The 54,626-nt window shown below is 41.1% G+C and overlaps 1 protein-coding gene across 2 annotated transcripts; it reads left to right on the top strand.

The window, feature by feature from the left end:
- Positions 1 to 23,817: 23,817 nt before the first annotated feature.
- On the top strand, positions 23,818 to 53,777 carry LOC115112069 (protein kinase C and casein kinase II substrate protein 3-like). 2 transcript variants are annotated; one of them, XM_065011842.1, is made up of 12 exons: positions 23,818 to 24,203; positions 27,522 to 27,696; positions 29,685 to 29,803; positions 41,732 to 41,832; positions 43,414 to 43,570; positions 43,813 to 44,048; positions 45,227 to 45,382; positions 47,349 to 47,524; positions 48,421 to 48,541; positions 49,746 to 49,879; positions 50,905 to 51,065; positions 52,507 to 53,777. In XM_065011842.1, the coding sequence occupies exons 4-12, from the start codon at positions 41,779 to 41,781 to the stop codon at positions 52,620 to 52,622; spliced, it is 1,311 nt and encodes a 436-aa protein (XP_064867914.1). In that variant the 5' UTR covers positions 23,818 to 24,203; positions 27,522 to 27,696; positions 29,685 to 29,803; positions 41,732 to 41,778; the 3' UTR covers positions 52,623 to 53,777. The 2 variants fall into 2 exon arrangements, with proteins under 2 accessions (XP_064867914.1, XP_029494676.1); XM_029638816.2 differs by lacking the exon at positions 27,522 to 27,696.
- Positions 53,778 to 54,626: the final 849 nt, after the last annotated feature.

Raw genomic sequence — 54,626 nt, 5'->3', positions numbered from 1 at the left:
TAGCCTTTTTGGTATATTTGCTTTTCTATTTATTATTTTATCACTTACTCATTGAGCAGTGTTTTGCCCTTTTCTCAAACTGTTAACACAGTGCCCAACCCTTGCTTTTTGCTGCTATGCCCCTTCTTTTGCTTTTCAGGCCATTCACTTTTTTGTTGAGCACAAATGGCTGAAATAGAAACACTACTATTATCTTTTGCACCCTTTCTCAGGCTATTGAACTTGGCAATAAGAGTGTGGTTGCCTGTGCCCTTTGCTTTGAGTGCAAATGTGTCTGCTGAGGTCTCGAGTGCATTTAAAGTGAGGGGGGGGGAAGTATTTGATCCCCTGCTGATTTTGTACGTTTGCCCACTGACAAAATGATCAGTCTATAATTTTAATGGTAGGTTTATTTGAACAGTGAGAGACAGAACAACAACAAAAAAATCCAGAAAAAAGCATGTCAAAAATGTTAGAAATTGATTTGCATTTCAATGAGGGAAATAAGTATTTGACCCCCTCTCAATCAGAAAGATTTCTGGCTCTTAAAGGGAGTGCTCCTAATCTCAGCTTGTTACCTGTATAAAATATACCTGTCCACAGAAGCAATCAATCAATCAGATTCCAAACTCTCCACCATGGCCAAGACCAAAGAGCTCTCCAAGGATGTCAAGGACAAGATTGTAGACCTACACAAGGCTGGAATAGCCTACAAGACCATCGCCAAGCAGCATGGTGAGAAGGTGACAACAGTTTGCGCGATTATTCGCAAATGGAAGAAACACAAAAGAACTGTCCATCTCCCTCGGCCTGGGGCCCCATGCAAGATCTCACCTCGTGGAGTTGCAATGATCATGAGAATGGTGAGGATTCAGCCATGAACTACACGGGAGGAGCTTGTCAATGATCTCAAGGCAGCTGGGACCATAGTCACCAAGAAAACCATTGGTAGCACACTACGCCGTGAAGAACTGAAATCCTGCAGCGCCCGCAAGGTCCCCCTGCTCAAGAAAGCACACATATATGCCCGTCTGAAGTTTGCCAATGAACATCTGAATGATTCAGAGGACAACTGGGTGAAAGTGTTGTGGTCAGATGAGACCAAAATGAAGCTCTTTGACATCAACTCAACTCGCCGTGTTTTGAGGAGGAGGAATGCTGCCTATGACCCCAAGAACACCATCCCCACCGTCAAACATGGAGGTGGAAACATGCTTTGGGGGTGTTTTTCTGCTAAGGGGACAGGACAACTTCACCGCATCAAAGGGACGATGGACGGGGCCATGTACCGTCAAATCTTGGGTGAGAACCTCCTTCCCTCAGCCAGTGCATTGAAAATGGGTAGTGGATGGGTATTACAGCATGATAATGACCCAAAACACACAGCCAAGGCAACAAAGGAATGGCTCAAGAAGAAGCACATTAAGGTCCTGGAGTGGCCTAGCCAGTCTCCAGACCTTAATCCCATAGAAAATCTGTGGAGGGATAGGATAAAGTAATCCTTCTCACCCCCTCCCCCTTAAAAGACCTAGATGCACTATTGTAAAGTGGCTGTTCCACTGGATGTCATAAGGTGAAAGCACCAATTTGTAAGTCGCTCTGGATAAGAGCGTCTGCTAAATGACTTAAATGTAAATGTAAATGTAATGTTGCCACACGTCAGCCTCGAAACCTTAATGACTTGGAGAAGATCTGCAAAGAGGAGTGGGACAAAATCCCTCCTGAGATGTGAGCAAACCTGGTGGCCAGCTACAAGAAACATCTGACCTCTGTGATTGCCAACAAGGGTTTTGCCACCAAGTGCTAAGTCATGTTTTGCAGAGGGGTCAAATACGTATTTCCCCCATTTAAAATGCAAATCAATTTATAACATTTTTGACATACGATTTTTTTTGTATTTTTGGGTTGTTATTCTGTCTCTCACTGTTCAAATAAACCTACCATTAAAATGATAGACGGATCATTTCTATGTCAGTGGGCAAACGTACAATATCAGCAGGGGATCAAATACTTTTTTTCCCTCGCTGTATGTCATCTGTCAGTCTTTTCTTCCCTTTAAGTTTATCTATTTAATCTTAATGGTCTTTTCTCCTGTTTTTTTGCTCATCCATTCTTCTGTCTCTGTTCATCTTGATGTCACATACCTCTGTCTTGCAGATGCCACTGACATCAGCAGCGGTCTGTCAATGCACACATTATGTATGCCACCCACAGCTCTTATGTGATCAATATATATCTGTGCTATGTATGAATCTTCCTTCAAGTTCTCCACTTCAATCTACCGATTGATGGAGAATCGACGCTCTACTAAGACTTTGCTCGTGTGACAGTAAAAGGATTTGGCGGCAAATCTCCATAGATTTCTGAGCTCTTTGTCCTTTGACATACACTCATGTAAAAATGTGTCCACGCTGTCTTGGACAGGATCAAAGTTTACAAACTCTGAGTGTTGGGCCTGGACAATGTCATCAATAAAAAGTGAGTATTGTTGAATGATGTCATCACAATCTTCTTCCTTCAACCGATGACTATTTACAAAGTGGGTTAGGGCCTTCTTTCCATTTCTGCCTGCCATTTCCCTTGGATCCAAGAAAGAAAATGCGAGACCAGAGAATACTTCAGTGGAGATTCCACAATGAGTTAAACAGTTGTGAGCGATTTTCAAGTCCATCAATGTTTTCTGTCCAATTTTCTTCCCTGCGGACAAGTCTCTCACAATTCTTCGAATAACAAAGCTCAAGTCGACCTGTGAGGAGTCGATGTGATTGGATGACTGGTTCACCTCGACATCAAAACGTTTTTGAGGGGTCTTCGCTTCTTTCATGAGGTCTGGCTTAATGAATCTGCTCCTCGACTTCCTTAAGCAGCTTGAACAAGTCTGTAGAGAGAAATGGCACCATGGGCTTTTTGGTCTGGTAGAGTGTGAGGAATGGTGTCACTTCTTTGCTCACTGACAAGATGAAATTCAGTTTTGCTGTCATGAGAGGGTCCTTAACGGCCTCCTGAATCACCTCAAAGGACTTTGTGCCTGGATTTGGACATCTCTTCTCTACAGCCTTCACATATATGTTGCCATATGGGGTTAAAACTAAACCTCTCAAGCACGGGTGCATTTTCAACCCACCATGTCTTGCAAAACTTAAGTGGCATTGGGGGATCTGATGATCCAATAATGTTAAAGTAGTCCTCCCTGCAGCCTGGAGTATCCTTCAGAAGTTGGTACATAGCATGAAATGCTCCATTTACAATATGGAGACTGCAACTGCCAGTGTTCTATAAGATGTACATCAAAATCTAGGAGGGACTTCTCAACCAATTTACATTTGGTCCATCCATGGAGATTTTTCTTTGGTAGATCTTTAGTGCTCTTCTTATAGATCGCTTTAAGGTCCAACGCAGTCGCATGTCCCATAAATTTAGAATCATAAAATCTCGTCACAACTTTGTCCTCATCCCATAAACGGACATGAAAGTCACACTGCTTTGACTGTGTTTTTCCTGTTAAAACCTTTTAGTGATAGGTGTTCCGCTAGCGCCAAATTCAAACAGAAATCTCATAATAAAAATGACTAAAACATACAAGTCTTATACATTGGCTTAAAGATAAACTTCTTGTTAATCCAACCACCGTGTCAGATTTCAAAAAGACTTTACGGCGAAAGCATACCATGTGATTATCTGAGGACAGCGCCCAGCACACAAAACATTACAAACAGTATCCAGCCAAGTAGAGGAGTAACAAAAGTCAGAAATAGCGATAAAATTAATCACTTACCTTTGATCTTCATATGGTTGCACTCACAAGACTCCATGTTACACAATAAATGTTGATTTTGTTCGATAAAGTCCCTCTTTATGTCCAAAAACCTCTGTTTTGTTGGTGCGTTTTGTTCAGTAATCCATTGGCACCAAGCACGGTCAAAGCAGGCAGATGAAAAAATTCAGAAATGACCATAAAAGTTTGTAGAAACTTGTCAAACGATGTTTATAATCAATCCTCAGGTTGTTTTTGTCATAAATAATCAATAATATTTCAACTCATTGAATGTGGTGTTTCTCCCTCATTTTACAGAGTAAAAGCCTGAAACAATGCCTAAAGACTGGCCACATGTAGTGAAAGCCATAGGGATCGTAAACTGGGTCATAAGTATTTGTATGGTGGATAGGCTTTCAATGGAAACAGCCATTTCAAAATAATAGCATTTCCTGGATGGATTTTCCTCAGGTTTTCGCCTGCCATATCAGTTCTGTTATACTCAGACATTATTTTAACAGTTTTGGAAACTTTACTACCATGCATATGTATATCCTAACTTCTGGGCCTGTGTAACAGGCAGTTTACATAGGGCACCTTATTCATCCAAACTACTCAATACTGCCCCCATTCCCAGAAAGGTTAAGGCTCTCATCAAAGCGAAGTACATATTCCTCCACCCCAGCAGACAGTTGTTTTAGACAACAAGTGCTTGAAATGAGGAGGCAAGCCATGTGCACACATAGCTGGACTTTGTTGCCCTGCATGCGAAGGTCTTGGCTATTGCACTTTCTGGGAACATCGCTGAGAACAGCACACCGAAGAATATATATTTTTTATTGAAATCAAATAGTTTTTTTCTGTTTCTAGCCTGTGTGTGAGAGAGAATATGAAAACAAACATAACATGAAATTCTTTTTAGGAACATGTGACGGTTTATAAACCATGCCACTCACCCGTGCATTCACTAGAGTGGAAAGAGTAGTGAGACTCCATGATATTCAGACCCCACAATATCTCACCCCGCAATGTGTCCTCTTTGGGAATGGCAGTTTTGACAGACTGTCTTGAGGAGGTGGTGAATGTGGTAGAAGATTGTACAAGTGGTGATGTAGATGATGATGACTTTTCCACATAGTTCAATAGAGTGGGAGCTGTAAGAAAACAAGTGTCCAAATCTGATGAATGACTAGCTAGCTGGCTAACGTTAGCTAGCATTAGTCATGAAACGTTGTCACAAACAACTCTAGTGAACATGCTTTAACAAAATGTAAACATTCAGCTAACATTAGCAAACTGTTATTTATTTTAAATGTTCACTGTCTAGCTCTGTTTGACGGAAGTTGGCTAACGTAACATTAACAACTTAGCTAACATTAGCTAGCTAGCACTATATTGACAGGTGTGATTCTGTGGGAGAACTGACTGAGATGTCTAGATAATGTTAGCTACAGTAACACAGCAAACGTTAATTTGACTGAATAATTCTGTAACGTTAAAGTTAATTTACCCAACCACGAAGAGACAGAATAATCTAGCTAACTAATTAACGTTAGTAACTAACTAAGTATGGTTGTTGTATTCCTTTCTACATGTTACCGGGGTAGGACCTACCTGCTTTTAACCTTACAGGGATCTTGAGACCCAACTGGGAACTTTCCCCCCCACGTTCAGCTGGAAGGTGCCGCATGGAACGCAATAAATAATCCTAAAAATATTTAACCTCCACACATTAACAAGAAAAATAGCTCAAATGAAAGATAAACAAATTGTTTATCTACCCAGCAAGTCAGATTTCTAAAATGTTTTACGGCGAAAACATAGCACATATTTATGTCCAACCACCACTGCAGACATACCTCATTAGCATAGCCAAGTAGGAAAAAATATGCAATCAACAAACGCAGGATTAAAAGAAAAATCATTTCACTAACCTTTTGAAATCTTCATCAGATGACAGTAATATAACATGTTACACAGTACATTCATTTTTTTTCAATAATCTGCAATATATATCCATAAATCTCTGTTTACAATTATGCATCGTTCAAAAAATGCTACTGCAATGTCAGGAGAAATAAAATAGCTCCGGCAGATAACGTCAGCTAACAAGGAATACACATCATAAACTTTGACTAAATATGCATGTTTTACATATGTATAGCAAGATAAACTTCTTCTAAATGCAATCGCTGTGTTACATTTATTTTTAACGTTCCATTTTGCGTTCACTAGGCTATAATAGGGAGTCGGCGCTCCCATTTAGCATAATGACTCCTCTATCTTGGAGTCGACAGAAACCCAAAATTAACACATAAATATTCCCTTACCGTTGCTGTTCTTCCATCAGAAGACCTGGAAGGGTTAATACTCACCAAGTTAGCGTTCAGTTTTCAAGTCTGTGTCTTTCGGTTCTCAAACTAGCCACATTTCGGTCGAAATGTATGCAAATTTATAGTGGATGCGCACCAAAACGTCGAAAGTATACATTATATGTCGAGTAAACTTGTCAAACTATGTTCATAATTAAGCCTTAACATGTCATAAAGGTCTACAGCAATCGTGAGGGCGAACAGACACACACGTTGTTCAATCCATCCTGAGGAAAAGAGAGAAAAACTTCACAGCGCGCATTGGGCGAAAGCAGGCTTCGCGCTGAAGACGTAGAAACTGTTCCCATGGTTATAACTGCTTGGTAAGTGCGTATACGATGACGTCAAAGTGGTGGCAACTTTTTCCATTACAAGAGAGACTTTGGGAGAATGCATGCCCTGACACTTCTGCTTTACATAGAGACAAAATTTAAACGGTTTTAGAAGCTTTAGAGTGTTTCCTATTCGATAATATTTTTTATATGCATATATTAGCAACTTTTGACAAAAATGTATCATGTTTTATATGGGTACCGAATTCCTCCAGAAGGGGCAGTAGTCAGGGGTAGCCTAAGAAGTTTTAACTTGCAGTTTTTATTTGATTTGATTTCACCTTTATTTAAACAGGTAGGCCAGTTGAGAGCAAGTTCTCATTTACAACTGCCAAGATAAAGCAAAGATAAAGCCAAGATAAAGCAAAGCAGTGGGGTGACAACAACAGAGTTAAAGATGGGCTAAACAAACATACAGTCAATAACACAATAGAAAAATGTATATACAGTGTGTGCAAATGTAATAAGATTTGTGAGGTAAGGCAATAAATAGGCCATAGTGGCAAAATAATTACAATTTAGCATTAACACTGGAGTGATAGATGTGCAGATGATGATGTGCAACTAGAGATACTGGGGTGCAAAAGAACAAAGAAACTAATATGGGGATGAGGTAGTTGGGTGGGCTATTTACAGATGGGCTGTGTACAGGTGAAATGATCGGTAAGCAGCTCTGACAGCTCATGCTTAATGTTAGTGAGGGAGATATGTCTCCAGCTTCAGTGATTTTTGCAATTTGTTCCAGTCATTGGCAGCAGAGAACTGAAGGAAAGGTGGCCAAAGGAGGTGTTTGCTTTGGGGATGACAGGTCAAATATACCTGCTGGAGCCCGTGATATGGGTGGGTGTTGCTATTGTGACCAGTGAGCTGAGGTAAGGCGGGGCTTTACCTAGCAAAGACTTATAGATGACCTTGAGCCAGTGGGTTTGGCGACAAATATGTAGCGAGGGCCAGCCAACGAGAGCATACAGTTCGCAGTGGTGGGTAGTATGTGGGGCTTTGGTGATAAAACAGATGGCACTGTGATAGACTGCATCCAATTTGTTGAGTAGAGTGTTGGAGTCTAATTTGTAAATGACATCGCCAAAGTCAAGGATCGGTAGGATAGTCAGTTTTACGAAGGTATATTTGACAGTATGAGTGAAGGAGGCTTTATTGCGGTATAGGAAGCCGATTCTAAATTTAATTTTGGATTGGAGATGCTTAATGTGAGTCGAAGTAGAGTTTACAGTCTAACCAGACACCTATGTATTTGTAGTTGTCCACATTTTAAGTCAGAACCGTCCAGAGTAGTGATGCTAGTCGGGCGGGCGGGTGCGGGCGGGCAGCGATCGGTTGAAGAGCATGCATTTAGTTTTACTAGCATTTAAGAGCAGTTGGAGGCTACGGAAGAAGTGTTGTATGGCATTGAAGCTTGTTTGAAGGTTTGTTAGCACAGTGTCCAAAGAAGGGCCATATGTATACAGAATGGTGTCGTCTGCGTAGAGGTGGATCAGAGAATCACGACATCATTGATATTTACAGAGAAAAGAGTCGGCCCAAGAATTGAACCATGTGGCACCACCATAGAGACTGTTCAGAAACCCGATTGCATTTGTGTCAGATAATTTTAGAGAGGGTCCAGATTTTCTAGCCCAGCTGATTTGTAGGGGTCCAGATTTTGCAGCTCTTTCAAAACATTAGCTATCTGGATTTGGGTGAAGGGGAAGCGGGGGGGGGGGGGGACTTGGGCAAGTTAATGCAGGGGGTGCAGAGCTGTTGGCCGGGGTAGGGGTAGCCAGGTGGAAAGCATGGCCAGCTGTAGAAAAATGCTTATTGAAATTCTCGATTATCGTGGAATTATCGGTGGTGACAGTTTTTTCGAGCCTCAGTGCAGTGGGCAGCTGGGAGGAGGTGCTCTTATTCTCAATGGACTTTAGTGTCCCAAAACCTTTTGGAATTAGTGCTTCTGTTTGAAAAAGTTAGCCTATGCTTTACTAAGTGACTGTGTATATTGGTTCCTGACTTCCCTGAAAAGTTGCATATCGCGGGGGCTATTTGATGCTAATGCAGTAAGCCACAGAATGTTGTTGTGCTGGTCAAAGGCAGTCAAGTCATGAGTGAACCAAGGGCTATATCTGTTCTTTGTTAAAAAAAATGGAATGAGGCATGCTTATTTAAGATGGTGAGGAAAGCACTTTTAAAGATCAACCAGGCATCCTCTACTGATGGGATGAGGTCAATAACCTTCCAGGATACCCGGGCCAGGTCAATTAGAAAGGCCTGCTTGCTGAATTGTTTTAGGGAGCATTTGGCAGTGATGAGGGGTGGTCGTTTGTCCGTGGACTCATTATGGACGCAGGCAATGAGGCAGTGATCGCTGAGATCCTGGTTGAAGACAGCAGAGGTGTATTTAGAGGGCAAGTTGGTAAGGATGATATCTATGAGGGTGCCCATGTTTACGGATTTAGGGTTGTACCTGGTTGGTTCCTTGATCATTTGTGTGAGATTGAGGGCATCTAGTTTAGATTGTAGGACGGCCGGGGTGGTAAGCATATTCCAGTTTAGGTCACGAACCAATGAGGAGATGGGAGGGGCAGGACTTTCCCCGCGATCTGCGTCAGAAATAGAAAGGAGTTCTACTTTAGCCCTTGGCATCGCAGATGCTCGTTGGAGCAATAATTGAATAACATGGATTTTTAAATCTATTTTGCGACGTGTCCGGTCTGGTCAGCATGTAAAATAGATCTACTTTCTATTTCTGACGCAGTTCGCGGTGCAAGTCCTGCCTCTCCCATCTCCTCATTGGTTTATTGAAGCAGGTACCCATCTCCTCATTGGTTATACCCACGTGGGTGATTGAAAGACGAATTGTTATATGACCATATATGTTCAAAGATGAAAAAGCCTGGAAGGAGGAGAGATGACTAGAAACGATTCGGTTGGCTGTTTTATGTGTGGATTAATTGTCGGAGTAGAGGACCTTGTGCATTTCAGGTAAAATAACGACCCAATGTATATATCCCAGGATAAATTAGCTAGCAACAGAAAGCTAGCTAAATAGGACAAATTAGCTAGCAAGCTAACTAGCTAAATTGCCATACATGTTTAATTATTTTCGACCTGTCCCAAAATCAATGTAATTGGTTCAGAGTTTTTGACATTATAACCTGCTTGTCGTGATCCCGTTTGGTGTAGGGGGACAAAATACATTTATGCAAGATGGCGCACGTGCACAGCCCGTTTGGGTTCCGTGTCACGGCCATGTGTTGGTCTCAAACATAGGTTACAATGTTGCGCAAACTGTTGTGTCGAAAATCTACCCCCTGACAGAACCCCCCCCCCCCTTCCTTTCGCATGAACGCGCCCGCACTCAATTCTGCATTGCTGTGGCTTGCTTGCTAGTTGGGATTTCTGCTCTTCACTCCGTTGTCAGGTTAGCCTGTTTAATATAACACACACGAATTCATTATTAATTTCGGTTGCCTATGCTGACGTGAAGTCTGTTCTAGAGATAGTGTTTGACTCTAGTGACAAAGTGCCACAGAAAGTATTAAGCACTGGATTAGTAATAATGCATTCACTTTATAGAGCGTTTTTATTGTAGCGCTGGTGATTTTAAGTGTCAAGGCTGTTGCCTAATATGTAAATTATAGTAGCCTAATATGTCAATTATAGTAGCCTATGTCACAATTGCAATGTTAGGCCCATTCCATAGCCTTTGTAGGATGAATAATAATTGATTGAATTCATAGAGTGCTTTTCATGAAAACACTGGCAACAATGTGTCCTATGTTTAGTTGTAACCACACGGGAGTCACAGATCATCTGACCAAAGCAGTAAAGAAGATCATTGAATTTCATGACTGTTTCTGAAAATGATTTGGTTTGGTGAGTGTACAGTATTCATTCACCTGTTTGTTTATGCTGGGAAAACATTTGGTCCAGATGGTCTTTGAATTGGGGATATGTGTCCCATCTGTAGCACCAATGATGTTTGGAAAACCTGTGGGATGAATTAGGCTATCATGTTTATCATGTTGTCTAGGTTTATTCATTTGGGATTAGAAAATCATTGCTAGCAGTCAATTGAGCGCAGCCTACTGTACCTGCAATCCTGTAAAAGTCCTCCTTGACAGTTTGAAGGCCAGGGAATGCAACAAGTAGCCTACATTAAAACATCTATTCAATGCGAGGTAGGCTCTACACACAGTTGCCTTGCCAAATATACTGAACAAAAATATAAACGCAATAATTTCAAAGATTTTGAGTTACAGTTCATACAAGGAACTCAGTCAATTGAATAAATGCATTATGGCCTAATTTATGGATTTCACAAGACTGAGAATACAGATGTTGCATATGTTGGTCACAGATACCTTTAAAAAGGTGGAGAAGTGGATCAGAAAACCAGTCAGTATCTGGTGTGACCACCATTTATTTGCCTCATGCAGCAGGACACATCTCCCCTACACATAGAGATGATCAGGCTGTTGATTGTGGCCTGAGGAATGTTGTCCACTCCTCTTCAATGGCTGTGAGAAGTTGCTGGATATTGACGTGAAATGGAACACGCTGTCAATACCGATCCAGAGCATCGAAAACATGCTTAATGGTTGACATGTCTGGTGAGTATGCAGTATGCATATTTTTGTTCAGTGTAGTTCTGCATCACCCACATTGTACTGGAAATTTCCAGTGGCAAGAAATCACAAAGAAATACACAGAGTTTGTATAGCAGTCAAAGTGAAACCGCAATGGGTTACACTTGATATATACAGTGCTTTCGGGAATTATTCAGACTCCTTCACTTTTTACACATTTTGTTACGTTACAGCCTTATTCTAAATAAAATAAAAAATCTGCATCAATCTACACACAATACCCCATAAGGACAAAGCAAATGTATATATATTTTTTAAACAAATGCCTTAATTACGTAGGCATTCAGACCCTTTGCTAAGAGACTCGAAATGGAGCTCAGGTGCATCCTGTTTACATTGATAATCGTTTATGTTTCTACATCTTGAGTGAAGTCCACCTTTGGTACATTTAATTGATTGGACATAATTTGGAAAGGCACACACCTGTCAATATAAGGTCTCACAGTTTTTTAAATTGTGTATATTTTTTAATTTAAATATATATATATATATTTTTTAAAACCTTTTAATTGAATTTAGAGATATCATCTCTATTGTTCTATGTAAAATGTTTTATTTTATTTGAGTAAATATCCAAAACATACAATATATAATTGCAGTGAAGCTGCTCAACAACTACACCACACCAGTCATCCAACAGACAACAATTCAGAGCGACACGCAGAAGCATCCAGGGTCAATGCCCTGCTCAAGGGCACGTCGACAGATCTCCCACAAAGCCAAATACCGGGACCCGAAACCTCCAAGATCCCTCCCCACAGTTCCCCAACAGCTGCCCCTCAACCATCCGAGACCCCTCCCACAGCCTGCCCCCCGCCACACCAATAAATAAAACATCTAATTTATTCCAGACCTCCCCCAAAAAACAAAAGGACATAAAGGACAACTAAAATCATAACGGCAAGGCCAACTGTATATGTTTGAGTGGATGTCTGGCACTATTTACATGTGTTTGTCCGTGTATGTGTGTGTTTGAATGTGTGTATATGTACAAACACCTGCACGGCATCAGTCTCGGGCAAACCGGCATTAGCTGCAAAACACCAGTCTCAACGCAAACAGTGAAGAGGCGACTCAGGGATGCTGGCCTTCTAGGCAGAGTTCCTCTGTCCAGTGTCTGTGTTCTTTTGCCCATCTTAATCTTTTATTTTTACTGGCCAGTCTGAGATGTGGCTTTTTCTTTGCAACTCTGTCTAGAAGGCCAGCATCCCGGAGTCGCCTCTTCACTGTTTGTGTTGAGACTGGTGCTTTGCGGGTACTATTTAATGAAGCTTCCAGTTGAAGACTTGTGAGGCGTCTTTTTCTCAAACTGGACACTCTAATGTACTAGACCTCTTGCTCAGTTGTGCACCGGGGCCTCCCACTCCTCTTTCTATTCTGGTTACAGCCAGTTTGCGCTGTTCTGTGAAGGGAGTTGTACACAGCGTTGTACGAGATCTTCAGTTTCTTGGCAATTTCTCGCATGGAATAGCCTTAATTTCTCAGAACAAGAATAGACTGATGTATTCTTCGTTACTAGCCATTTTGAGCCTGTAATCGAACCCACAAATGCTGATGCTCCAGATACTCAACTAGTCTATAGAAGGCCAGTTTTATTGCTTCTTTAATTGCTTTTCTTTCAAAAACAAGGACATTTCTAAGTGACCACAAACTTTTGAACAGTAGTGTATATCTTTCAACTATGCTGTGATGTTTAACATACAATTTCAATCTAAGTAGTATTGCTAGGATACATTTTAGATCAATGTTATGCATTTTCAGCCATTCCTGAACATGAGACCAGAAACGGGCTACCTGAGGGAAATACCTAAATACATGGTCTATTGATTCTGTATCCTCACAACAAAATCTACAGAGCTTCGATTATTTTATGCCCCAAATATTCAACATTTTGTTGGTGGCAAGAATTCTACATGATAAATACACCCTGTACCATGGAATCGGTACATCAAAAATCTCTTCACTGTATGGCACAGCTTTCAACATCCTGGTCCTCAAATGAAACTGATATACTTTCCTATTTATGCAATTGTTATTCCTCCACCACTTTTTAAATACTTTATATTGGGCAGACAAACCAGTTCCCTACCTCCTCCCGCTGCCACCTGCCTCCATTTTTGGGGTGATGCTGTAATATTGGATTGAGCAGACCTTCTCGTACAATTCTGATAACTCCATGAAAGACATAACCCTACCATTCCAATTGACAATATCATTTAAAAACAAAATACCCTTTTCAAACATCTGTTCCATGAATACAGGTATTTTATCAACCAGCACATTTGAGTTCAGCCATAATATTTGTTCAATTCTTTCAGGGGAGTGAAATTGTAATTGTTGCCAGCTTTGCAATGCTTGTTTGAAAAAGAGATACTTTGAAAAAAGTATCATTTTCAATTAATTGAAAATGAGACATGGCAATCTGCAGCACAAAGGCAAAAAGGCCATTTTTAAGCAATGGATGAGCTTTTCTTAGTAATCTACTTGAGAACCATTTAGGGTTCGGTTCAAGTAAAACTTTTGTTAAGTTGTCGCCTTTAGAGAGAGGTTTGGTGATTTTATATTTAATAATCTCAACCCACCCAATTCATATTCATGATATAGATTGGCACTCTTTATTTTGTCTGGTTTAAAGTGAAATATAGAGCAAAATATTTTTTGCTCATATGATTTGAAAAATGAATCATCAGGAGTAGGCAGCGCCATAAATGAATAAGTAAACTGAGATATGATTAAGGAGTTAATCAGGGCAACTTTTCCAGAAATAGACAGGTATTTACCTCTCCATGGTTGCAGGATCTTGTCTATTTTTACAAGTTTTCTATTGAAATTCATTGCGGAGAGCTTATTTATATATTTTGTGATATGAATACCAAGTATGTCTACTTCACTGTCAGCCCATTTTATATGGTAAACTGCAGGATAGTTGTATTTTTTAAGGATCCAATACGTAATATTGTACACTTGTCATAATTAGGTTTTAGTACAGAGTCCAGAAAAGTTATCTAGATCTTCAATGAGACATTGCGGGGTTCTAGCTTGCGGACTTAATATAAAACTTGAGTCATCAGCATACATGGACACCTTTGTTTTTAAGCCTTGGATTTCTAATCCTCTAATGTTATTAGATCTGATTTTAATAGCTAGCATTTCGATGGCCTACATGAATAGATATGGTGACAGCGGATACCCTTGTTTAACTCCTCTTGACAATTCAAAACTCTCTGAGGAGTAGCCGTTAATAAATATTTTACACCTGGGGTTGCTAAACATTACTTTTACTAATTTTATAAGAGAATCGCCGACATTCAAAATATCCAGGCATTTATAAATAAAATCCTGTCTTACTTGATCAAATGCCTTTTCAAAATCTGCTATAAATACCAAGCCTGGCTTAATGTTTTCATGATGTTCTATTATTTCTAGTAGTTGTCATATATTATCTCCAATGTATTGTCCATGTAAAAAAACCTGTCTGATCAGGATGAACAATACCTGATGAAACCCTTTTAATTTTGAGTGATATGCATTTTGCTAGTATTTTTGCATCACAACATTTAAGTGTAAGGGGCCTCCAGTTTTTTAACTGGATCTTTTATATTTGCCATCTGGGTTTTGTTTTAATAATAGTGAAATCAGACCTTCCTGTTGAGTGCCTGACAGACTACCATTTCTATAGTAGTTAAAGCAATCAAACAATGGTGCTTTTAGTATATCAAGAAATGCTTGATATACCTCTACCGGTATGCCATCAAGCCCTGGGGTTTTTCCAGACTGAAATGATTTAATAGCCTCAAATTCTTCCTCTGTAATTTGGACTTCGCACTGATCTTTCTGTACATTTGTTAATTGTCCATTTTTTTTGTATTGTTTGGAAATAATTCCGTACCGTAATCTTAATTCAGTGGGAGAGGATGAGACGGAAAAAAGAACATCTACTTCAAATATTTAGCTTCCTCTTTTAAAATATCATTCGGAAATCATTGATGACTCCATCTTCAGTAACGAGTTTCTGCAAATTATTTTTGTTAGCGTTCCTTTGTTGGAGATTCAGGAAGAATGTTGTGCATTTTTCTCCATATTCCATCGTTTGCTTTATTTTTCTAATAGATTACATTAGATCGTTCTTGAATAAGTTCCTCAAGTTCTTTTTGTTTTTCCTCTAACTAATTTTGCATCTCTGTAGTATTGTTTTTATTGCTATCTACGTGTACTATTAGTTCATGGATTTCCCTTGTTAATCTTGTCTCTTTAGCCAGAAACTGCCTTCTTATTATTGATGAATATTGAATTAAATGACCTCTAAAGGCACATTTTTAAAGGTATCCCAAACAATAAGGGGATTTGCTGAATCTATATTATACTGGAAAAACTCAGTTATTAATTATTTTGTCTTAGTTAATAAGTTGTCCTCCAGTAAACATTGATACAATTTCCAATGTCCATGTGGAAATTCTACAAGAGTTATGTGAATGCCAATTAGACGATGATCCGATCGCATTCTGTCTCATATTAAAACTGTTTTAACCTTTGCTACAAGAGTGAAAGAGACAAGAAAGTAGTCAAGGCGCCTAGCTTGATTAAGTCTCCATGTATGTTTCACTAGGTCGGGGTTTTTTAGTCTCCAAATATCCACTATTTCTAATGTGTCCATAATATGTGTGATTTCCTTAAGGGCATGGTGATGATAGTTTGTAGAGTGATTTCCTTTACTGTCCATTGAGGTACTTAACACTGTGTTATAATCTCCCACCATAATGATTTGATCATTTGTTGCCTGTATGTTCAATAAATTGGTATAAATATTTTTGAGGAAGTATGGATCGTCTTGATTTGGTACATATACAGTGGGGCAAAAAAGTATTTAGTCAGCCACCAATTGTGCAAGTTCTCCCACTTAAAAAGGTGTGAGAGGCCTGTAATTTTCAACATAGGTACACTTCAACTATGACAGACAAAATGAGAATAAAAAAATCCAGAAAATCACATTGTAGGATTTTTAATTAATTTGCAAATTATGGTGGAAAATAAGTATTTGGTCAATAACAAAAGTTTATCTCAATACTTTGTTATATACCCTTTGTTGGCAATGACAGAGGTCAACCGTTTTCTGTAAGTCTTCACAAAGTTTTCACACACTGTATTTTGGCCCATTCCTCCATGCAGATCTCCTCTAGAGCAGTGATGTTTTGGGGCTGTTGCTGGGCAACACGGACTTTCAACTCCCTCCAAAGATTTTCTATGGGGTTGAGATCTGGAGACTGGCTAGGCCACTCCAGGACCTTGAAATGCTTCTTACGAAGCCACTCCGTTGCCCGGGCGGTGTGTTTGGGATCATTGTCATGCTGAAAGACGTTTCATCTTCAATGCCCTTGCTGATGGAAGGAGGTTTTCACTCAAAATCTCACGATACATGGCCCCATTCATTCTTTCCTTTACACGGATCAGTTGTCCTGGTCCCTTTGCAGAAAAACAGCCCCAAAGCATGATGTTTCCACCCCCATGCTTCACAGTAGGTATGGCAACTAAGCATTCTTTGTCCTCCAAACACGACAAGTTGAGTTTTTACCAAAAAGTTATATTTTGGTTTCATCTGACCATATGGCATTCTCCCAATCTTCTTCTGGATCATCCAAATGCTCTCTAGCAAACTTCAGATGGGCCTGGACATGTACTGGCTTAAGCAGGGGGACACGTCTGGCACTGCAGGATTTGAGTCCCTGGAGGCGTAGTGTGTTACTGATGGTAGGCTTTGTTACTTTGGTCCCAGCTCTCTGCAGGTCATTCACTAGGTCCCCCCGTGTGGTTCTGGGATTTTTGCTCACCGTTCTTGTGATCATTCTGACCCCACGGGGTGAGATCTTGCGTGGAGCCCCAGATCGGGGGAAATTATCAGTGGTCTTGTATGTCTTCCATTTCCTAATAATTGCTCCCACAGTTGATTTCTTCAAACCAAGCTGCTTACCTATTGCAGATTCAGTCTTCCCAGCCTGGTGCAGGTCTACAATTTTGTTTCTGGTGTCCTTTGACAGCTCTTTGGTCTTGGCCATAGTGGAGTTTGGAGTGTGACTGTTTGAGGTTGTGGATAGGTGTCTTTTATACTGATAACAAGTTCAAACAGGTGCCATTAATACAGGCAACGAGTGGAGGACAGAGGAGCCTCTTAAAGAAGAAGTTACAGGTCTGTGAGAGCCAGGAATTTTGCTTGTTTGTAGGTGACCAAATACTTATTTTCCATCATAATTTGCAAATAAATTCATTAAAAATCCTACAATGTGATTTTCTGGATTTCTTTTCTTCCATTTTGTCTGTCATAGTTGAAGTGTACATATGATGAAAATTACAGGCCTCTCATCTTTTTAAGTGGGAGAACTTGCACAATTTGTGGCTGACTAAATACGTTTTTGCCCCACTGTAGATTAATGAGCCAAATCTCTTTTTTACTCCACTTTCATATTCAAAAAGATCCACCTTTCTTGTGAATCATTCCTGACTATTTGCATGTTCAGATCAACATTTTTGTTAATTAATATCATCACACCTTTTGGGTTCCTTTGTCCATGACAGACAATTATTTCACCACCCCATTCCTTTTTCCACGCAACTTCATCTAAGGATGTAGACTTAGTTTCCTGTAAGCAGTATATGTTATATTCCTTTTCTTTTAGCCATTTAAAGACTGATCTTCTTTTTTTATAATCTGCTAAACTGTTACAATTATAACCGGATATACTTATTTCGCCCCTTACCGTAACTAGATACTATTCTCAGTCTAAATTGACCATCATTAGTGCTTTTAAAGTTACTGCCATCAGAGGTATGACAGTCAAAATTAGAACATTCAAATGTCTGATATTTAGAATTCAAGAAATAGGTTCTAGCAATATTTGTTTTATTCCCTTGCCTGTGAGCCTATGCCGCAGATATTAGAAAATTGAGACAAGATATTATGTGTGTAGTAAATCTGAGTAGGTTGATGTGTATGTTATTGGATGTGATTTAGTGAGTGTGTGTGTACGATGTCTGTATAAGAGTCGTAAGGTAGCCTAGTGGTTTGAGCGTTGGGCCAATAACCGAAAGGTTGCAAGATCGAATCCCCGACCTGACAAAGAAAAACTCTGTTGTTCTGCCTCTAAACAAGGCAGTTAACCCACTGTTCCTAGGCCGTCATTGTAAATAAAAATGTGTAATTAATTGATTTACAAAGTTAAATAAAAAAATAAGAGTAAGACTATAATGTGTTGTCCAAATAAATAATAACCCCGCCAATTTGCATGGTTGAGTGTCTATATGTGTAACATGTAGTGCATATAGCCTTAATATTCATGATGGTAATTGTAATCCGTATCGTATCTGCATCATAATTACCTTTAACGTCATTAAAAAAACACATCCCAGCCGTTCCATAGCAATTGACATTTCACATGATCATGAGAGACCTTGCATTACTATGGCGACGGCTTCACGACAGAACAGATGTATCCCGTGCAATATGTTATTATTCCCCAATGACCCTATTCTGATATCTTCCCCTTTCTTGTTATAGACATGTAGACAAAGACATAGAAAAGATGGACAAACAAGAAACATATTAAATAATAGAACAGTTCTCGGCAATCGAGGGAGAGCAGAGACGAGAGCGAGGTCAAGTGTGTATGTATAATTATGTATGTGTAAGCGAGCATGTAATTGAGTATGTGTGTGTTCATATCCACTTCATAGTGTTCAGATATTTTTACAGTTCCCATACATTCTTTTTTTCGTAACCTGAAGCCACTGTAGAATTTAGTAGGTGCCACAGTTGACAGTGCATGTCAGAGCAAAAACATAGACATGAGGACGAAGGAATTGTCCGTAGAACACGAGACCTCAGGGTACCAAACTATTTTTGCAGCATTGAAGGTCCCCAAGAACACAGTGTCCTCCATCATTCTTAAATAGAAGTTTGGAACCACCAAGAATCTTCCTAGAGCTGGCCGCCCGGGCCAAACTGAGCAATCGGGTGAGAAGGGCCTTGGTCAGGGAGGTGACCAAGAACCAGATGGTCACTCTGACAGAGCTCCAGAGTTCCTCTGTGGAAATGGGAGAACCTTCCAGAAGGGCAACCATCTCTGCAGCACTTCACCAATCAGGCCTTTATGGTAGAGTGGCCAGACGGAAGCCACTCCTCAGTAAAAGGCACATGACAGCCCGCTTGGAGTTTGCCTAAAGGCACCTAAAGCACTCTCAGACCATGAGATGAAACCAAGATTTAACTCTTTGGCCTGAATACCAAGCGTCGCGTCTGGAGGAAACCTGACACCATCCCTACGGTGAAGCATGGTGGTGGTAGCATCATGCTGTAGGGATGTTTTTCAGCAGCAGGGACTGGGAGACTAGTCAGGATTGATGGAAAGATGAACAGGGCAAAGTACAAAGAGATCCTGTATTTAAAAACTTGCTCCAGAGCACTCAGGACCTTAGACTGGGACGAAGGTTCACCTTCTAACAGGACAACAACCCTAAGCACACAGCCAAGACAATGAAGGAGTGGCTTCGGGACAAGTCGCTGAATGTCCTTGAGTGGTCCAGCCAGAGCCCGGACTTGAACCTGATCGAACATCTCTGGAGAGACCTGAAAATAGCTGTGCAGTGACGCTCCCCATCCAACCTGAGAGAGCTTGAGAGGAACTGCAGAGAAGAATGGAGAAATTCCCCAAATGCAGGTTTGCCAAGCTTGTATTGCCATACCCAAGAATATGAGGCTGTAATCGCTGCCAAAGGTGCTTCAACAAAGTACTGAGTAAAGGGTCTGAATACTTATGTAAATGTGATATTTCCATTTTTTATTTTGTATAAATTTGCAAAAAAATCTAAAGAAACAGTTTTTGCTTTGTCATTATGGGGTATTATGTGTAGATTGATGAGGGGGGGAAAAAACAAACAATTTAATCAATTTTAAAATAAGGCTATAATGGAGGGGAAAAAATTGAAAAAGTGAAGGCGTCTGAAAATTTCAGAATGTACTTTATGGGTTGAGTAAATTATATGTGATTATTGTGCTCATTCAACCATTCAGTAACCACTTGTGGAATGGGGCATTGTCATCCTGGAAGAGACCACTCCGATCAGGATATAAATGATTCACTATAGGTTGAACGTGATCACTCAGAATGGCTGTGTATTTATTGGCGCTAACCTTGTCTGCTAAGGGGTTGAGTGGACCTAAACCCTGCCAGGAAAATGCACCCCACAGGTCACACCATAGAAGTTGCCAGAACCCTCATTTACTCAAGTGTTTCCTTTATTTTGGCAGTTACGTGTACATGTAGGCCTACACAAGATGCATAATGCAAAATCTGTTCAGAAGCATTATACTCAGGATCACACAATCATGTAATGTTATCATGGATAAAGATTTACTTTGGACAGATTACCAACTTAATTGAACATACCTACAATAAAACACGTTTTCATGTGGTTGCTTAAAAAAATACAATATTTAACTTTAAACAGAATGGTTTCTGGATATTGTATGAAGAAGACAATGCGTACAATTATTTAATGTTTTTGACAACAGTGGTCAGCATATCAACTCTGAAAATATAGCATTTTCAGAAATATCATATCAATGACATTGGCTGTTTTGTGGTGAATGGTAGGGTGAGCAATCTGACCATGGGAAACCACTTGTAGTCAGTTTTCGGCCTCCCCTGTGATTTAGGGAATGTGCTCTCGTGTGGCTTGACCTTTGAGCTTGCGTGGAAGCCAATAGGCCAGCTCACTCAAAAAATTATCCCACAATTTTGTCCTAGAATAGACAGATCACCCCCCTCTTGTCACTCATACTAGAAACGATTATCTGTTACCTAGTTTACAGCCATTGTATTGTAGTTACATGGATCTGGAAAGTTCTTTAAGGCCCTTCAAAATCTATATTCTCAAAGTACTATTTTTAAAGATAGTCCTAGTTGTGGAGATAACATTAACATATGATCTATGCAATGTATAGTTTCAGTATTTGACCTGATTGTATAGAGCGCTGTAAGTGGTTGCCTTTTAAATGGTCGTTAAAAGGAATGAACCACAATGGGTGGTGTCTATATATATATATATATATATATATATATACTGCTCAAAAAAATAAAGGGAACACTAAAATAACACATCCTAGATCTGAATGAATGAAATATTCTTATTAAATACTTTTTTCTTTATTTACATAGTTGAATGTGCTGACAACAAAATCACACAAAAATTAACAATGGAAATCAAATTTATCAACCCATGGGGGTCTGGATTTGGAGTCACACTCAAAATTTAAGTGGAAAACCACACTACAGGCTGATCCGACTTTGATGTAATGTCCTTAAAACAAGTCAAAATGAGGCTCAGTAGTGTGTGTGGCCTCCACGTGCCTGTATGACCTCCCTACAACGCCTGGGCATGCTCCTGATGAGGTGGCAGATGGTCTCTTGAGAGATCTCCTCCCAGACCTGGACTAAAGCATCCGCCAACTCCTGGACAGTCTGTGGTGCAATGTGGCGTTGGTGGATGGAGCGAGACATGATGTCCCAGATGTGCTCAATTGGATTCAGGCCAGTCCATAGCATCAATGTCTTCCTCTTGCAGGAACTGCTGACACACTCCAGCCACATGAGGTCTAGCATTGTCTTGCAGTAGGAGGAACCCAGGGCCAACCGCACCAGCATATGGTCTCACAAGGGGTCTGAGGATCTCATCTCGGTACCTAATGGCAGTCAGGCTACCTCTGGCGAGCACATGGAGGTGCTGTGCGGCCCCCCCAAAGAAATGCCACCCCACACCATGACTGACCCACCGCCAAACCGGTCATGCTGGAGGATGTTGCAGGCAGCAGAACGTTCTCCACGGCGTCTCCAGACTGTCATGTCTGTCACGTGCTCAGTGTGAACCTGCTTTCATCTGTGAAGAGCACAGGGCGCCAGTGGCGAATTTGCCAATCTTGGTGTTCTCTGGCAAATGTAAAACGTCCTGCACGGTGTTGGGCTGTAAGCACAACCCCCACCCGTGGACGTCGGGCCCTCATACCACCCTCATGGAGTCTGTTTCTGACCGTTTGAGCAGACACATGCACATTTGTGGCCTGCTGGAGGTCATTTTGCAGGGCTCTGGCAGTGCTCCTCCTGCTCCTCCTTGCACAAAGGCGGGGGTAGCGGTCCTGCTGCTGGGTTTTTGCACTCCTACGGCCTCCTCCACGTCTCCTGATGTACTGGCCTGTCTCCTGGTAGCGCCTCCATGCTCTGGACACTACGCTGACAGACACAGCAAACCTTGCCACAGCTCGCATTTATGTGCCATCCTGGATGAGCTGCACTACCTGAGCTACTTGTGTGGGTTGTAGACTCCGTCTCATGCTACCACTAGAGTGAAAGCACCGCCAGCATTCAAAAGTGACCAAAACATCAGCCAGGAAGCATAGGACCTGAGAAGTACTCCTTTATTGGGGGTGTCTTGCTAATTGCATATAATTTCCACCTGTTGTCTATTCCATTTGCACAATAGCATGTGACATTTATTGTCAATCAGTGTTGCTTCCTAAGTGGACAGTTTGATTTCACAGAAATGTGATTGACTTGGAGTTACATTGTGTTGTTTAAGTGTTCCCTTTATTTTTTTGAGCTATATATATATTAGTACCTGTCAGAAGTTGATACACCTACTCATTCACATTTGTGCTAAATCATTTGAGAGAAATAAGCATTTTGGGCATATGGAACATTTCTGGGATCTTTTATTTCAGCTCATGAAACATGGGACCACCACTTTACATGTTGAGTTTCATATTTTTGTTCAGTGTATATAAAAAACCTTAATCACAGAACAGTCCAGCTTTCTTCTCGTCGAACAACCACTGTTGTGGCTTCCTCTTTTTCTTCATTACCCTACAGTTGCTCGGGGACCTTGAAGACCCACCAACCATGTGTCTCTCATATAACTTCTCAGATCCATCTGATAGAAGTTATTATTTCTGAGAAGTTATATGAGAGACACATGGTTGATTGTGCCTTTTAATGTCCTCCAGCATCTGTAGGCTATAGTGGGTCAACTGGTGAGCAGATCTGTCAGATTGAGAGCTGTGGGAGTGGTGTTTCTAGAACAGTCTCTCTGCTCTAACATTATTTATCACTACAGCCAAAGATACCAGCATGTAATACCTTAATGACTCCTCAAAGTCCCTCAGGGTGAATTAAACATTATGTCAGAAGAGAGGAACATACAATAGCGCTCTTCAGCAGATTTCCAAGAGTGATGTCAAATAATAGTTACATTGTATGTAGCCTACAGTTTAGGTCAATATCATCTATTTGTTTTTCCTTACTCATTGATCACATCCAACCTCAAATCATCTCACACTATTAGCCGTGGTTTGTTGAAGATGATTGTATTGAAAAAGGTATTGTCATTTGGCTACAGTAGGCTACTTTCAACAGGAACCAGACGAACTATTAATATTGTGTGATTTACCTGATGACCTAGAGATGGTGCTGTTCACAAGTATTTGGACAAGGCAGTGGACCAAGCAACAAGTGTTTGGCATAATTCAAATAAATCTATTAATTCCACAGACAATTATGTTATGTCACGTAGAGTTGTAGCCCATGTGTTGAGTGATAATTAATGAAAAAGGTTTAATTCACATGGCCTGATCATAATTATCACTGTGAAGTAGAGACTCGCCTCTAGCCAGTAAAGGGTTAACGCCTGTAATTGGATGAATGGATATTGTGGTTCGCCACAACATCTGATTACACAGCGTTGGAGGCCTCTCCAGAACAACCGGGAGGATTGCCTTTGTACCTTCCTGCCCGTTAGATAGCACACGTTTTGGGGCTTTTGTTGCACTGTTTCTGTCTAAAGTACATTTAACCAATTTACCGCCGATGATATTAGGCCTACCTCGTGAATTTGAAGGGGCAGGAAATATAATAATTATATCTTCGTTGCAATGGCAGAGTGGTATCTACGATGGCCTTCGCTGTCTTCGGGAAAGTTCTTGAGCGAAATTGTTGAAGCACTTGGTTTGGTCAAGGGATTGCTTTGGGAGTTTTCGCTCCGGCGTTGGTAAACTCGTCGAGAGACGAGGGATTTGAAGCTGCAACAGGTAGGTCGCAAACTGGATAGAAACAAAGTAGACACGATATGGTTACAATTTTGTAACAATTCGACTTGTTTGCGTCTGTTCTGTTGTTGCGGTGAGCAGGAGTTCCATTGTGTCGATAATGACCTAGATATCAGCCAGGGCAGGCTTAACCATAGGCGTAACTAGGACTCCATGAATGTAAGATCAAACGTGCATGGTGATTTATGTTGAGTGACTATCTCCTGGCATATTATTAAATTGTGTTTGGATTCACATGTGATTTTAAATACCCTTTGTAATGTGTGTTTTTAAAGCGGTGGAACAAAACATTTATCCTTGGGCTACTGTAGGCTATACACTTCAATGGATATCATCTATTAGGCTACTGCTATTCGACAGCAAGCTATTTGGCGAACATTCAAGGTTTGTGTAAGACTGTAAAGTGAATTTGAGATTAATTAACGTTCTGTAGGCCAACTGAGCAATTGCTTTGTCTGTCAATCTTTTTCAATAGCTCAACAATATGGCTATTAGTTGTGTTGTGAGCAGAACTGCCAATACACAAGATAGATTGGGCAACCTCCAATTGAAGATACATTGCTCTGTTGTAATATGAGAACAACCCCACCCTTTTTAAAAGCATGTGTAATTTCATAGAAATATGGATTTTCAGAATCATTAAGCATGATCACTGATATGCCTGATCCTAGCATACTTAGTGTACCAACTTCTTGCTTAGTCTATCTTGCTTAGTCTGATACTTTAGCTGGTTATTGTTCAACAAAACCTGCTTTGTTTATGCAACAGACTTGGATCTTTTTCTAGTCTCATTTATTGCAGTGTAGCCTATATTCTTCTCCTGGGACACACAGCCATTCTCTAAGGACTGGTTTTGGAAATAATGGCCTGGACATGGTACACTATGTTAATGTGTGACACATCACCTTGAGACAATGCCATTAAGGCACACTGCATTAGACTCTGTGTGTTTATAATGTAGCCTCTGGTGGTCTCACACTTGCTGCCAAGCTTTCTCGTTGCTTAAATAACCCTTCCTGCTGTTATACTATCTTGAGCCTGGAGTGCAGGATTTTCTCAATGTCAGCTCTATGAGATCTGTGGTTTAGAAATGGGAGATTCAGTCCGTCTGCAAGTAGCGAAAACAGTCGGCCTTTCCTTAGGCTTGTTGTGTGTAGGCCAGTACTAACTGCACTCTGTACGTTGACATTGCTTTAAACTTCTTCCTCCATTAGTTTCAAGGATTGTAAGAGGGAATCATCTGAAGTACAGAGATATTCAACACCAGTCCTTGAGGGCCTCAGTATTGCTGTTTCTTTTCTTTTTTCATTGTTGCAGAAGACAACCTGTGTTGATTATTGACACCTCCAGAGATTTTAGCACAGAGCAGACTACACTGTTTTTATTCCTTTGTTCTATGTAGTTATTGGACATATGTTTGTTCCACAACCTGTCTTTGTTTCTCATCACCAACACTGGGATTTGAGGTTCACTTGACCCTCTAGGGTAGGGTACATGGAGCTGTGCTGTGGCCAAACAGTATGTCCTTTTACTTGGGTAGGTGCTTCATGGAAGATTTGCAGAAATGCAAACCATTGGGCTTGAATTCTGGATGTTTGGCTTTAGACTTGAGGTGGCGTTTTTAGTTATATTATTGCGTATGCAACTGCAATCGACCAGCCACTAAATATTATTTAATCTTTTAAACAATTAATCAATTATGTAAACATACCTGTAGTTGGTTGGGAACAGTGGAGAACACTTTGCACCACTGTCCTATCCACAGCCCCCCCCAGGTGCATGTTTTGCCCTAGCACTACACAGCCGATTTTAAAAATAATCAAAGCTTGATAATGAGTTGGTTATTTGAATCTGCTGTATAGTGCTAGGGCAACAAAACAAGAAAACTTACCCCCCCAGGACTGACCCCTGATATCCAGATCCATTAGCCTGCCTTTTGTCAGCATTGGACTGCTTATGTAATTAAGCCAGGTCTCTCATTGAAATAATCCATGACTTCAGTCGTCAGTGTCAATGACTGACATGCCTGATCACTTTAGCCATGTGCTTCAGTGACGTGTCCTCTGGACCTGTCAATTCAAAGGGATGGGCTAGTTCAACCAATGTACTAATATACCCCATGATGGGCTACCTAGGTCAACCGAAGGGTCAGACACTCAACATGCGGGTTTGGTTTAGTGTTGGCATCCTTGAGTGCAAAACAATTTTAGTGGTTGGATCCCTGTTTGCGTGCCCCAAACATGTCTATCAACTCAAAGTAACTTGTTATCAATGTATAGATACATGGAATGCTTTAATTTAGGTGGAGGAAATGCAGTTTGTTGACAGGGAGGATGTCTCAGTTCTGGGAAGCGGCCATATGCTACAGCTAGTGAGAGAAGCATGATTAATGTTAGCCTTATGTAGTGAAGGAATGTCTAAAATGCCATGGGGGCTGTCACCTGCCTTCAGTTTCTTTGGTCGTGTCTACACTTGATACTTAAATGCGACTTCTGCTATCAGAGTACGAAGATCGCTTTGGCTGGATTTTTGTGTAGATCTGGTTGACCACTTCAGGAGGTGGTCAGGGATGCATTGTGTGCAGATTTCTCCTGTGTCTGGGCGGAATCCGGCTACCAAAAATTGCATTCAGTGGGTGACGTCATCAGCACTCCTCCCACAAGTCTCCAGAAAACTTGTTTTGAGACCGAGAGGCACATTTTCTTTACAACTTTGGAAGAAATACGTTCCTTGTGTGTGAGGAATGTGTTTGCTGGCCTCATGCTAGCCAGCTAGTTAATATTTAGATTTTTTTTGTGTGTAGCTAGTTATGCAATCCCTTTATTGTTGCTTGCTGGCTAGATACATATTTTATCTGGCTAGGTAGCTACAGTAGTTACTACTGCCATCAGTTATTTTTTTTAAAATTCTAACCCCTGGTTGAAATTGAGTGTTTGGTGTATTCGTTTGATTTCCAAATGCAAAAGACAAAATGTAATGACATTTTAAGATTGTTAACTAGAATGTAAATTTAAAAAACAAAATGAAGGCCTGGAATAAATTATTCAAAGTCCATTTGGTTGAAAGCAAGTGATTCTCATTTGTATAATTTCTCACCTCGGGTAAGTTGCCGGTGCGTACAGGGTAAAAATAGCCGTTCATCCAGTTTTGAAAAGAGAACCGAACATTCTGCTACATTTTAAAGTGCCAATATATTTGACCGTGACTGTAAGTAAACCTTGTCTCAGCCCCCCAACCCAGGGTTGGTAACAAAATATTGGGGCTGAAGTTCCAAACGGATTTCTTTTCTTTGATTCCTAGCAGGTTATTTTAGATGTGATCCTGACCTTCCGTAGTTGGAGGGTCTCTTTTAGAGGTCGACCGATTCATCGGAAAGGCCGATTTAATTCTGCATTTTTGGACGCTCATTGCACTCCACGAGGAAACTGCGTGGCAGGCTTGACTACCTGTTATGCGAGTGCAACAAGGAGCCAAGGTAAGGTGCGAGCTAGAATTAAACTTATCTTATAAAAACAATCAATCTTAACATAATCACTAATTAACTACACATGGTTGATATTACTAGTTTATCTAGCTTGTCCTGCATTGCATATAATCGATGCAGTGCCTGTTAATTTATCATTGAATCATAGCCTACTTCGCCAAACTGGTGATTTAACACTGTCGTTGCACCAATTTGTACCTAACCATAAACATCAACGCCTTTCTTAAAATCAATACACAAGTATATATTTTTAAACCTGCATATTTAGTTAATATTGCCTGCTAACATGAATTTCTTTTAACTAGGGAAATTGTGTCACTTCTCTTGCATTCTGTGCAGCAGAGTTGGGGTATATGCAGCAGTTTGGGCTGCCTGGCTCGTGGCAAACTGTGTGAAGACTATTTCTTCCTAACAAAGACAGCCAACTTCGTCAAACGGGGAATGATTTAACAAAAGCGCATTTGCGAAAAAAGCAATCGTTGCACGAATGTACCTAACCATAAACATCGATGCCTTTCTTAAAGTCAATACACAGAAGTATATATTTTTAAACCTGCATATTAAGTGAAAAGAAATTCCTGTTAGCAGGCAATATTAAACCAGTTTCACTTCTCTTGCATTTGCACGCAGACTCAGGGTATATGCAACAGTTTTGGCCACCTGGCTCGTTGCAAACTAATTTGCCAGAATTGTACATAATTATGACGTAACTTTGAAGGTTGTGCAATGTAACATGAATATTTAGACTTTAGGATGCCACCCGTGAGATAAAATACGGAACGGTTACGTATTTCACTGAAAGAATAAATGTTTTGTTTTCGAGATGATAGTTTCCGGATTCGACCATATTAATGACCTAAGGCTCGTATTTCTGTGTGTTTTTATGTTATAACTAAGTCTATGATTTGATAGAGCAGTCTGAGTGAGCGGTGGTAGGCACCAGCAGGCTCGTAAGCATTCATTCAAACGGCACTTTAGTGCGTTTGCCAGCAGTTCTTCACAATGCTTCAAGCATTGCACAGTTTATGACTTCAAGCCTATCAACTCCCGAGATTAGGCTGGTGTAACCGATGTGAAATGGCTAGCTAGTTCACGGGGTGCGCGCTAATAGCGCTTCAATCGGTGACGTAACTCGCTCTGAGTGTTGTTCCCCTTGCTCTGCAAGGGTAATGCTGCTTCGATGGTTGCTTTTGTTGTGTTGCTGGTTCGAGCCCAGGGAGGAGCGAGGAGAGGGACGGAAGCTATACTGTTACACTGGCAATACTAAAGTGCCTATAAGAACATCCAATAGTCAAAGGTATATGAAATACAAATGGTATAGAGAGAGATTTTCCTATAATAACGACAACCTAAAACTTCTTACCTGGGAATATTGAAGACTCATGTTAAAAGGAACAACCAGCTTTCATGTGTTCATGTCCTGAGCAAGGAACTTAAATGTTAGCTTTTTTACATGGCACATACTGCACTTTTACGTTCTTCTCCAACACTTTGTTTTTGCATTATTTAAACCAAATTCAACATGTTTCATTATTTATTTGAGGCTAAATTGATTTTATTGATGTATTATATTACTTTAAAATAAGTGTTCATTCAGTGTTGTTGTAATTGTCATTATTACAAATACATTTTTAAAAAATCATCCGATTTAATCGGTATCTGCTTTTTTTGGTCCTCCAATAATCGGTATCGGCGTTGAAAAATCATAATCGGTCAACCTGTAGTCTCTTCCAAGACCACCACACTGCATAGTTTTCCAGCACACCCATGATTGGTTTTCCAATGCTTCTGTGTGGCATTTCGCTCTCTAATTCAGAATCTGCCACCTTTTGGAGCCAGGACTTATTATAACCATCTGACTGCCAGCCTCAGTCATGCTCTGATCGTGAGTGGTTCTCCTCCACTGCTCATGCTGTGCTCCTCTATACTTGATTTCTCCCTGTTATCCTCAGTTCTCACACTCTGCCCCTCTCTTCCAGTGCCACAGAGAAAGCCAAGTTCCTCAACAGGGACCTCTCTTCCAGTGCCACAGAAAGCCAAGTTCCTCAACAGGGACCTCATCTTTGACCTCATCCCATCTCAATTAATTTAATCTTGGGTAAGTCCTCTTCGGGTTCCACTCCTATGCAATTTGTGGATAATGCATTTTTATATTTTATTTTTTTCCTCTGTGCTGTATTTGTCTGACTGAATATTATTGGGTAGTCTGTCTGACCTTTTGGGGATGGGCTGTTTCCCCATTGCTATGAGGTTTATGTCATCTCCCTCAGTTAATCTTCACCTCTACCATGATTCACACAAGAATGCCTGGCCTCTTAATCCAATAATTAGAATGTGTGAAGTTTTTCACCTAAAAAGTGTTACTCCGTCACTATCGATAGCAATCAATGAGTAATATTCTGAGTTCTTATATGCCATACATTTTAAGGCTTCAATAGTATTCAGCACAAGTATTTCCTTTGCTGTGTTAATGTCGTATTGCTGTAGCAACAATTGTTTGCTTTGGTTTGTGAAACTGGGATTATCACCTTGTGTTCTTCAGTGCAGGAATGATCTATATTTAGGAGTTGTGCATTTGGAAAGTGTTCAGACCCCTGACTTTTCCACATTTTGTTACGTTACAGCCTTATTCTAAAATGTATTAAATAACACATTTCCCTCATCAATACCCCATAATGACAAAGTGAAAGTTTTTTAGAAATTGTATTTAAAATGACAAACTGAATTACCTTATTTACATAAGTATTCGAGAAGATGGCACCGAAGAACATGGCTGATCTTTTACATTCTCCCAACCAATTGTGCAATTTATTTTTTTGTGTAACTTATTTTTTAATTTATTGTGTATATAATGTTGCTACTACCGTCTCTTATGACTGAAAATTACCTCTGGACATCAGAAAAGAGATTACCCACTGCGGAATGGAAGAAACATTTTCCTTTAACGAGTCTGACTAGAAGGATATCCGGCTTTCACTGGAACAGGCCCAGATCCACGCCTTTTGCGTGAAGAAAAGATGCCGGAAAAGGGGACGCAGATCGGGGCTCCTTCTGAGAAGCCGGAGGCGAGCAAGTTAACTCTCAATGCCTTCCATTCTTCTTGCTTGGTGACATACTAAGATTATACGACCAATGGGCCATTAAAGTGTAACATTTTATTGTTCACCGAGACGTGGCTGAACGAAGAAGTTGACAATATAGAGCTGGCGGGATTTTCCATGCATCGGCAGAACAGACGCTACATCTGGTAGGACGAGGGGTGGGAGTGTCTTTTTGTCAATAACAGCTGGAGCGATGTCTAATATTAATGAAGTTTTGAGGTAGTGTGGTCGACAGAATACGTCATGGTAAGCTATCTTAGTATTATTCATGGCTGTCTATTTACCACCATAAAGCGACGCTGGCACTAAGACTGCTCTCAGCCAACTCTATAAGGCCATGAGCAAAGAAGAAAATGCTCACCCAGAAACGGCGCTCTTAGTGGCTGAGGACTTTAATGCAGGAAAACTTAAATCAGTTTTACCACATTTTTACCAACATGTCACGTGTACCCAGGGGGGGGAAACATTCTTAGTCTATCTTTACTCCACACACAGATGCATACAAAGCTCTCCCCTGCCCTCCATCTGGAAAATCTCACCACAATTCTATCCTCCTGATTCCTGCTTACAAGCAAAAACTATAGCCGGAAGTACCGGTGACTCGCTCAATACAGAAGTGGTCAGATGACGTGGATGCTACACTACAGGACTTTTTTGCTAGCACAGACTGGAATATGTTCCGGGACACATCCAATGGCATTGAGGAATACACCACCTCAGTCATCGACTTAATAAGTGCATCAATGACGTCGTCCCCACAGTGACTGTACGTACATATCCCAACCAGAAGCCATGGTTTACAGGCAAGATCCGCATCGCGCTAAATGCTTTTGCTGCCACTTTCAAGGATGGGAGACAAATCCGGACGCTTATAAGAAATCCCGCTATGCCCTCAGATGAACCATCAAACAAGCAAAGCGTCAATACAGGATTAAGATTGTATCTATTAAGGGCTATGAAGGGAAACCCAGACGCGAGCTGCCCAGTGACGCAAGCCTACCAGACGAGCTAAATGCCTCTTATGCTCGCATTGAGGCAAGCAACACTGAAGCATGCACGAGACCACCAGCTGTCCTGGATGACTGTGTGATAACGCTCTCGGTACCCGATGTGTACAAAACCTTTTAAACGGATCAACATTCACAAAGCCGCGGGGCCAGATAGATTACCAGGATGTGTACTCAAAGCATGCGCTGACCAACTGGCAAGTGACTTCACTGACATTTTCAACCTCTCCCTGACAGAGTCTGTAATACCTACATGTTTTAAGCAGACCACCATAGTCCCTGTGCCCACTCACGCGGTAGCCGTGAAGTGCTTTGAAAGGCTGCGCATGGCTCACATCAGCAGCATTCTTCCGGACACCATAGACACACTCCAATTCGCATACCGCCCCAACAGATCCAAAGATGATGCAATCTCAATCGCACTCCACACCATCCTTTCTCACCTGGACAAAAGGAACACCAATGTGAGAGTGCTGTTTATCGGCTACAGCTCAGCGTTCAAAACTAGTGCCCTTAAAGCTCATCACCAAGCTAAGGACTTTGGGACTAAACACCTCCCTCTGCAACTGGATCCTGGACATCCTGACGGGCCGCCCCTAGGTAGTAAGGGTAGGTAACAACATATCTGCAAAGCTGATCCTCAACACTGGTGCCCCTCAGGGGTGTGCACTTAGTCTCTTCCTGTATTCCCTGTTCACCCACGACTGCGTGGCCAAACACGACAACACCATTAAGTTTGCTGACAACACAACAGTGGTAGGCCTGATCACTGACCACGTTGAAACAGCTTATAGGGAGGAGTTCAGAGAACTGTCAGTGTGGTGCTAGGACAACAACCTCTCCCTCAATGTGAGCAAGACAAAGGAGCTGATCGTGGACTACAGGAAAAGGCGGGCCGAACAGGCCCCCATTAACATCAACAGGGCTGTAGTGGAGCGGGTGAAGAGCTTCAAGTTCCTTGGTATCAACATCACCAACAAACTAACATGGTCCAAGCACACCAAGACAGTCGTGAAGAGGGCACGACAAAACCTATTCCCCCTCAGGAGACTGAAATATTTGGCATGGGTCCTCAGATCCTCAAAAGGTTCTACAGCTGCACCATTGAGAGCATCCTGCCTGACTGGTTGCATCACTGCCTTGTATGGCAACTGCTTGGCATCTGACCGTAAGGCGCTACAGAGGGTAGTGCGAACGCCCCAGTACATCACTGGGGCCAAGCTTCCTGCCATCTGGGACCTATATAATTGGTGGTGTCAGATGAAAGCCCATAAATTTGTCAGACTTCAGTCACCCAAGTTATAGACTGTTTTCTCTGCTACCACACAGCAAAGCGGTACCGGAGCGCAAGTCTAGGACCAAAAGGCTCCTCAACAGCTTCTACCCCCAAGCCATTAGACTGCTGAACAATTCCTAAAAATCGCCACCGGACAATATACATTGAACCCCCCCCCCCCCCATAGCTGCACATGCTGCTCGTATAATGACTACAAGTTTCCATTGTGGTTTATGAGCTCTTGGCTTCTCCTTTTAATCTGAACCAATTTTGGAGGGAACAGGAGCCAATGTTCAGTTTCTTACTCTGTCAGCATGGATAACATCCTGAGGAGAGACGTATAACTCAATATCTCCAGGTAGTGTTTCTAGGTTTTGTCATTTTATTAATCTAGCTGGAATGTTTGTCTCTAAGCAATGTAAGTAAACCAGTTCCACATGCTACGAGTTGTTCTTAAAGCCACATCTGAGGGGTGAAAGCTCCCATAATGGGTTCTGAATGTGCTGCCATTTGGTATCCAGTTTCCCTCTATGCTGTTTAGTCCTTGGCCTACTGGCCCACAAATACGTGTTTCCAGCTCTGACTTGAGACAACTAGTGCCCTTTTTCCATGAAGGGTTCAGCAGTCTTTGACCCAAATCCCTCTGACTGCTACACAGGATCTGCTGTCTTCTGTCAGCCATGCCCCCCCTGAGGATTTCATCTCCCAGAGATTTAAACAGACAAATTCCAGTTCTGCTAAGTGATCTGGATGAGCTGAGCATACTGCCTAAACAAAGTCGGTGACCGGTGGAACGTCAACATCCTCTGACACAGGGATGTTGTCCAAATGAAGGCCTGCAGCACATGGTCTGTTGCCTCTGGTCCTGTGTGGAAGTTTGTTGCTCAGCTCACACTTATGGTGGTTATGTGCTTTCAAGTGTCAGGGGTCTTCCTTAATGCTTGTCATGTACTTTGTTTTCCACAGCGTTTAGGAAAACTATTCATGGTGCTTTAAAAGTTTTTGTTAGACAATATACATTGAATAGAAAAGGCACAGTCAGGCAAGGACCTAGTGGAATTTCTGAAATTCAATCTATTTTTGGGCTTGTTTTTCAATACTACATTTTTTTATAGGTTTCAACAAATGCTACAGATTAAGCATGTAATCTCTGAGTAAAGGCTACATGCATTGAGATCGATGTCATGGGTATGATTCTGCAGCCTGTCATGTTTACAGACTTAATCTTCTGTAGTGTGAATTGTGTACTCTAAGTGGTTGCTCTGCCTTTAAATTGAATGTATTTGTGCTCTTATCCTTGTGATTTAAATATCAGTATGGCAAAGTCATCTGTTCGATTTTCACCCTCATGTTCTGTTAAAGGACAGTAATATCCCTAGATTCCATACATTTAATGGCATCTGTATAAAAACATGACATATTAGTATCTATTGAATCTGAGCCTCTGGCCCCTCCAGAGACTAAATCTGTATCCGTATGTTGAATCCAATGTGACCTAGATATTCAAGCTGCTGATATGTATTACTTATGCCGTCAGCTGGTCATTGACTGGAGATTAGTGGTGTTTGACCCCTCCTTTACCCGCCCTACGAGCTGCTAGTTTTCCCCCATGGTTCAGGGCTTACATTACTTTACCCTGGGCTTCAATCACCTTTGTCATGCTGCATCCCCACACCAGCCAACTATTCCACTCTCGAGACGATGGGTCAGAGATATTAACTTTTCAATTAGCAGGCCTTGCTGAAGTGAGCCTCTCATAGATGTTCCTGTTTTGGCATGTTTGTGGAAAATGCCTCTCCTGATAGGATACATTCTGCTGCCTGACAGCACCGCTCCACCCCTCCTAGCCAGCAGAAGGTTGAGGGATATTGAATGTCTGAACTGTCTCCCGCAAAATGAGCCTCTTCTCTGCCTCTTCATCCCAAGCAGTCCATCCATGATCTGTTAATATCAGTCCTGTGTGAATGTAAACAAGCAGCTTATCACATTAAAAGCTATGTCACACTAACTCTGTCTGACTGAGGTCTGGTAATTCTCACCAAGGGTATTTTTAAGGAAATATTGTGTGTAACATTTTCTGTTTAACAGTAGCTCGATTTCCATTCAATTGTGCCATTCCTCATGCGAGTATTCTAGAATCCGCATAAAGTGTATTTTCCCACCAGTGGTATGTTTCCACAGAATGGACTTGTTGCAGCTTAAAATCAGTGAGTGCTGACAAAGCGCGCACAATGTACTTTCTCACATCCGTTTTCATGTACCGAATAAAAATCTAGTTCCCTGTGTTCCCATTGCATTTTCAACTCTACCGATTTTTAGTTTTGTCACAACGCAATAGTTGAAATAGGAAATGTGCCCGCTTTGATCTTGGCTTCCTCATCAGCTTTGCCGATACAGTGCCGGTTGGCTAGTCTACTGATGCGATTATTATGGATAAGAGCGAGACTGCTTTTATTTCAGTCAGGCATGAACGATCATGTCACTAAAATAATATGCCCTCTATTTATTGGAAAGCAGAACCAAGCTCATCACCTTGCGCTTTCACCGCTGTTAACTTCAGCTGTCGCTATTACTTTGTATGTACAATATGACTTTATACGCATGGAAAAATGTGGTTTTAACCATTTTAATGTCTATCATATTCTTAGGTCAGTTACTTGTATGAATTCTAAGAATAATGGTGTAGCATATGTCCACTACATGACCAAAAGTATGTGGACACATGCTCGTCTAACACTTCATTCCAAAATATTAGGCATTAATATGGAGTTGGTCCTCCACTCTTCTGGTAAGGCATTCCACTAGATGTTGGATCATTGCTGTGGGGACCAATTCAGCCAAGAGCATAAGTGGGGTTGGGCTATTAGGCCTGGCTCTGTCGACATTCCAATTCAGCCCAAATGTGTTCGATGGGGTTGAGGTCAGGGCTCTGTGCAGGCCAGTCTTGTTCTTCCATCTATCTCGCTTTGTGCACTGGGGCATTGTCATGCTTAAACAGGAAAGGGCCAGCCACGAAGTTGAAAGCACAGAATTCTCTAGAATCTAATTAATGCTGTAGCATTAAGATTTTCCTTCACTGGAACTAAGGAGCCTGAACTGTGAAATACAGCCCAAGACCATTATTCCTCCACCAAACCTTAAAGTTAATCCCACCTTCCTTAAAAACCTCTTGGCACACAGATCCCTTTAGTGGGATCATTTTCGTCAACATCCGGTGAATTGCAGAGCGCCAAATTCAAATTAAATTACTAAAAATATTTCATTTTCATGAAATGACAGGTGCAATATACCAAAACACAGCTTAACTTGTTGTTAATCCACCTGGCGTGTCAGATTTCAAAAAGGCTTTACGGTGAAAGCAAACCATGCGATTATGTGAGGACAGCTTTCAGCAGACATTACAAACAGCTAGCAGCAAAGTAGATTGGTCATGAAAGTCAAAAACAATTAAATTAATCGCTTACCTTTTGATCTTCATATTTTTGCACTCAAGACTTCCAGTTACATAATAAATGTTTGTTTTGTTCGATAAGATTCTCTTTTATATCCAAAAACCTCCATTTGGTTGGCACGTTTTGTTCAGAAATCCACAGGCTCGTGCAGTCACGACGGGCAGACAAATTCCAAATAGTATCCTTAAAGTTCGTAGAAACATGTCAAAAAAAAAATCAATCAATCCTCAGGTTGTTTTTACAATAAATAATCAATATTTCAACTGGACGGTAACCTTTTCAATAGAAAAGAGAAAGAAAAGGTCTCGCTCCAGGCACGCGCGCATGCACAAATCTGAGGACATCTGGCTATCCACTGACGCGATGTCATCTTTCTCGCTCATTTTTCAGAATAAAAGCCTGAAACTGTCTAAAGCCTCTACACACCTTGTGGAAGCCATAGGAAAAGGAATCGGTTTGATATCCCTTATATGGAGGATAGGCTTGCAATGGAAAAGAGTAGTTTCAGAAAAACAGAACTTCCTGGATGGATTTTCCTCAGGTTTTCGCCTGCAATATCAGTTATGTTATAATCAGACATTATTTTGACATTTTTGGAAACTTGAGTTTTCTAACCTAATCTGCCAATTGTATGCATATTCTAGCTTCTTGGTCTGAGAAATAGGCAGTTTACTTTGGGCACTTTGTTCATCCAAACATCAAAATACTGCCCCCTAGCTTAGAGGTTAATGCATAGTGTCATCCTGGCATCCGCCTAACCCAGATTCCAAATTGTGCCAGATGGTGTAGCGTGATTCATTACTCCGGAGAACGTGTTTCCATTGCTCCAGAGTCCAATGGCGGCAAGCTTGACATCACTCCAGCCGACGCTTGGCACTGCTCCATGGTGATCTTAGGCTTGTGTGCGGCTGCTCGGCCACGGAAACCCATTTCACAAAGCTCTTGACGAACAGTTCTTGTACTAATGTTGCTTCCAGAGGGAGTTTGGAACTCTAGTGAGTGTTGCAATCGCTCTTCAGCACTCGATGGTCCCGTTCTGTGAGCTTGTATGGCCTACAACGGCTGAGCCATTGTTGCTCCAAGACGTTTTCACTTCACAATAACAGCTGTTGACCGGGCATCTCTAGCAGGGCAGAAATTTGCCGGACTTACATGTTGGGAAGGTGGCATCCAAAGAAGGTTCTACGTGAAGTCACTGAGCTCTTAAGTAAGGCCATTTGACTGCCATTGTTTCTCGATGGAGATGGTATGGCTGTGCTGAATTTGTATACACCTGTCAGTAAAGGGTGTGGCTGAAATGGCCAAATCCACTCATTTGAAGGTGTGTCAATATACTTAAAAAAATATATAATATATATATATATTTAGCTAGTTAGGTGTGTCGCGCCCTGCCCAACCTACAGTTTAGTCGTGAAACCCTTTTTTGCCAAGTGACTTATTTTTCCATTTCCCTTGTGTGTTTTCAGACTTGATAGTAGGGCTGTCTCCGACGAAGAAAAATAGATTTATTATAATCTTTGTCGACAGAGCGTCCATCTGTTCTTTTAGACCAATCGATTGGTTGAAATTAAAACGTGTGTTTTTCTATATAGACACACACCCTGTTTGAATTAAATGTAACTATATGTAGGCTACTTTGCCTGATGCAATTAAAAATCAAGACACATTACTAAAAGGCCATGCTCAATATAGCTGAACCAGAAGAAAAATACTTTAACCAGGCACTGTACACCTGGCGAGCAAAGTCAGCTTGCAGGCGTCCAAACCCTCCCCTAACCCAGACGATGCTGGTCCAATTGTGCGACGCCTCATGGGTCTCCCGGTCACACCCGACTGTGACAGCATGTGATTGAACCTGGATCTGTGACGCCCCAAGCACTATGATGCAGTGCCTTAGACCGCTACACCACTCGGGAGGCCTAATCAAGATTATAAACTCGAGCTCTGAATGCGGATTGGCTGACAGCCGTGGTTTATCAGACCGTATACCACGGGAATGAGAACCATTTGTTTTTTTCTGTTCTGTTGGTAACCAGTTTATAATAGAAATAAGGCATATGTCCAATATACCACGGCTAAGGGCTGTCTGTATCCAGGCACTGCATTGCATCGTGCCTAAGAACAGCCCTTAGCTGTGGTATATTGGCCATATACCACACCCTCTCGTGCCTTTTTATTGATTGATTAACTGTCTAAATGTAAATTTATACATCTAAAAGTAACTTCTATTGTCATTGCCAATATTTTAAAAAGCCTACAATATTTACAAAATCCTAATCAACATTGCAGGTAAAAAAAAAGTATCCTATAAATCACATTGGCTATGCATGACCTGTCTGAAATTAACTTAACATTGTATCAACTATTAACATGGATACAGCCTGAAACTTGCTAGCTAACCTGCAGAATTAATAAAATATGGGCCCTCAGTTTCTGCCAGTGAGCTCCGGACAGGCACACAGCTGTAGGCGGCTATTTGTGCAAGGGATAAAAGTACTCAGATAGGCCTTTTTATTACAGTTCCACCGGATCAGCGCATGAAATGTTTCCACTTGGTTATCAAAAGGGACAAAGTTGGAAACATCTTTCAAATGGGCTACTTTGAGGAGCTATTTTCTTTCTCAATGGATAAAAAACAGATTTTGTTAACCCACTGTTCCTAGGCCGTCATTTAAAATAAGAATTTGTTCTTAATTGACTTAAATGAAGGTTTAAAAAAATAAAAAGGCAAAGAATGTCTTTGAGTTAAGACGATCAGAAACAGTATCCGAACCACAAATATACACATTTTATAAGTCTACTCAAGATTGACAGGAGCGCTCCAAACATATAAGTAATACATTGACAACTTGTAAATGGAATGAAACAAACCAAAACAACTTGTTTCTCAAACGTGCCCACTCCTACAAGGACAAAGGTAAGACTGTAATAATACTACATTGAATGCATTAACAGAAGTTACCCTAACCAAACATTGTATGTTAGAAATTATGGTAGTTAGCGGTAAATGTGATACTTGTGTGCCATCCCTGCGGCCTCCACAATGGATTAGTCCACTCAGACAGGCGTGAATCAGACAGGTGTCTCGTGTAGCTTATTATTTAAAAAGAAAACAGTATATACGGTGGGGAGAACAAGTATTTGATACACTGCCGATTTTTCAGGTTTTCCTACTTACAAAGCATGTAGAAGTCCTGGAATTTTTATCATAGGTACACTTCAACTGTGAGAGATGGAATCTAAAGCAAAAATCCAGTAAATCACATTGTATGATTTTGAAATAATTACTTGTAAATACTTGTTCTCCCCACTGTATATATTTGCAACTGCTCGACCATAAAAATCTTCTTTGACCAACTTCCTATCGACCAGTCAACAAAATAGGGTCAGCCATACTTGATAGGGCGTTTTTAACACTGCAAAGTAACACTGTATAGCCATGGTAATGAATGTTCACCAGAATCCATAGTCTTCCTCAAATTGTCAAAGGAAGTCGTTTGACTTTGTCTTAGCTAGTTGTGCCAATCAGGAACAGGACCGTAGAAGTATAAGGAATTGGGGCCGGATTCACAAAACCTTAAGAAGAAATTTCTTAACTGCAATTTTGTCCCCTTAAATATAGACTTAAGAAGAAAGCTTTTAGCAAAGTTTCTATTCCTCAAAGTTATTGGAAATGTTCTTAAGGTTTTTCCTAAGAAAAAAGTAATAAGATATAAGATTGTTGAAAATAATGCTTTAGGATTTCTTCTTGGAAATGTACTTAACTTTAAGACAGCTAAACCCCCGTCTTGAGACGAATGGGTACTTTTGTAACCAAATACAGCAAGAATACAAATTACTAGCTCAATATCTAGCTAGTAATTAACAATATATTACAATATTCTAGAAGTGTTAAATAGCTAGCGCAATCTTGTCAATTTGCGAAAAATTTGGCTAACCTTAACATCATTGGCTATAATGTCTTTACACTTTTGCTAGCTAACTTACTGTTCTTCCACTATCTCTGTGATAGATGACACCTTCTCCTCCAGCTGTTCCACATGAAATGTCTCTTAGCTCCCTTCTTAGCAGCCAACTTCTTTTTTATGGCGTCACTGTCCCTTACCATACCCCAGACAGCAGAGACAGGCTTGGCCACTCTAGCCCATCCTTGGCAACCTTTTTCTTTGCTGCTATTCTCTCCACCATCACTTCAATATCTTTTCTTGGTTATCCATTTTTGGTTTTGATATAGCTAGTCCGATGGCTGTGTGAAATAACAAAATCTGATCATCCCTGTCACATAGGCTTGGTTTCAAGCACGTCACTGTCAATGCCACAAGATATTTACGAAGTTCCTAAGAACATTTTGAGGAATTGCATTTCCAAACTATCTTAAACTTCTTATATTTTTTTGTAAGTAATGTTTTGTGTATCTGGCCCCAGAACTCTGTACAGGGTTAATTTTCACCTAGCTTATTGACTTTGTAAAAATGAATATAGATTATCTTGTCAATTGACCATGCGACGAATGTCTTATTTTGAAGCATATGAGTGTACTAGAGCTAAAGCAATGTGGATATTGTCAGGGGGCTTTGCTCTTGAAAAAAACATATTCGATATCAGCTATTTGGTTGACTTGCAATTAATATGACAATGTAAGTGTGCTGGTTGGTAGACCTGGATGACAGGGCATTGTTATCTTAAGATCCTCAGCCCCACTCAGCCTGGCTAAAAACTAGTCTGTCTCTCTGCCTCGGCTCAATCCTCTCAAAGAGATGGACACTCTCTCCCCTCACCCTAAGGGTTTACTGGATTACACCTTCAGGGTAGACTCATTAGCTCTGTGAGGTGACTCTATGGGACCTTTTCTACAGATTAAGGATGTGACTTAATTGTCAGGTGACTGGATATGTCATGTGGATCACTTGGTCAGAAAATGCATGAAAGTTGTTAGGGTGAAAGGAGGTGGGAAATGAGAAGTATTCTTAGTTTTATTTTTCTGCCCAGCCACTGCTTTGGTATTAACCCCATGTATGCTTGCCAAGAAGGGCAGCAATTTACTTGTCTCTTGTGATGACATGGTAGTTGCTACTGTTGCTTTTGGCATTTTTCCCTTGAATTTGACTCCCAGAATTTTGAGTGAGTTGCACATAACTATATCCAGCTACGTAGGCCATCCACAGTCAGTCTTACATGTTCTCTCTTCAGTTTAACAGATTGCCGCCATCATTCCGTGCTGTAAAGGTGATCCCGAAATGTCTTCCAATGGAGACCTGCGAGACGTTGGGAGCTGCGAAAGCTTCTGGGAGGTAAGCTCAACTCCACTCCACAGGGCTGCCAACCCTGTGGAGCTGACCATTTCTGGTGTGGAAGTCGGACTGCCCCCTCAGGCAGCCTTCCATCGTTTTCATGGAGGACTCCTTTTCAGGAGAAACACTACAGGGGCAACCCTCGTAATGAGTCCCTGCTTGATTATACATTCCCTTGTCCTGGCTGTAAGAGGTTCCTCATTCCATTGGCTCCTCTCCTCCACCACCTCATCAGGCCTGCCCCATCAAGTTATCACTTGCTCTGAGGAAAACTAGCAGCAGTAGTCACCTGCTCTGTGCATTGATGAGTTCAGTGGTTGGTTATGTGATGTAATATGTCTCTCTCCCTGGTGTCATGACTATCCTTACAGTGGATCAAAAGACTCATCAGCTAGGCAAATGTTTGAAGATAGCCAGCCAGACCTCTCTCCCGTGGAAGGGGGGCTGTGCTGGTCTTGATACCTTAACACTGGGTCGTAAATTTAGAGAACTTTCTCTTTCTTGCCCTGCAGTATTGGGAAAGAAATCCCTTTGTCTACAGAAGACCTTTGCCGCTGAAAATTAACGGCCAAAGAATGAACTTTGGAACAATATTCATAAGATAGATATGTTAAGAACGGTCCGTTGGATTTAAAGAATAATCCTGTGATATAGTTTATTATTTGGTGATGAGGTGACAAAGTAATTAACTCTGAAAGTGTACACATCCTATGTATCAAGTTTACATCTAAATGTTGTATGAAATATTATTTTAAATATAAAAATACTTTTGTGAAGACACTTGATTCTTAGCCTTCTAAATGAGAGGATTGCTTTTCATAAACCTGTGCCCAGTCAGTAACCACGCCCACGTGAGCACAGACATTTTGTCGGCGTGATGGAACGCCCCTTTCTGGCCAGAGCGCTTAAATGGACTCGAAATTTACATTAGACCAGCCAACGTACAGCGCGAGCTGAGTGTTGACAAATGGTTAGAAACTCTGAACCTCAACACGGGTGAAGATAACCTAGGAGACAAAACATTCAGTCTGCAGCTGTCCATGTAAAAGTGGTCCTAGAATTGGACGAAAGACATGAGGGGAAGGATCAGATCCCTCTTATAATAGTTTCTTCAGATGTACTAATGTTTGTCTTAACAATCACTCCACTATCAAACGACATTGTGACCTCTGGTGGACAACCAGAGCCTTACATCGAGCCACTACCGATCGACGTATCCATCGAGTTAAACAGAGCGACAGCTACGCGTGAATATATATTGCATTTCTAATCCGAATGAGCAGTGGTTGGGGTGCTAAGTATTCTGGTTACGGTCAGCGTAGTTTCCAAATGTATGTACGGTAAGTTGACTCTGTCTTTCCCTACCCCCTTTCCATTGTGTATCAAGCCATCATATCGTGTATGTGTACTCTGTGTTATTTAGTTAGTAAATGAATGTAAAGCCAATTTGTGTTTTGCTGATTCATCACTAAGGTTAGGGTTCTTGCAGATATCAAGGAGTGTGCAATGTGACTGAGACTGATATGCGGTAATAATGATTAAGTGACTTTCTTACACAAGTGTGTGTCCATCCTTACTTAGCCGGGGCACTACAAGAGGACGGTGAAGCGTATTGACGATGGACACAAGCTATGCAACGAGCTAGTCGGCTGCTTCGCGGAGCGGGCCAAGATTGAGAAGGGCTATTCCCAGCAGCTGAGTGACTGGGCCAAGAAGTGGAGGGGCGTGGTGGAGAAAGGTGAGTTGGCCTGGTAGTGGAGGTACTCATTCACCATGGCCGCCCCCAAAAGAGCCTGTAGTAAAGCTCCTATACTGGCTCTACCTTCTCATTCTCACGTACATAAAATGGATATGACACCCCTTCCCAAAGAGATATATATATATAGGTCATCATTTACTGGTTGATAATGAATTCACTCTCATTAAATGACTTGGAGCCAAGTGTTATTGGAGTGAAATGTGTCCATTATCCCCCTGAAGGGCCTCAGTATGGCACCCTGGAGAAGGCGTGGCATGCCTTCATGAATGCTGCTGATAGGCTGAGTGAGATCCACATGGAGCTGAAGGAGCACCTGGCTGTGGAGGACAGCGAGAAGATCCGTAACTGGCAGAAAGATGCCTTCCACAAGCAGATGATCGGAGGGTTCCGGGAGACAAAAGATGCAGATGAAGGATTCCGTAAGGCACAGAAACCCTGGGTCCGGAAACTGAAAGATGTGAGCGCTTTTTTTTTACCAGTTTAATGTTTAGACATCAACCCTGAATGACCAATAATAGATTTGTAGTATACATTTTGTTAGTATTGTTTGGTATTTTATTAGGATCCCCATTAGCTGTTGTGAAAGCAGAAGTCACGCTTCCTGGGGTCCACACACATGAAACGATGACATAATACAGAACCTTAATGTTGCTTGTCCTGTGTGGCTCAGTTGGTAAAACATGAATCTTGCAACGCCAGATTTGTAGGTTTGATTCCCACGGGATACCAGTATGAAAATGTATGCATTTGCTTCCGTATGTCGCTCTGGATAAGAGCAGCTGCTAAATGACTGAAAATGTAAAAATGGTTTAATATAAAATAGCTCAAGAACAGAACTACATACATTGTAAAATGGCACACAGCCTACATACACAAGTATGTGGACATCCCTTCAAATGAGTAGATTTGGCAATTTCGGCCACACCCAGGTGTGTAAAATGGAGCACACATCCATGCAATCTCCACAGACAAACATTAGCAGTAGAAAGGCCTTACTGAAGAGCTCATTGACTTTCAATGTGGTACCGTCATAGGATGCCAACTTTCCGACAAGTCAGTTCGTCAAATTTCTGCCCTGCTAGAGCTGCCCTGGTCAACTGTAAGTGATGTTATTGTAAAGTTGAAACGTCTCAGCTGTTTAGAAATAGGCACACAAGCTCACAAAACGGGACCGACGAGTGCTGAAGTGCCTAAAAATGGTCTGTCCTTTGTTGCAACACTCACTACTGAGTTCCGAACTGCCTCTGGAAGCAACGTTGGCGCCCGAACTGTTCGTCGGGAGCTTAATGACATGGGTTTTCATGGCTGACACAAGCCTAAGATCACCATGCGCAATGTCGGCTGGAGTGGTGTAAAGCTGTGATGTACTGTGATGTGTGGTGTCAAAGCAAAGCTTAATATTATTATGGACAGACCTCTCCCCATCGTTACAACCATAGAATCTACATGTTCTGACAATGACCGTTGACATTCTAAGGTAACGCCAAGTCATTTTGTCTCCTCAACTTGTTCAACGGCCACACTATTAATTACCAGATTTAGCTGAGGTCTAGAGCCTAGGGAATGATTTGTACCAAATAAAATGTAGATGTGGGGTTGGCGATGATTGTAAATGGAGGAATTCCTCTGTCCAAGGTGGAGTCGTCTAAGAAGAGTTACCACCAGGCCCGTAAAGAGGAGAAGACTGCTTTGACTCGCGAGACTCATGCCAAGGCCGACCCCACCAAGTCACCGGAAGAGGTCCGCAAATTTACAGACCGCGTCGAGAAATGCAACCAGGAATCGGAGAAGGTACTGAAACTCCACCGATCATATGTGAACAATAAGTATTCAGCTAGGTAGCCATCCGGTTGCATTACGTTTATTTTAGTCAAGAGACTTGTGAGGTACATTGAGGTTTTTTCTTACACGCTGGAATCCTGATACTTTTGAACCTACTGTAACCATGAACACAAGTAACAAGCCATCCTCTTGAGCATTCTGTTATTTGTACAAGCCTTTTGGGCTCCCGAGTTGGCGCAGCATCTCCGTGCTAGAGGCATCACTACAGACACCTTGGTTTGAGTCGAGGCTGTATCACAGCCGGCCGTGATTGGGAGTCCCATAGGGCAGCGCACAATTGGCCCAGCGTCGTCCGGGTTTGGCCGGTGTAGGCCGTCATTGTAAATAAGAATTTGTTCTTAACTGACTTGCCTAGTTAAATAAAGGTTACATATAGGATCAGCTAATTGTCCAGTCTAAATAGCGGATGTGTTGGTGGAATTGGTTCAGTTACAAAACTTTGTTTTAGTTGGTGTGCTGTCTAGAGGCAGCCTGTCGTCAAGTGTCAAATTGTGGGTGGGGAAGCACATACCGATGTGCCTTTTTTAAACATGACTGTTGGCGTGCTGAGGCTTGTCAGGTGGCAGCCTTGCAGCAACAAGCAAAGATTGGCAGCTGTTTTTGTCTGGCTGGATCTGTGGAGGCTGTTACTGTTTGTCTCCCATGTCTAAACTATAATGAGCTTTAGGAAGTGCACAGTAAGGTCCCATTGATGTTGATTTTGTAATCAAAGTTTTCCTATAAACAAAGCTCTGCCTAATTTAGAATGTAGGGATAGTTTGTAATTTAGACAGTAAATCCTGAAAAACTGGATTTGTGTCTGTTTACTTGCCCACAGCTAATCTCTTGTGACCACACCCCATAACGGCTCTCTGTCTGCTCAGGGAGGGCAGGCTCTTTCTCTCAGATTACCAATATGCCAAACAACATTAGCTAGGTCAAAGCCAAGTGCTTACTGGCATCTGAAGTTTTTTAAATGGTATAACATTACAAAATATATAATGTATACTACCGTTCCAAAGTTTTGGATCACTTGCAAATGTCCTTGTTTTTGAAAGAAAAGCTTTTTGTCCGTTTTAAATTAACATCAAATTGATCAGAAATACAATGTAGACGTTAATGTTGTAAATGACTATAGTAGCTGGAAACGGCAGATTTTTTAATGGAATATCTACATAGGCGTACAGAGGACCATTATCAGCAACCATCACTCCTGTGTTCTAATGGCATGTTGTTAGCTAATCCATGTTTATCATTTTAAAAGGCTAATTGATCATTAGAAAACCCTTTTGCAATTTGTTAGTACAGCTGAAAACTGTCCTGATTTAAAGAATAACAAATAATAATAAAACTGGCCTTTAGACTAGACCATCTGGAGCATCAGCGTTTGGGTTCGATTACAGGCTCAAAATGGCTAGAAACAAAACTTTCTTCTGAAACTCGTCAGTCTATTCTTGTTCTGAGAAATGAAGGCTGTTACATGTGAGGAATTGCTAAGAAACTGAAGATCTCGTACAACAATATTCAGCTGTGCTAACATAATTACAAAAGGGTTTTCTAATGATAAACTTTGATTAGCTAACACAACCTGCCATTGGAACACAGGAGTGATGGTTGCTGATAATGGGCCTCTGTATACGCCAATGTAGATATTCCATGAAAATTCAGCAATCCAGCTACAATAGTAATTTACAAAATTAACAATCTACACTGTTTCTGATCAGTTTTACATTATTTTAATGGAGAAATAATGTGCTTTTCTTTCAAAAACAAGGATATTTTTCTAAGTGACCCCAGACTTTTGAACGGTAGTGTATATGGCTAATGCGAGTTTACCATTTTCTCCCATTTCTTGTTTCGCACGTAAAGATGGTGATGCTATGATCTGTGTCTGAAGCCAGAGGCCTAGTTAGTTGTGTCTGATTTTTAACTCCAGGCAAAGGAGCGCTATGAGAAGGCTTTGGAGGAGCTGAACCGCTGCAACCCACGCTACATGGAGGACATGGAGCAGGTGTTTGAGATCACTCAGGAGGCTGAGAAGAACAGGCTGTGCTTCTTCAAGGAGGTCCTGCTGGACATCCACAAACACTTGGACCTCTCCAGCAATGATGGGTATGACAATCACACATTCTGCTGACTAGTACCTCTATTCTTGTACTGTGAAGTATTCTTTTTTTATTTTTTTATTCTGGACACATTAATGGTTAAGAACATATCTAGGTTCATAGATTTATTTTTAAGAAATATATTTTCCATTTATCTTGAATTGGGCACTAGACATTCGCTACTTACAGGTATGATGAGACATCAGTCATGTTTTACAGTTGCATAGATTGATACGGTTGAACAGTAGACTTTGAGCGTGGGCATCTATTAGTGCAAGTACTTCGTAGTATTAGCCTACATTTCTGTTCAACAGAATGTGTACACAAGGAGTGAATGTTCAACTGCTGGTGTTGTCCATTTAAATAGCAGTCTTTCATATCAGGTCCTTACTCTATTTAGACAAGGGCCAGGTGACCATGCCACTGTTGATGGTTGGGCTGAACAAATATTCAGTGGAATTTGGCCACATTCTTATAGCTTGGTATTACTAGAGATTGCGATAAACCTAGCATAGTACATACAGTAAGGGTTGAACTATGGGTTTGACTGGATAAAGTCCACCAATCCCACAACAAAAACAACCTCTGTCACACGTTCCAATAGAAAGCTAAATAACAATGTTATGGTGATTTCAGTTTTATTTGTGGACCTCTCCGTATCCTCCCATTTAAAAAAAAATGGTTTGTAGTATTTTATGTTCCAATAATGAAATGGTTTTTGAAATGTGTGCTCTCATTTTGCCACAAACCCCTGTTATCCTATGTATTCATTCCCAAGATGTTCACGTTACGTAATTGTTGTTAGTTCAACACGTGTGGATGCAATCTTGCTCATTGACCACAGTATTGTGTTTAGTGTGGAGAATGTGACTCCAGTGATTAACAGAGGAATTTGTCCCTTAGATTCAAGGTCCTGTACTGTGACCTGGGCCAGACAATCACTGCAGCCAATGACAGCGAAGACCTGAGGTGGTGGAGAAACACCCATGGGCCTGGCATGAGCATGAACTGGCCACAGTTTGAGGTAAAGGACATTTGTCGGTCTAACCTTTTTATGTAAACAATTGTCTATTGAATGAGGGCACATGAGTTACAATACAAATTGCATACTGTAAGCTTGTAATAAATGTTGCCTATGTTTACTGATTTTCAAATAGTACATATGAAACTCAAATTATCTGGTAAAGAAACATGAAAGGTGTTCGCTGTTCATATAAATAAGAAATCTTCTCCAATAGAGCCATATTGAGCTCTTGCTTGGACTGTTGGTAAATTCCAAATGGGGATGACATTGAATGGGCCCGACATTGAATGAGCCCTTGTGTGACATGTGGACCTGAGTGGGTTCTGGAATGCTGGAGTGCTTTCTTAGAGCTAAAGCCTGCTCTGACCACCCCACACACAGCCCAAGGTTCGTAAGCCATGCCATTAAAACTGCTCCTCAGTCACTACCTTCACTCTACTGCACATGCAGGGGGCTGCAAAATGCCATTTTTCGGTTTTGTGGAAAATTACAGCTACTGTGAACAAAAAATTCTGTACTTCATAATGATCCATTTAAAGCTGGCGATAGCTGGCACACAGGAGTATGTTGATCTGGAAACCGGTATTGGTTTACAGTTCCAGGCAAAGCCACTGTGAAGCTTGTGGAGAGCGAGAATGAGGCAGCTCTCCTCTGTCTCCTTAGGAATCCTTTGGCATTCCCACTGGTTTCCCCGGACACAGGAGCCCTTTGTCCTGGCTGGGGAGCAGCACAGCTCTCTGTAGTGACTCCAGCACTAGGCACAAGGCTTCAAAAGCGCTCTGGTTATTTAGTATCCTCCCAAAGATGATGCCTCAACATGTGACTGGTGAAACAGTGTTATCAGTTAACACTGTTTTATTGTCTTTTTTTCCCTCCACTTTTCATTGGATGGTGATTTTGGTTTAGATTACAGTTCTGTGAGGTGGCTGTTCTTTTGTGGTGTTTGGGTGTGGTTTTGATCGACTGCATTGATTAAAAAATATATATTTAAAAAAAATTAACAACAGATAACACAATAGGCCAGATGAATACAATAAATATTTCACTCAGTAAGTGTGAGAGATGTTCAAAATAAACTAACCTGTTTGGAAGAAGCCTCTAATGTGTGAGGAAATGGGATGTTCCCAGCTGGTGATAGTTAGAAAACACAAGATAGTTCCATGCTTTTTAAAGTGTCTTATATTAAGTTGTCTGTTTGTCCCAGGAGTGGTCCCCTGAGTCAAACCGCTCCATCTCCAACCATAAGGCAAGGAACAGCCGGGCGGAGGACGTGGTCACCCTGACCAACATTGTCCCTTCGAGCGAGGAGGCGCCCCAGACCCCTCAGGAGACCACCAGGTAACTATGCTCTCTGTGACCTGCAAATTACCTATCACAGTAGCTTCTGTACCAAACGAGTTCAAATTTAGAGCTAGAGATTACTGTCTGACTGCACCACGATTCATGACTTGTCTTCTCAGCTTTAGGGCAGTGACCTAACAATGTTAGCATGTGTCATTCATATTCTATAATACAATAGTTGCCTTGTGCATGGAGCAGGAAAGACTGGGAATAATAGTTGTGGAGTACAGTATCTTGTTTTTCTGACTCACTGTTACCATGGGACAATGGATTTTTATGAGGAGTACATTTTTTATTTGTAATAAAAATGTATGACTTTGGTACTTGAGGTGGAGTTTTTATTTTTCAAAAACATGACAAACGAAAGGATGAAAATTATTGTGTTTAACTCCCTGTTGGTTTGCTCCAAAGCTGGTTTGCTCCAGAGACGTATACTGTACCTCTGAGGTGTTTAGACTACAATTATTCCAGCTTTTGAAAAACTGTTTGGCTTCTGCTACTGTATTTGTCTTGTGTTCTTAGTAACCATGGTCCCCCAAGGAGTTAACTTCCTGTATCCACAGAGAGCTGCAGCCTCTAATTAGTGTTTGTACTAGTGCTGAGTCAGAGGCCTTGTATTTTTTGCCTCTTTTTTTCTTGTTGCATTTAACCTCTATATTCAGTTAACATGCATACACACCAGTCACAGATTGTTCATCTGAGTGTGTGAGCACTGCGATCAAATGAAGTTATATTGATGTAGTGTCACCTTTCATAGAACTTGTTGGGGGGGGGGGGCTTTGGTCTCTACCACCCTCTGTTGGTTAGTTATTGCTACAGTGACATGAGAATACACTGCCTGTTTTATAAGACATTGTTTGGTTTCTGGTTTCAGCCTCCATGTGTAGTTTGGAAGAGAACATTACATGTTCAGTGTTTTCTTCATTCCATCCTTGTATGACTACCCAAAGTAATACATTTTGTTTTGCTTTTTTTTGCCAAGGGATACTAACCCTCTGCCCTTTTTCCTTTCCTGTCAATAGAGGGGTTAAAGACTACTCATCAGACTGGTCTGACGAAGACATCCCCAAAAAGGTCATGGCTGCTAATGGGGTGGAGGAGGAAGAGAAGGTAGCAGGTGTACGAGTTAGAGCGCTGTATGATTACACTGGGCAGGAGGCGGATGAGCTGAGCTTTAAAGCAGGTATTAATCCCTACTAATGCTTATTAATGTCACCGGACATCGACACACACACACTCGGACCAATGTATGCATGGCAGCCACAGCTCACTGGTCCTAATGCACACTTTGTCTTGCATGGATATTAATTCACCGTTTGTTCATTTGGTCTAGAAACGTGTTCAATTTTTAAAGCGAAACAGTAGGAGAATTAATACAAGTGTGATTTGCACAATACCAGATTTGAAGATTGTATCCTACCACTTACCTGATTTAGTTATGGAAAGGATATGTATCGTATAGGATCAGCCTTGGTTCCCTTTGGTCTGATTTTATTTACACATATATCCTTGATATAATTATTTCATAGGATGTTCTGTTTGAAACATTATTGTATTTACAGCTTTGGGTGAAGTTATTCATTGTAATTCTGAATGTTTTAACACTCAAAATAGCTATGGAACTAATAAGAAGGCAATAAATGCTGCCAAACTAAATGATTATCAAATAATCATTTTTAAACTCCTATAACTCGTCAACACTGCAGGTAAGTGTTGCAATTGATGGTCATGACGATTGTTTTGTGCATTGTGTGTGTGAATGAACCTTGAACTGAACCGTATTTGTCAAGAGACTTCACAAAATGCAGTTATTTTATCCCTAGATGATTCCTGCCAGCTAAAAGGCACAGGGTAACATTGGCCATTCTTTTTGACTAGCAGTTAATTCCCATGATCACTACAATCCTAGAGGACCCTTTGTTACGCTAGTGAAAATACAGCTGCCGTTAAGGCAGTGCCAGGCCCCTCTGATTGGTGGGGTCACACTCAAGTCTCCCTCCCAGTGGAGCTTAACCAGTCTAAGCCCACATCAGAGCCCAGTGTAACTGGGAGCCATCTCCTAGATTAGTAGATATCTACACAGACGGGGGTCGTACATCCTTGGATTTGGAGAGAATACTGGATAATAGGAGTTGAAGTGCCCGTGTAGAGAGATCGTAGTAGACCTTAGTGCACAGTGGCCTTGCTTTTGGTCTACTTTTGGTTCTAGTCTTGAGGGATCACAAAAGGCCAAATCATATGAGGCAGGGGTTAACAATACTTTGGAGAAGGAATAAGCCGTCAAAATGAGCTTTTGCTTTCTAGAAGAGCACCTCGGGTTAAACAGAGAGATGATATAGCTAGATGTCAATAATTAGTCTTTTCAACCATTTGGATATGGTGTGAACATGATGTACACAGGTAATTATGCTGCCACCTTGTGGTGGTCCCTGTAACACAACTGAGATTCAGATTCAGTGCATTACATGAATATGGATGAATTATGGTGCATGTAATTGCACTGAAGATGTTTCACACTCCCAACAGGTGGCGCCTGTGGAATATTCCAGATATACATGGGACTGGAGAAAGTGTGAGTTATTATTTAAGCGTGTTCCCATGTGCTTTATGCTCTCATCACTCAGGTGAAGAGCTAATGAAGATGGGTGAGGAGGACGAGCAGGGCTGGTGCAAAGGGCAGCTGGCCAACGGAGAGGTGGGCCTATACCCTGCTAACTACGTCCAGGCCGTCACATCCTGATGACCCGCCCCCTTCCTGGGCAATAATGCAGCCATTGGTACAACAGAGTACAGACATGAGAATTACTGACAACAACACCAGCACAGCTAGTTGTCGTTGCCCCCCCCCCCCACCCCCCAGAAGACTGGATGTGCTTGGTGTTTTTTTCGCGACAGCTGTTGCTCTTCATTTCAAGTATAATGAAACAGGAATATAGTCCAAATTAAAAACTGATGTTTCCTTAACAAACTACTAGAGGATTAATAGCAGAATGGAGGTCATCGTCCCATGGACTTTATCCTCGGTCTTTGTGAGGCATAACCGGTACAGTGCCTTTTGAAAAGGATAACAAGGGAAGGATGTCTGCAGAGCCCTCCCCTGCCATGTGATTGGCAGCACTCGGCAGTGGATTAGGCCGGGTGACGTTATGAGCGACCCCTGGAGGACAGGATAGTACATAGCAAGTTAACTGATCACGAGAATGCCTCTGCAAGGATGCAGAAAGGATTTCTTCTGTTGTGCATCAAAAACATTTGACATTTCAGTAGCTTTCACTCTAAGCACAATTCACTTCCAAGTATTTATTAAGATGAGATGGTATGCACAGTTTTTCACCTGTTACTTGCAGTTTCTTTACGATATGTTGTGTACTTCACGTTCATTTTCCCGACCTATGTTTAGTATGTAGATACACTTAATATTTCTAATGGTATGTTTGGGATAGTTAGTAGATTAAGGTTACAGTGCATTCAAACCCACGTTGGTTTGCTGTGCACGCTTAGTTTTTTTATTTTCAGTAAAATAGCCATACTTTTGTGAGATTAGGGATATGAGAGTAATTCCATATCGCCTATTTCGCTACTCTTTTTTTGTATTCAAAATTTTACCTACAGTAAAACTTATTTGCATTTTAATAGATTTTTCTTTAAATAATTTTAATTATCTTTTTTTTTCATATGAACTAAACCAACTAAACCAGGGAGACTTGTTTAAGTTAGTTGATTGAAACCTGCGGGAAGAGGTGAGATGCAAGGTGTGTACAGCAGAGACTGTTTTGAGGGCAATGGAAACATTTCTGTCTCCACTGCTCTGCACTCACTGTGAACATGGTTTTACATGAAACTTCTGTAACAAGCTAATCTATGTACAATTCAGAAATTAAACATTTGAATCAAATCCCAATCCACCAGTTGAATTATTTTCACATTTCGTCCTATGAGGAGGATAATCTGGCAGTATTGTTGAATGGATTCTTATGCTTGGAAATGATTTGAGTGAATGACACAACCATCGTATGTCTGGAGATGAATATAAAATGTGTCTTATGAAATGAGAACACATTTTCGCATTACAAATCTTACCGAAGGTTACATTTTAAGACCGATATCAAGACCTGCATTGGTGAACCATGCCCTTTGAGAAACAGAATGGTGACTTACTGTAAACCAGTGAACAAACAAGCCACAAAATTACCCCAGTACATCTGTCACATGGGAATAACAATATTGGTACTTCCTGGATATTATTCTGCACATTTCTAGCCGGTAGTAAGTCTCTAAATTTGCACTGATAACATGACCTTAAAGCCCTGGCATTCCAAGAAGTGGTGTACGGGAACCATTTTATATAGAGTACGTTTCCTTCAATGTAGTGACTGAGTTGCTTTGCGATTTACATTGGACTTGGGTGTTGGTTTGTTGAACCAAAACATAATGAGAACAAACATGGCGTTTACAGTAATGATGTTTATTGTATGTAAACTAATTGTGACATCATTTTATTGTAAGGGATGTATGTCGTGAAGTTGATGTTTGAATGTTAAAGTTCAAAAACTTGAATAGAAGTGTAAAAATTGTGAGAACCGCATAACTACACCATCGTTTTCATACATACACTGACTATATGCAATGTTAACACCTGTTCTTTCCATGACACTGACCAGCTGATGTTAAAACCACTCAATAAGTGTAGATGAAGGGGAGACGGGTTAAAGAAGAATTTCTAAGCCTTGAGACAATTGAGACG

This window comes from Oncorhynchus nerka, linkage group LG27 (assembly GCF_034236695.1).
Source record: "Oncorhynchus nerka isolate Pitt River linkage group LG27, Oner_Uvic_2.0, whole genome shotgun sequence".
In the NCBI taxonomy this organism is placed as follows: Eukaryota; Metazoa; Chordata; class Actinopteri; order Salmoniformes; family Salmonidae; genus Oncorhynchus; species Oncorhynchus nerka.
The sequence above is the reverse complement of the archived record's forward strand: the minus strand, read 5'-3'. Positions and strand labels throughout refer to the sequence as shown.

Excerpts from the sequence above, each read along its gene's own strand:
- LOC115112069 (XM_029638816.2), top strand. The coding sequence starts at position 41,779 with ATGTCTTCCAATGGAGACCTGCGAGACGTTGGGAGCTGCGAAAGCTTC. Across the intron at positions 44,049-45,226 it reads GGGTCCGGAAACTGAAAGAT|GTGGAGTCGTCTAAGAAGAG; the intron begins GTGAGCGCTTTT and ends CCTCTGTCCAAG. Across the intron at positions 49,880-50,904 it reads ACCCCTCAGGAGACCACCAG|AGGGGTTAAAGACTACTCAT; the intron begins GTAACTATGCTC and ends TCCTGTCAATAG.